This window comes from Eretmochelys imbricata, chromosome 6 (genome assembly GCF_965152235.1).
Source record: "Eretmochelys imbricata isolate rEreImb1 chromosome 6, rEreImb1.hap1, whole genome shotgun sequence".
In the NCBI taxonomy this organism is placed as follows: domain Eukaryota; kingdom Metazoa; phylum Chordata; order Testudines; family Cheloniidae; genus Eretmochelys; species Eretmochelys imbricata.
In genome coordinates, this window is record NC_135577.1 from 10797495 (window position 1) to 10868258 (window position 70764).

A 70764-nucleotide genomic window follows, 5' to 3' on the forward strand; every position below is an offset into this window, starting at 1 on the left:
GGCCTGAGTTTCCACCCAATCTCCACCCGCCTTGCACCTGGGTGAGTTTCCACTCAAAATTCCATTTATTAACAAAGCATCTTAGCAGCTAACCCTGAAGCTCAACAAGCAAAATTCACATGTGAGAATCCTCACGCTCTAAGAGATGCAAAAGCACCAATTCCACCTTCTTAATTGCACTGACACTTTAAAAACAGCCCAGAAAAGCAACATGCCAGAATCAAATGGATTCTGGAGGAATAACTGGATTCTCTTGGAACCCCAGAGAAACATTAATTTTTGCACCATTTGTTTTGTATTTTTGCCACTCACACAGCTAATAGGGCAACTGAATGAGCCAAAACCTTATCTGTGTAAGAAGAGTCAGGATGAGCTCCACCCTGACATCTGGTGGTGAGTTGTGGCAAGTTGTGGAAAAGAACTTCAGGGGCTGATCTCATTTGCATAGGCACACCCACCCCGCCTAGCATGAGCCCATAGCTGCCGAAATGGTCACTTTTGCTGCTGTGGGATCCCCAGTTTCTCTGTTATTGGGGCAGGAAGAATAAATAAATAATTGTGTGAATCAAGGACAGTGGAACTGTACTTGGCCTTTTGTTATGATGGAGGGACTCACCATCAACTAAGTAGCACTCGCTAGGCAAGGGACATGGGTTCCAAAACTTAGTGTTTTGATTCTATTGGGAGTCTAGTTATTGGCTGCTGAGCTGTATTTACTATGGGACAATGGTGCACCAGCACTGAGGCTCCCTACTACAAGCTGAAATTACAAAAGAGCTAAATGTGCTAGGAGCTGAAGTCACTGAGTGCTGTGTTAAGTAGGGGGGGACCCTGAAGATATATTGCAGAGCAGTTTGCAGGACGGCTGGGGCCTGCAGATATATTGCAGAGCAGTTTGCAGGACGGCTGGGGCCTGCAGATATATTGCAGAGCAGTTTGCAGGACGGCTGGGGCCTGCAGATATATTGCAGAGCAGTTTGCAGGACGGCTGGAGTGGCTCATGGGAGCAGCTGCCAGAGTGAGAGTGGAGCGTTCGGCTTTTAGACGGTGTAAGGTGCCCCTTAACCCCCTTCCCCCCCATCTCCACTCAGGTTGGGAGGTGAAACTCTGCAGATAAACTTTTGAACTCTGGTGCTGCACTGACCAGGGACAGAGACTTTTGTGACTTTGGGTTGCTGGATTCAAGAACCAAAGAGAAAGGACATGCCCCAATTTGCTTGGGGTGGGTTTTTTGCTCATGGGTTGTGTTATGAATCCTGTTGGTGGTGTTTCCACAACATAATGCCACATTGTTTCTCTCTGTTATTAAAAGGCTTTTTGCTATACTCAGACTCTGTGCTTGCGAGAGGGGAAGTACTGCTTCTTGGAGGCACCCAGCGGGGGTGGTATATATTTGTTCCAGGTCACTGGGTGGGGGCTCGAGCCTGTTTTACATTGTCTTATTGGAATGGAACCCTTAGATACTGAACCCCTGCCCTTGTTCTGGTGAGGGAGAGAAGGGTTACATCTGAATGGTTCAGAGGTGACTTGATCATATTCTATAAGTACCTAGCCCTCCTGCTTCATGCGGTGAGCTCTGCCCAGCAAGTCCAACAGAGACGGGCATCCTGGTCAGAGATCTTTTGCCCTCATCAGAGATCAGTGCTCCTGAGCATGTATTGTGCAGGGACACGGGGCAGCCTTTGCAAACCAAATAAGGGTCTGTGATTGGTGCACAGCATCTCAAGGCCTTGGGTTAGCAGAAAGAAGCAAAGGTAAAGCTAGAGCAGTGGTTCTCAAACATTTGTACTGGTGACCCCTTTCACATAGCAAGCCTCTGAGTGCAAACCCCCTTATAAATTAAAAACACTTTTAAATATATTTAACACCATCATAAAGGCTGCAGGCAAAGCAGGCCTTTAAGGACCCATTTGTAGCTCCCCCCCCCCCCCCCCGGCTGTGTGACACACACCCCTCCTGTCCCTTGCTCTGCCCCAGGAACAGCTATTTAACCTTTTTGCACCCAGTGGGGAGCAGTCCCTAGATAAGTGAGCTACTGCCATGCACGGCATTTATAAAAACATTATGAACAATTCTCACTTTGTCACAGTTGCTGGCTCCCCTTCTGGCCTTGCAATCTATGAACTGTTGCATAACAAGTATTTGCCTTTTTGAGCCAATGAGGCAAAAGGACCAAGATTGGAGAGAGCTGTTTAGTTCTCAAAAAACTCTGAAAGCGACAAAATAGGAAATGATGGAGCAAATCTGTCCAGACCCGCAGGCTCCAATGCGCTGATGTCTCTCGCTGCTGGAAGAGAATCCTGTGAACGTTTCCTGCTATACCAAGGTGGCAGGGGCTAGATCTTCTTTATCAGTGACACTTGTGCTTTCTGCCAGCTGATTAGTGGAGATTTAGCCAGCAAAGAGATTATAATGGGACTTTGTTTGGTACCAGGAGTGCTGTTCATTAATTTGGTTGGATAAGATGGTATGTTTCATGAGTGCTTGTTGGAACCTTAATCATTCTTGTCACTCTGGGGTGGTGTGGTGGCTGTATGCTCAGCAAAGAAAGTCTATCCATGAGAGTCATGTTGACAGCTTCAAATAGCCAAAGATGCTCCTCAGATCTCCTGGTCTGTTGTTATTATTCCTATTTATTGTAAGCCTTTTCAGCTATCATCTTCTCAGTTATTCATTTCCACTCAGCACTCTCATAGCACTGGTGTCAATTTCACTCATGTGAATGTCCCTCCCCTTTGCACTTGCTTTTCACCGGCATAAATGGCCACACAAGGTTGCACTGATGCTTAGCAATCTGATGAGCAGCAGAAAATATTTTCTTTTGGTGATTTGAATTCATTACCGTAATATAGCTTCTTGAAGTGGAGAGGAAATGGTGGGGTAGTCGGAGCTTCTGCTAGTGGTATTGGGTTTGCACGTTGTGTGATGTAGCTAATACCTTGTGTTTCCATGGGTGATATGATCAAAAAGATAATAAAACATTTCTTATACAAAATAAAATAATGTATTCCTGCTCTTTATCAGAAGCTTCTCTGACAAGCTGTGTGTTATTTTCTAAAGAGCCAAACTCTCTTGCATGAGAAACGTATCGATTGAGCTATTTTGTCTGAAACAGCTACATTAAAAGAACACTGAGGTTGCAGTGCCAAGCACTTCCAAGTTAGGAAATGCCAGAGTTCAGGATGCCAGAGCAATCTAAATTCACCCCTCTTGTGTATTACAATCAGGTCTTTAATTACATGATCACAGAGTTTTTTCACAGGGTCCCTGCCTCATTCAGCGCACAGGATGGATGGGGCTTGTTCACTGAGTAGCTGTTCAATATGTCTTTGTATCCTCATTGTTCAGTGCATGACCCCTGAGCTGATTGACTGCCTTCTATTCTAACCCAGTTCTGAAGACAGAATTCTTAATTTCCTCTCGGGCGTTTCTGTGGTGCCTGTCACTATAGCATTGGAGAGCTTCACAATCACTAGTGACCCCATCTTCACTGTCCCCGTGGGAGACGAGGGTGTGGGCATATCCCCACTTTGCAGGTGGGGGGCTGAGGCATGGAGATCAAAGCCAAAATTGTCACCCATTTGTCGCCACTAATTGTGGGTGCCCAGTTTGAGGTGCCTGGTCCTGACTTACCAGCACACTTAGTGCTAAGTTGCCACTTTGTGTGTTCAGAGGGCAGCCACCACTGATGTCCGATGCAGCTGGGAGTTCTCAGTTTGGTTTACATGACTTGCAGAGACAGGGCTAGAATCCAGTTCTCCAGGGTGGCATTGAGCTGCCTTGGCCATGAGACCCTCCCTTCTCTGCCCCCCCTTCGCCCCATGACCCGATACCCTGCCTCTTGTGTAACATACCTTCTAGCTTCTGCAACAAACGAGGCAGGGGTCTTGCAGACAGCAGTCCCCTTCCCTGCACAGTCCTGATTCTTCACCAGGGCCGGGGTCCTATGGAAAAAAAAAAGAACACGTGATCATATCATTAATGGTGATGGTTTTATTGTATTCCCAATTATTATAATTGTGATTGTTTGCATTTGTGTTTATATTATATCTGGTGTTTAGTCAATTGTAATGGTTTTAGTTATATTCACCTGGTTATGATTGTTTGGTTTGTTTGCAACAGATGACCTGTGCCAATGCATCCGATGAAGTGAGCTGTAGCTCACGAAAGCTTATGCTCAAATAAATTGGTTAGTCTCTAAGGTGCCACAAGTCCTCCTTTTCTTTTTGCGAATACAGACTAACACGGCTGCTACTCTGAATACTGTAATGATCATAGATCAAGGAGCGGAGTGTTGTAGGAGCAGCAGTGATCTGTATGCTCTGTATGACTATGCTATGTATAACCTGTATGCTCAAAAGACCTGTTACACCTCTCCCCCCACCCCCCTTTTGTCTCCTCTCCCTCTTTGAATACCTGTGAAGTGGCTTTCCCTGCTCTTCCTCCCTCCTGGAATGCTTGTGGGATGAATGGGCTGGTTGAACAGCTGGAAGATCAGAAGAGCTCCCAGGTAGACAAGGTGTCTGGGACTCTAATTAGGCAGCGATTACACACCCAATGCATGGACACTGCATGGACACTGCCCGAGGTGGAGTGTGACCAGCCAGATGCGGCCAAGTCATCTCTAGTCACATGTCATGACACTCTGATTAGGCAGTGCTCACACCCCTAATGCATGGACACTGCATGGACACTGTTTGAAGTGGAGTGTGACCAACTAGACGTTGCCAAGTCATCTCTAGTCGCAGGCTATGAGGAGCAGGTCCTTAAAAGGGGAAGGGGCCATGTGCTCAGGAGTGCACTCACAAGCTTGTACCTCCCATGAAGGCCCTTCTCCCGGACCGCTTGGCCAGTGGTTCGCCATGTTGCATTCCATTGTGCCTCGAGAAGACTTACCTTCATCGCACCATCCATTGCTGCGCTGCGGAACACTTACCTTGAAGGATCCTGACATCTCCAGTGCCGTGCCTGTCCTGGGAGCGTGAGTATGCGAGTGTGCGTGTGACCTCCCCTCACTTCTTTTGAGCTTAGCTATCAGTATAATAAACTTGCTGCTTTCTGCCAAACTCTGGTGGGTCATTAGTCCTCCCTAAGCTTACTAACTGGCCCTATGTTGGGTAACAGCTGCCATCTCAGAAACCCCACCCTTGCCCCCGCTGGCCTCTACAGCTACTGCCCCATCTCCCTTCCGGCTGACATTGAATGCGCTGTCTATAATCGCGTTCTTGAGCTTCTCTCCTCCAGTTCCATCCTAGAACCCCTTCAGTTTGTCTTCTGCCTCTTGCACTCCACTGAAACCGTCTCTCCTGAGCTCTTCCTAGACAAAGCTCAGAACCATACTCCAGCCTCATCCTCCTTGACCTGTCAGCTGCCTTTAACACTGTTGACCACGCAGTTCTTGAGATCTTCTGCTCCTCTGGCTTCCATGACCCTGTCCTCTCCTGATTCTCCTCCTACCTCTCTAGTCACTCCTTCAGCACATCCTTCAGAGGATCACCCCTCCAGCCTTCTGTGGGGGTCCACAGGGCAGTGTCCATGATTCTCTTCTCTTCTCCCTGTACACCATATCTTTGGGTAATCTCATCTGCAAACAATAATTCAGCTCTGAGGAGTCCTTGTGGCGTCTTAGAGACTAACAAATTTTTTGGGCATAAGCTTTCGTGGACTATAACCCACTTCATCAGATGCATGGAGTGGAAGATACAGTAGGCAGGTATACATACACAGCACATGAAAAGATGGGAGTTGCCTTACCCAATGGGGGGTCAATGCTAACACGACCAATTCAATTAAGGTGATGTGGCCCATTTCCAACAGCTGGGTAGGGGGGAAGCCTTGTGGGTAGATGTGGTATATCTTGACTTTAGTAAGGTTTTGATACTGTCTCGTATGAACATAAACAAACTAGGGAAATACAACCTAGATGGAGCTACTGTAAGGTGCGTGCATAACTGGTTGGAAAATCATTCCCAGAGAGTAGCTATCAGTGGTTCACTGATCAGTCATGCTGGAAGGGCATAAGAAGTGGGGTCCCGCAGGGATCGATTCTGGGTCCAGTTCTGTTCAATATTTTCATCAATGATTTAGATAATGGCATAGAGAGTATACCTATAAAGTTTGCGGACGATACCAAGTTGGGAGGGGTTTCAAGTGCTTTGGAGGATAGGATTAAAATTCAAAATGATCTGAACCTACTGGAGAAATGGTCTGAAGTAAATAGGATGAAATTCAATAAGGACAAATGCAGAGGACTCCACTTAGGAAGGAACAATCAGTTGCACACATACAAAATGGGAAATGACTCCCTAGGAAGGAGTACTGCAGAAAGGGATCTGGGGTTCATAGTGGATCACAAGCTAAATATGAGTCAACAGTGTAACGCTGTTGCAAAAAAAGCAAACGTCATTCTGGGACGTATTAGCAGGAGTATTGTAAGCAAGACACGAGAAATAATTCTTCCGCTCTACTCCTCGCTGATTAGGCCTCAACTGGAGTATTGTGTCCAGTTCCGTCCGCCACATTTCAGGAAGGACATGGACAAATTGGAGAAAGTCCAGAGAAGAGCAACAAAAATGATTAAAGGTCTAGAAGACATGACCTATGAGGGAAGATTGAAAAAATTGGGTTTGTTTAGTCTGGAGAAGAGAAGACTGAGAGGGGACATGATAACAGTTTTCAAGTACAGAAAAGGTTGTTACAAGGAGGAGGGAGAAACATTGTTCTTCTTAACCTCTGAGGATAGGACAAGAAGCAATGGGCTTAAATTGCAGCAAGGGTGGTTTAGGTTGGACATTAGGAAAAACTTCCTAACTGTCAGGGTGATTAAGCACTGGAATAAATTGCCTAGGGAGGTGGTGGAATCTCCATCATTGGGGATTTTTAAGAGCAGGTTGGACAAACACCGGTCAGGGATGGTCTAGATAATACTTAGATAGTATTATAATATTAAATATAATTTAATAATTAATATATAATTAATACAATATATTATATAATATTATAATAAGATTATACTTAGATAATACTTTGTCCTGCCTTGAGTGCAGGGGACTGGACTAGATGACCTCTCAAGGTCTCTTCCAGTTCTATGATTCTATGAAACTATCCCTTATATCCCAACCAATATCAGGTGAGTTACCCATGGGATCAACTTGGCTTGGGACTTTCCCTCTGTAGGAGGAAAAATGATGCCATGTGACTTGATCACATCCTTCGTTGTAGCCAAATCCATTACCCCAGAGCTCACAGGGTATATCTGGGCTTCATCTGGGCGCCAATCTCCCAGCCCAAGTAAGGCAGACACACGCGTTGGCATGCTGAAGCTAGCAGCACGGATGTTGTGGCAGGCTTGCTGGATGAGCTCAGATCTTGAAGGGGCTTGAGGTAATGCACCCTTTCCAATCATAATGCATCGATCTCACTGCACTTTACAAAGCCGGTCAGTAGCATTATTCCTATTATACAGCTGGGGAAAATGAGGCACATAGCAAGAGGAAGTGACGTGCCCAGTGACAGAACTAGGACTAGAACCCTGCTCTTCTGAGTCTGAGCCCAGCTCCCCACCCACTAGGCCATACTGCCTACCTTTGTTGCTTGTCTCTTTCTTCCTCCATTAACTTTCCTCCTCACTCCCCTAATCTCTCTCATACCCTGGGTCAAAATTACTTTCACCCAGCCGCTGGAAGCAGCTTTCACCCCAGCATCCAGCCTGCTGAGTTATCTAAAAATAGCCCATGAGAAATAGAAGGCGCGAGGCTCCAACTGTCTCAAAAGCTTGCGAGCTCTTGGCACTGTGGCAGCTCCCAGCATCCCCAGGGATGTAACTGTTTGGACATTTCAACCCCGGAGATAAGGAGCCCTCACTGAGAGTTGTTAATTGACAGAAATAACCATGGGCTAAGGTCCAAAGACTTGTCCAGGATTTCAGCTCTTGCCCAGCAGGAGGCTCCTAGTGGGGCATGGGGCCGGGCTCCGGTGTCAGGGCAGAGACCAGCAGCAGTGACCTGTGGGGAGAAGGGGATGGCTAGCTGATCCTGACCCAATGGGGAGCAGTGCAGCACTGTGGATTAGAAGTTGGCTTTGGTAAGTGCCAGCTGCCACACACAATGTGTGTGTGTGGAGGGGGGGTTGTCTCATCGGAGAGGCTTGGAGCCTGGGAGAATCTGCTGGGGTGCAAGTTCTAGGGGCTGAGCTGCACAGGTGCCATGGTGAGGGGCACAGCATGAAAATGGAGCTAGGTGTGTGGAGACAGACAGGTAGATTGTAACACTACCTAGCTTATCTTTAGTGCTTTCCATCTGTAGACCTCAAAATGACTTCCAAAGTCACTATCATTATCCCTTCAGATGGGGAACTGTGGCACAGGATGGGAGAGAGGCACAGTGACAGAGGGCCCAGGTTGTGTGAACCTCAGTCCAGCACTGTGTCCACTAGGCCACACTGCCTCTCTGGTGTAATGACAATGAGGATGATCCCTCTCTGCAGTAGCCCATCAGGGCCCCAACCAGGGAGGGGGCTTAGAGATGGGAAGAGCCCGTTGGAGGTGCTGGGCAGAGGTATAAAGCAGAGCTCTCTGCCCTGGATTCCCACAGTCCATGCCAGAGGACAAAACAGGCCGGGGGAGGGGGGAGGGGCAGCAGGGATGCAAGTGCCGAGGAAACAGGAATGTGTGTGTGTTTCTGGGGGGTTTGGTTGCCAGGCTGATGCCAGGGGGAGGGATTGGTAGAGGTAGGTTCTAAGGGGTGGGGGTGGCAAGGGGATCAGGCAGCAGCTTTGCTGAGAGCAAATGGAGCAGCAACAGGGCAGGTGGGTGCAGCTGGCAGAGAGTGGGCAGGGTGGAGCAATGCAGCTGGGGAACTCACCGGGCAGGATGTGACGGAGAAGAGGGGGACATAGCGTTGGGGATGGGGCAGGTGGGCTGGGGTGGGCATCAAGGGCTGAGCGGGGATGGTTGGGTGGTGGTCAGTGCAGATGTGGGAGATGAGAGCAGACAGCCTTGGGCACAGCCTGGAGTGGGGAGCCTGGGAAAATTAGGGGGTGGAGTGGGTGTGGAGGGGCCCAGGTTGGGCTAAGATGAGTGTCAAGTAAGGAGGCTAGGTCAGGATAGCATTGGAGGGCATGGGTACTGGAAAGCCAACTCTGAGTTCCCTTCACCCAATCATGGAGTGGAGGAGGACCATGTGACCTGGGTGAAAATGGGATGGATGGCTGCATGGGTGGGTGGCCGGAGGGGTGTGTATGGGGATGGAAGGATGGGTGGTGGAAGGGGAGTGTATGGGGATGGATGGATGGCTGAATGGAGGGCTATATATGAGTGTGGATGGGTGACTTTTGGGGTGGGGAGGGAAGGATGGGTGACTGGAGGTGTATGTATGGAGATGGATGAATGTGTCATTTCAGGGGTGTGGATGTGGATGGATGAATGGATGCATAGATGGATGTGTGTGTATGGGGATGGAGGGATGCGGGACTGGAGGGGTGTGTATGGAGATGAATGGATGGGTGACTGGTGGGGTATTTATGGGGATGGAGCAGTGTGTATGGGGATGGATAGGTGGCTGGAGGGTTGTTTATGGGGCTGGCAGGATGGGTGGCTGGAGGGGTGTTGGATGGGGTGGGTGGATGGGTGGATGGAGGGATGTGTGGCTGGAGGTGTGTGTATGGAGATGGAAGGATTGGTGGCTGGAGGGGGGTGTGTGGGTATGTATGGGTGGCTGGAGGGCTGGGGATGGGGATGGTTGAATGGGTGGCTGGAGGGGTGTGTATGTGGATTGATGGATGGATGGATGGGTGGCTGAAATGGTATGTATGTGAATGGATGGATGGGTGGCCTGAGGGGAGTGTATGTGGATGGATGGCTGTCACTGAGTGTGTGGGAGTCAGGGCCCTGCACCCCCCACTTCCTGCGATTCACCATGACTCTCAGCCAGCCAGTAAAACAGAAAGTTTATTAGACGACAAGAACACAGTCCAAAACAGAGCATGTAGGTACAGACAACAGGACCCCTCAGTCAGGTCCATCTTGGGTGCAGGGAGGCCAGAGCCCCATCTACGCCTCCCTTCATTTCCCCAGCCAGCTCCAAACTGAAACTCTCTCCAGCAGTCTCACCCACCCTCCCCCTGGCTCCTTCTCCAGCCTTTGTCCAGTTTTCCAGGAAAAAGGTGTCACCTGGCCCCAACCCCCCTTCTGGGTTCAGGTTACATGCTCAGGTGTTGTCCCTCAAGTGAAGTCACACCCTGGTATCCCATCACCAATGCAGACAGTCCCAATAAAGCTCCCCTGCAATATTCCCAAGTCAATCCGCCCCACTCCCTATTCCATCACAATGGGTGGATGGAGATTGTGTATTGACATGGATGGATGGGTTGCTGGAGGGGTGTGTATGGGGATGGATGGGTTGCTGTAGGGGTGTGTATGGGGATGGTTGGGTGGCGGGAGGGATGTGTATCGGGATGGAGAACACCTCAACCGGGTTACCATAATGACTAGCCAAAATGGGGAGGCCTTTCTGGTTTCTATCAAATGGGTCACCACTGCGATCTGCTGGCTTCCAGAGCATTGGCCTATCATAGTGGCCCCATACTTGACCAGGCCTGTACAGACCTCTTATCAGTAAGTAGACCCCACGGACACATTTGATTACTCTATAATGAAGGCAACCATCCTGGACATGATCAAATGTGCTGGGTTGGCTTGGCCATGGTACTTTCGTACCTGTGATCCTGGGATGTGACTGGAGATAGTTTGGGGAGGCTTTGCATACATGGGGTGGCCAACTGCTGGCAGAAACAAATCTGAGACCTGGGCCAGAGGGAGACTGAAGGAACAGAGGGAAGAGAGGAGGTACGCTAAGGGCTGCATTAGGGAGGCTGTGTTGGTGAGTATCTGAGTGTCTGTTGTGGGGAGAGTTTGACCATGTGCTTGATTGGTTGTTTGGTTGAAAAGTGTGAATTGGGAGTGCTTTGTTCCAGGTGAGCCTTGAGTGGGCCTGACTGTTATAAAAAGCCAGTCAGCTGCGAACCAGCTGAGCGGCAAACAGCAGAGAGGCTAACAGAGGGAGTTTGCCTGAGAGTTCACCTGGGGAGAGCCCACTGAGGCTTACATCTTGCCGGCTTCTCTGAGTAGTTACTACAACTCCTGAGGAAGCTCGTAGAAGAAAGGTAATGTGGATGGGGAGAGTTCAGCTGTTGTGACCTGCACTGGATGTGCCATGTTTGTCTTTCTTCCACAGGACAGAAGCGACTTTGTCTGTACAAAGTACAAGCTGGCCTCCATATTGGAAGAGAAGGTTCAAGGTCTGGAGCAACAGGTATCGACCCTGCGTTGCACAAGAGAAACTGAAGATTTCCTGGACAGACGTCAGGATATGCTTCTATGGGCACAATGTTCTGAAGATTCAGAGCAGGCTGCACTGCGGGGACAGGAGGACGGTGAAGAAATTTGGCAGCATGTGACCTCCAGAAGAAGAAAGGGGAGCGTCCATGTACCATCAGTGCAGATACAGGTAAGCAACCGTTTTCATGTTCTCTCCACAGGTACTAACGCGGAGAGTGGACTAGGTGATACATCTGAGGGAAGGGAACAGAAGGAGACTCCGCCAACTGGAAGGCATGAGATGCACTGTCCTAGGGATGGGGGTTCCATGACCACCGCTCCGAAGAGGAGGAGGCGGGTGTTGGTGGTCGGGGACTCTCTCCTCAGGGGGACTGAGTCATCTATCTGCCGCCCCGACCAGGAAAACCGAGAAGTCTGCTGCTTGCCAGGAGCTAGGATTCGCGATGTGACAGAGAGACTGCCGAGACTCATCAAGCCCTCGGATCGCTACCCCTTCCTGCTTCTCCACGTGGGCACCAATGATACTGCCAAGAATGACCTTGAGCGGATCACTGCAGACCACGTGGCTCTGGGAAGAAGGATAAAGGAGTTTGAGGTGCAAGTGGTGTTTTCGTCCATCCTCCCCGTGGAAGGAAAGGGCCTGGGTAGAGACGGTCGAATCGTGGAAGTCAATGAATGGCTACACAGGTGGTGTCGGAGAGAAGGCTTTGGATTCTTTGACTATGGGATACTGCTCCAAAAAGGAGGAGTGCCAGGCAGAGACGGGCTCCACCTAACGAAGAGAGGGAAGAGCATCTTCGCAAGCAGGCTGGCTAACCTAGTGAGGAGGGCTTTAAACTAGGTTCACCAGGGGAAGGAGACCAAAGCCCTGAGGTAAGTGGGGACATGGGATACCGGGAGGAAGCACGAGCAGGAGAATGCAAAAGGGGAGGGCTCCTGCCTCATACTAAGAAAGCAGGACAAACAGCAAGTTATCCCAAGTGCCTATGCACAAATGCAAGAAGCTGGGAAACAAGCAGGGAGAACTGGAAGTCCTGGCACAGTTGAGGAATTATGATGTGATTGGAATAACAGAGACTTGGTGGGATAACTCACATGACTGGAGTACTGTCATGGGTGGGTATAAACTGTTCAGGAAGGACAGGCAGGGCAGAAAAGGTGGGGGAGTGGCACTGTATGTAAGGGAGCAGTATGACTGCTCAGAGCTCCGGTAGGAAACTGCAGAAAAACCTGAGTGTCTCTGGATTAAGTTTAGAAGCGTGAGCAACAAGGGTGATGTTGTGGTGGGAGTCTGCTATAGACCACCAGATCAGGGGAATGAGGTGGATGAGGCTTTCTTCTGGCAACTAACAGAAGTTACTAGATTGCAGGCCCTGGTTCTCATGGGAGACTTCAATCACCCTGATATCTGCTGGGAGAGCAATACAGAGGTGCATAGACAATCCAGGAAGTTTTTGGAAAGTGTAGGGGACAATTTCCTGGTGAAAGTGCTGGAGGAACCAACTAGGAGCAGAGCTCTTCTTGACCTGCTGCTCACAAACAGGGAAGAATTAGTAGGGGAAGCAAAAGTGGATGGGAACCTGGGAGGCAGTGACCATGAGATGGTTGAGTTCAGGATCCTGACATAGGGAAGAAAGGAGAGCAGCAGAATACAGACCCTGGACTTCAGAAAAGCAGACTTTGACAGCCTCAGGGATCTGATGGGCAGGATCCCTTGGGAGAATAACATGAGGGGGAAAGGAGTCGAGGAGAGCTGGCTGTATTTTAAAGAATCCTTATTGAGGTTACAGGGACAAACCATCCCAATGTGTAGAAAGAATAGTAAATATGGCAGGTGACCAGCTTGGCTTAACAGTAAAATCCTTGCTGATCTTAAACACAAAAAAGAAGCTTACAAGAAGTGGAAGATTGGACAAATGACCAGGGAGGAGTATAAAAATATTGCTCGGGCATGCAGGAGTGAAATCAGGAAGGCCAAATCACACCTGGAGGAGCAGCTAGCAAGAGATATTAAGAGTAACAAGAAGGGTTTCTTCAGGTATGTTAGCAACAAGAAGAAAGTCGAGGAAAGTGTGGGCCCCTTACTGAATGAGGGAGGCAACCTAGTGAGAGAGGATGTGGAAAAAGCTAATGTACTCAATGCTTTTTTTGCCTCTGTCTTCACGAACAAGGTCAGCTCCCAGACTGCTGCACTGAGCAGCACAGCATGGGGAGGAGGAGAGCAGCCCTCTGTGAAGAAAGAGGTGGTTCGGGACTATTTAGAAAAGCTGGATGAGCACAAGTCCATGGGGCTGGATGCACTGCATCCGAGAGTGCTAAAGGAGTTGGCAGATGTGATTGCAGAGCCATTGGCCATTATCTATGAAAACTCATGGCGATCGGGGGAAGTCCCGGACGACTGGAAAAAGGCTAATGTAGTGCCCATCTTTAAAAAAGTGAAGAAGGAGGATCCTGGGAACTACAGGCCAGTCAGCCTCACCTCAGTCACTGGAAAAATCATGGAGCAGGTCCTCAAGGAATCAATTCTGAAGCACTTAGAGGAGTGGAAAGTGATCAGGAACAGTCAGCATGGATTCACCAAGGGCAAGTCATGCCTGTCTAATCTAATTGCCTTCTATGACGAGATAACTGGCTCTGTGGATGAGGGGAAAGCAGTGGACATGTTGTTCCTTGACTTTAGCAAAGCTTTTGACACGGTCTCCCACAGTATTCTTGCCAGTAAGTTAAAGAAGTATGGGCTGGATGAATGCACGATAAGGTGGATAGAAAGCTGTCTAGATTGTTGGGCTCAACCGGTAGTGATCAATGGCTCCATGTCTAGTTGGCAGCCGGTATCAAGGGGATGTCCCAAGGGTCGGTCCTCGAACCGGTTTTGTTCAGTATCTTCATTAATGATCTGGAGGATGGCATGGATTGCACCCTCAGCAAGTTTGCAGATGACACTAAACTGGGAGGAGAGGTAGATACGCTGGAGGGTAGGGATAGGATACAGAGGGCCCTAGACAAATTAGAGGATTGGGCCAAAAGAAATCTGATGAGGTTCAACAAGGATAAGTGCAGAGTCCTGCACTCAGGACGGAAGAATCCCATGCACCGCTACAGATAAGGGACCGAATGGCTAGGCAGCAGTGCTGCAGAAAAGGACCTAGGGGTTACAGTGGACGAGAAGCTGGATAGGAGTCAGCAGTGTGTCCTTGTTGCCAAGAAGGCCAATGGCATTTTGGGCTGTATACGTAGGGGCATTGCCAGCAGATCGAGGGACGTGATCGTTCCCCTCTATTCGGCATTGGTGAGGCCTCCTCTGGAGTACTGTGTCCAGTTTTGGGCCCCACACTACAAGAAGGATGTGGAAAAATTGGAGAGAGTCCAGCGGAGGGCAACAAACATGATTAGGGGGCTGGCGCACGTGACTGACGAGGAGAGGCTGAGGGAAGGGGAATTGTTTAGCCCGGGTCTACGCTGGGGGAGGGACTTACCGTGGCATCTTCACGGTGGTGAGTCGACTTAAGCACATGACTAAGCACATCATAAGCACATGACTTATGAGGAGAGGCTGAGGGAACTGGGATTATTTAGTCTGCAGAAGAGAAGAATGAGGGGGGATTTGATAGCTGCTTTCAACTACCTGAAAGGGGGTTCCAAAGAGGATGGATCTAGACTGTTCTCAGTGGTAGCAGATGACAGAACGAGGAGTAATGGTCTCAAGTTGTAGTGGGGGAAGTTTAGGTTGGATATTAGGAAAAACTTTTTCACTAGGAGGGTGGTGAAACACTGGAATGCGTTACTTAGGGAGGTGGTGGAATCTCCTTCCTTAGAAGTTTTTAAGGTCAGGCTTAACAAAGCCCTGGCTGGGATGATTTAGTTGGGGATTCATCCTGCTTTGGACTAGATGACCTCCTGAGGTCCCTTCCAACACTGATATTCTATGATTCTATGATAAGATCCTAAACCACTTCCTGACAAGACAGAGATACCAGGTGGAGCCAGACTAGCTGTTGATGGAGATTTTGTGAGGGAGCAGAAGGAAGACCCAACATTAAGTCAAGTCTGGGAAGAAGTGACTGACTCTGAAGAGGAGGGGAGCACCAACTGACAGATACCCCAAGGGCCCCGCTTTGAGGTCCACAACAATCAATTATCCCGTTCTACCCAGGGACCTGCAAACCCAAGAGATGCACCGACAGCTACTGGTAACCTGGAGATTCTGATGGAGTCTGCTGCGTTTAGCTCACTTGGTGCCCTGGGCCTGGTATCTCGGGAGAGAGAAGACCTTATAGTGAGTGGCACCTAGGTTCTGGCCTGGCATTCATAAGGAGGTGAGTGATTTTTGTGCCTCATGCCCAACATACCAACATGCTGGTCCCCAAGGTATACCCAAGGCCCCCCTGATCCCGTTCCCTGTGGTCGGAGTGCCCTTCGAAAGGATCGGCATGCAACTAGTGGGGCCCCTGGGAAGAAGCGAGTTGAGGTTCTGCCATATACTCGTGGTGGTAAACTACGCAACCTGGTATCCCGAAGCTGTTCCGTTGCGTATGGCTATGGCACCTATGATAGTGGCAGAGCTCCTGAACATCTTCACCTGGGTCAGGATACCAAAAGAGACACTGAAGGACAAGAGGACTAACTCTTCATCCCAGTTCATGGCAGAACTGTCCAGGCTATTGGACATCCATGGCCTTAAGATATCTGTCTACCAACCATAAACGGATGGCCTAGTAGAAAGGGACCCTGAAATCAAGGCTCAGGAAGTTCGTTGACGATGATCCATGACACTGGGAAAAACTACTACCTGCCTTATTGTTCGCAAGCCTTCATGGGGTTCTCCTCATTCGAACTGCTCTGTGGGAGGGACCCCAGGGGAATCCTGTACCTCCTCCATGAGACCTGGGAGGAACAGGAGGCCTGAGTCATGGGGTTGGTTCCATGCATCTTACAACTTTGTGAATTCCTAACAAGCTTGGGGAATTTGCCCGGGAGAAACTACTATGAGCCCAGCAGTCCCAGGAGCATAGATACAGCCATGGGACCAAATTACAGACCTTCAAACACCAGGGACCAAGTCCTATTATTGCTGCCCTCAGCCAAGTCCAAGTTGTTAGCCAAGTGGCAAGGACCATTGGAAGTGATCCGAAGTGGGGCTGGTAGACCATGAAGTCCAGTTGCATTGACGAGAGACCTGTATGTACCATGTGAAACTGTTGAAGGCCTGGAAGGCCCATGATGGTTTGTTGATTGCCCCCTACCCCTCTGAACCAGAACTGGTGCCAATAGCATTAGGCTTATCTGATCCGACTCCTGTGTCAATCATACATGAGCTCAGTGGAGAGCAGCAGCAGTAGATGCGACAACTGGTCCAATCTGTTCTAGCCATGCTATCGTCCTGCCCCGGATGGATGAACCTAACGCACTATCACATAGCCACCAGCCCAGGGAAGAGGGTTCAAGACCATCATCAGCCACTACCCAAGAAGATGTGGGTAGTCATCCAAGAGGAGCTCAAAGCAATGCAGGCCCTGCGGGTCATAGAAGAGTCTTGAAGGGAGTGCAGGAGCCCCATTGTATCTGGGTCAATGAGATTCTGCATCGACTTTATGAAAGTCGGTGTTGTCTTGCATTTCGATGCTTACTCAAACCTCAATGCCACAAGCTACTCAAACCTCTAGGGAATTTATATCCATGCTGATATATATATCCAAAGGGATACTGGCAAATTCCCCTGACCCCAACATTACGGGAGAAAACAGTCTTTGCCATTCCTTTTCCGGTTTATAACCTTGCTGTTCGTACTCCGTGGGGCCACAGCGACCTTTCAATGGCTAACGGACCAGCTGCTGCACCTCATAACCAAAGATGGGCAATCACTCATTACCAAGTACAATCATCTTCCGTGGGAGTTATGGGTCCTCAGGTGGCTAATAAAGCCAATCCTTGAACCACAAGTTCTATTAAATGAGGGCAGATGTTTTCAGGCTCAGGAGGAGGCTGTTGACCATGACTGGAGACCAGTCTCTCCGTCCTCCTGTGCCTCTTGTCCTCTTCAGCTTGTCAGCAAGCAAGTTCAAAATGAAGGGGACCATCACGAAGGACTTCACTCCATTTTAAGCGATCCTGGGCAAGTGTCTCCCAAGTATCAATGTCAATATTACATTTTTTTAGGTTGTCCTTCAGCAAGTCCTTATAACGCTTCTGTCATAAATATAAAGGGAAGGGTAACCACCCTTCTGTATACAGTGTTATAAAATCCCTCCTGGCCAGATGCAAAACCCTTTCACCTGTAAAGGGTTAAGAAGCTAAGGTAATCTCGCTGGCACCTGACCCAAAATGACCAATGAGGGGACAAGATACTTTCAAATCTGGAGCGGGGGGGAGACGAAAAAAGGGTCTGTCTGTCTGTGTGATGCTTTTGCTGGGAACAGATCAGGAATGCAGTCTTACAACTCCTGTAAAGTTAGTAAGTAATCTAGCTAGAAAATGCATTAGATTTTCTTTTGTTTAATGGCTTGTAAAATAAGCTGTTCTGGAGGAAATGTATATTCCTGTCTTTGTGTCTTTTTGTAACTTAAGGTTTTGCCTAGAGGGATTCTCTATGTTTTGAATCTGATTACCCTGTAAGGTATTTACCATCCTGATTTTACAGAGGTGATTCTTTTACCTTTTCTTTAATTAAAATTCTTCTTTTAAGAACCTGATTGATTTTTCATTGTTCTTAAGATCCAAGGGTTTGGGTCTGTGTTCACCTGTACCAATTGGTGAGGATTATTATTAAGCCTTCCCCAGGAAAGGGGGTGTAGGGCTTGGGGGGATATTTTGGGGGAAGACGTCTCCAAGTGGGCTCTTTCCCTGTTCTTTGTTTAAAATGCTTGGTGGTGACAGCATACTGTTCAAGCACAAGGCAAAAGTTTGTACCTTGGGGAAGTTTTTAACCTAAGCTGGTAAGAATAAGCTTAGGGGGTCTTTCATGCAGGTCGCCACATCTGTACCCTAGAGTTCAGAGTGGGGAAGGAACCTTGACAGCTTCCATTGTCCACCCACGTTACGGTACCCTTCTTTCATCTGAGAGAACAGGACCTGATGATGATGACTCATAACCAGTACACAGCGGCTTATGTTGCTGATATCGTGATTTACAATACCAGCTGGGAAGACCATCTATGACACCTCACCACAGTGCTGCAAACACTTGGGGAAGCTGGGCTAACTGTGAACCTGGCTAAATGTTACCTAGGGCAAAGGGAGGTAACATACCTAGGGTACATGGTGGGACAGGGTCAGTTACACCTGATTGTGGAAAAGATCCAAGCCCTGAGAGGCTGCCCATGACCACGAGGCAGGTGAGGCAGTGCCTCTGGCTGACTGGCTACTACAGGCGCTTTGTGCCCGAGTTTGCCACCTAGCTGCGCCCCTTACAGAAAGACAAAAAACTCCTGGCCATGGAAAGTCCAGTGGTCAAAGGAGTCTGAACAGGCCTTCCAGGTCCTTAAGGGCCGGTTGAGTCAGGAACCAGTCCTGTTCCATCCCAGTAGTGGGATGGGGAGGCGCATCCCATACTTAAGCAGGAAGTTATTCCCCCATGAAACTAAATATTCTACAATTGAAAAAGGCCCTGGGAGTCAAGTGGGCAGTCGAAGCCCTATGGTATTACCTGCTGGGGAGCCCTTTCCAACTCATCACTGACCACACATTCCTTCGGTGCATTAACTCCACAAAGGACACCAACGCCAGGGTTATGAGGTAGTGCCTCTCCCTCCAGCCCTGTGAGTTCCAGGTCCTTCATCATCTGGGTAGGGCTCATGCGAATGCTGACTTCTCCTGAGTGAGAGGGGGTAACATCGGGCCCTAACTTGAGGGGGAGGATGTGCGACAGGGTGTATAAACCCATCACTGGTCAGGAGGGGGGTAACAAATCACTTTGGGCAGAGGAGGCCATGCCCGCTCGCCCCTGCTGTGCATGCTCCTGGTGGAGAGAACAAATAAAAGGCAATTGGTCAGTTCAGTCCGGGCTGGCTGAGGAGGAGGATGGATGTGCTGCAGGCTCCTGCTGAAGAACTGTCAGCTCTCCAGATTGCTGAGGTGGGTATCCCAGACTATCCTTCAGAGGATCCACCAGCTACGGAGACGCCAAGCCGCTGCCCAGGGAAGACAAAGCTGCGGAAGGCTCAAGGGTAAGAAGTGACCCAGAGACTGCATTGGGAGCCGACGCTTAAATACTTAATAAGCAGGTTAGAGGTTTCACAGGACCCTGGGTCAGAACCAGGGCGTAATTTGTAATGAAAGAGGTGCTGGGGCTTAAGCAATTTTTTACGTTCATAACTGCCACGGCAGACCTAGAAGTGCCAGGGCTGTGAATTGCCAAGCCCAGAGGTGCTGGAGTATGAACAGCCAACCTCAGAAGTGCTGGGGCTGTGAACTGCCAAGCCCAGTGGGGCTGGGACTGTGAACTGCCAAGCCCGGAGGTGCTAGAGCTCAGCCCTGCCAAGCCCTGTCACAAATTAAGCACTGGTCAGAACGCAGTGGAGTAGGATGGAACCGGATATCCCTACCCTCACCCCGTGCTTGCCACTAGGCATTACAGCTGGGGATCATTGATATAGACTGTTCTGCCCTGCCCAGAGGGCTGGAGCCCCAGACTGCTATTGTCTGCCTCAGCCAGGAGGCTAAGGGTTATAAACTTGCCCCGCATGGAGGGCTGGGGCCAAAGGTACACCAGGTGAACAAGGGTGGTACTGAGGACTTTTTGTCACCTGATGGTGATGAAAGAAGGGGTAGGTCAGTGGACCATGTCTGATACTATGTTGTGACATGCAAAAGGGACAATCCCTTTTTCAACAGTGCCCTGTGACAGCCCCTGAGAGCAACTGGGCGTTGGGGGGGCAGGGCAAGGTAGCAGGGATTTGCAACAGTGCGTGTGTGTGCGTGTGTGTGTGTGAGTGTGCGTGTTGTGTGTGCATGCAGCATGTATGTGCGTGTGTATACATGTATGAGTGGAGTGTATGTGTATACATGCTGGGTGTATGTATGTGTGTGCATGTATCCGTGTGTGCTGTGTGTGCACATACAAATGTGTGTGTGTGTGCTGTGTGTGCATGTTGTGTGCATGCATGAGCATGTGTGCGTGTGAGCAGTGAGTGCTCAGTCCAACATCTGTTTCCTGGGAGGGGGCAGAGGCGGGGGTGGAGCTGGGAAGAGGGACAGAGTGGGGAGGGAGGAGAGGGCGTTCCCTGGAGTTTCTTGGCTGTGCTCTCATGCTGTTGGTAGTCCCATGCAAACAGCCCTGCTCCTGAGCTGGTGACCCACGGTGAGTCTCCCTGTCCGTCTGTTTTGGGAGGGGCCCAGAGATTTGCAGGAGGAGGGGCAAGAGCAGAGGAGGGGGATGCTGGTTGTGCAGGAGTCAGGTAGGCTGTGTCCCTCTGGCACTGCTGCCCCCCTGCCATCTGCTGCCCCATTGCTTGACACCCTCCACCCCAGATCTCGCAAGTGCCCAGCCAGGCACCTGGGGGACAACATAGGGAAGGGTGGATGAGGGAGGGGAAAGGGTGTGGGGGGCTTTGGAAATACTTAGCTGGTGACGTGGCTCAGGCTGTGTCTACACTACAGACCTTCCCACGGCACAGCTATATCGCAGCAGCTGCGCCATGTAATGTCTCCCACGTAGCCGCTCCATGCCCATGGGAAAGAGTCTCCTGCCAGCCTAATTAAACCAACGCCAATGAGCGGCAGTAGCTATGTCCCGCCGACACAGCACTTTCCACACCAGCGCTTTTACTGGTGAAACGTATGTCAGTCGGGGTGTGTTTTTTATCACACCCCTGAGTGACAAAGTTTTATGGACAAAAGTGCTAGTGTAGAGATAGCCTAAGAGAAAACAGATGCATCGTGAGTGATGTAGGGGGAGGGGTAGGTGGCTCTGGCTGCTGCTAAGGATGAGTGACTCAGACACTGGGGGGAGGGCATGGGGCGCAAAGGGGGGAGAGATGGGAAGGCATTACTGTTCAGGAGGTTCCCAGATAATCTGGGGATGGGGGACAGAGAGAGGGAGAGAGGAGAATTGAAAGAAAGAAAGAAAGAAAGAAAGAAAGAAAGAAAGAAAGAAAGAAAGAAAGAAAGAAAGAAAGAAAGAAAGAAAGAAAGAAAGGGGTGTGCATGGGATAGATAGATTAGATAGGGTGTAAGCAGATAGATTGATAGAGTATCTGCAGATAGACAGATGGGGAGCATGCAGATAGTTTGATAGAGGGGTGTATGCAGATATATTGTATGCGGATGCATGGATGGATGAATGGACTATAAGGTGGATAGAAAGCTGGCTAGATTGTCGGGCTCAGTGGGTAGTGATCAATGGCTCCATGTCTAGTTGGCAGCCAGTATCAAGCACAGTACCCCAAGGATCAGTCCTCGGGCCGGTTTTGTTCAATATCTTCATTAATGATCTGGAGGATGGCATGGACTGCACCCTCAGCAAGTCTGCAGATGACACTAAACTGGGAGGAGAGGTAGATATGTTGGAGGGTAGGGATAGGATACAGAGGGCCCTAGACAAATTAGAGGATTGGGACAAAAGAAATCTGATGAGGTTCACAAGGACAAGTGCAGAGTCCTGCACTTAGGATAGAAGAATCCCATGCACCGCTACAGATAAGGGACCAAATGGCTCGGCAGCAGTTCTGCAGAAAAGGACCTGGGGTTACAGTGGACGAGAAGCTGGATATGAGTCAACAGTTTGCCCTTGTTGCCAAGAAGGCCAATGGCATTTTGTGCTGTATAAGTAGGGGCATTGCCAGCAGATCGAGGGACGTGATCGTTCCCCTCTATTCGACATTGGTGAGGCCTCATCTGAAGTACTGTGTCCAGTTTTGGGCCCCACACTACAAGAAGGATGTGAAAAAATTGGAAAGCGTCCAGCGGAGGGCAACAAAAATGATTAGGGGACTGGAACACATGACTTATGGGGAGAGGCTGAGGGAACTGGGATTGTTTAGTCTGCGGAAGAGAAGAATGAGGGGGGATTTGATAGCTGCTTTCAACTACCTGAAAGGGGGTTCCAAAGAGGATGGATCTAGACTGTTCTCAGTGGTAGCAGATGACAGAACGAGGAGTAATGGTCTCAAGTTGCAGCGGGGGAGTTCTGGGTTGGATATTAGGAAAAACTTTTTCACTAGGAGGGTGGTGAAGCACTGGAATGCATTACCTAGGGAGGTGGTGGAATCTCCTTCCTTTGAGGTTTTTAAGATCAGGCTTGACAAAGCCCTGGCTGGGATGATTTAGTTGGGGATTGGTCCTGCTTTGAGCAGGGGGTTGGACTAGATGACCTCCTGAGGTCCCTTCCAACCCTGGTATTCTAGGATTCTATGACTGGATGGATGGATAGATGGGGTGTTGCGGATGGATGGATAGATGGAGGAGTATGTATGGAGTTGGTAGATGATCAGGTAAGTGGGAGAGACACCAAGGAAGGGCTGGGTTGCAGGTGGAGCAGGGCAGCCAGGCCACTGGCCATGGTCAGTGCCTTGGTGCCTCCACCCTTTCAGCCCCCACCCCTGTTACGCTCGCTGACCCTGTGCCCCAGCCAGGGAAGATGGGGACAGGGCAGCTGGTAGTGTCCCTGCCCTATATGTGGGATCTCAGACTCCCTGGGAAGTAGGGAGGATGCCCCTGGGTTTGTGTCTGTCTAGCTCGGAGCATGTGCAAGGGCAGAGAGCAGTGATGCCTAGTGACACACGTAGGGAGTGGGGGGCTGGCAGCCAGCTGATCCCGACACTGCCATTCCTCCCCCAGGGCAATGCACGTTGTGTCTCTTGGGCTGTGTCAGGCTGGAAGGCTGCTCCTTGCAGGGAAAGCTGCGGGCTGCGAGTTGGGTGGGCATTTGCCCTGGGGAAAAGCAGGGCCCCTGGTGGTGACAGCCAGCGAAGAATCCCAGGTGCACATGGTGCACAGAGGTCAGGTAACACAAGTGACATGGCACATGTATGCTGCACGGGTTGGTGTCAGGCACTCTACGTGGCTGCTGTGTTACACACATATAGATTCCAAAGCCAGACGTGAACGTTGTGATCATCTAGCCTGACCTCCTGAATAACACAGGCCAGAGACCTGCCCCCAAATCATTAGAAACCGGCCCCCCTTGGTTGAAAAATTGTCAGTGATGGATCTATCTATCTATCTCCACACACTTTGCACAGCTGTTGGGTCACACACAGGCTGCACAGTTGTCATGTTACACATGCGTGTGACATTGCACATACACATTTCATAGGGTTGTGTTGCACATACTGCAAGGGGGCATGACACACACACTGCCTGGTTGTCATGTCACACACATCCATGTGACATGTTGCACACATACTGCACGGCAGTTGTGTTGCACACATGCTACATAGGGTCTCATTGCACACGTGTGACACCTCACACACACACTGCATGTCAGTCATATCGCACACATGACATCTCACATGCTGCACGGCAGTCAAGTCTGACACATGTGACACCTGACAGAGGCTGCATGGCAGTTGTATGACACACACATGACACCACACACCCACTGCCTGGCAGTTGTATCACACACATGCGTGACATCTCACAAAGGCTGCATGGCAGTTGTGTCACACATATGCATGCCAACTCACACAGGGTGCATGAGGGTCAGGGCTGAGGGGGATCTGGCCTTTGCTCCAGGATATGTAGCCTGGAATGAGACAGCCCCTGGTTGTGCCTGAGTTTCCCCTTCGGGGAGTTGGGGAGCAGGCACATACCATGGCGATGGGACTCCATGCATGGGGGAGGGGGGAGCGCCTGGATAGTGGCATGTGGCGCTGCCATAGAAATGCAGATGATTATTTATAACATTTCCCACCACCCACAGCTGAGAGGAACAGGCTTCAATACAGCAACATGCCATTAATGAGTCACCCATGCACCCCCAGTCTAGAGGCCAGAGCTGGGGAAGGCTGTCACCTAGGGGCTGGGATATCTATCTATCTATCTATCTATCTATCTAAAGAATACACCTGCCTCTTCCTTCCCGCTGGTGTATATACTGTGGTCAGACAGTGTGACAATGACCATCATATGAAGGGCGGGAGATAGATGGGAAGAAAGATGAGGTGTATGGGGCTGGATGGATAGACAGAGGGTGAGTAGGGGACAGGTGCAGTGTGTGGGGTTGGCAGGTGCGGATGGAATACACAAACAGAAGAGTGGAAGGCTAGTGGGTGCATATGGGATAAATAAAGGGCGAGGCGATGGGTGGGTGGTTAGCAGGGAATCCTGTGACCCCTCTCCCTGGCACTATGGAAGCACATTCCAGCCCCGCCCTGCTCCTGGTCCCTTTACACAGCCCAGGGGCTCTGCTGCCACTAACAGCTAGTTTCCAGACCGGTTCTGTCCTCATGGTGCTGGCGATTGCAGTGTTCGTGCCACATGGCTACATCACATGAGCCCAAACGGGGATCACAAACTGCACTGTGTGGGTGGCCCTGCCTGGATTCCCACCAGCCTCCTGGTCACAGTCCTGCAGACGGATCCCCTGTGACTGGGGCTGATGGAAATGCTCAGAGTAAATGATTCAGTGGGAACAATTTGTTGGGCTCTGCGGGCATCTGCCGTTTGGCTGCTGTTTCTATTTCAATAGCACCCAGAGATCAGAGCTCCATTGTGTCTCCATTGTGCTGCACAGACACACAGTGAGAGACAGGCCCTGCACCAAGTGAGATCTGGGCCCCTTTGCACCAGAAACTGCCCAGACACACAGCGAGAGACAGGCCCTGCCCTAGCTGAGATCAGGGCCCTGTTGTGCCAGGCGCTGCACAGACACAGTGAGAGTCAGGCCCCGCCCCAAAGAGCTCACACTCCAAATAGACAAGGCAGATGGGGAAACAGAGGCACAGAGCAGGGCAGTGACTTGCCCATAGGCAGAGACTTGACCCAGCAGAGGTAGGACTAGAACCCAATCTCCTGAGCGGCAGGCTAGTGATTTAGACCCTGGGCCATTCTGCCTCTGGCCCCCCAGCTCTGTCTCTATAATCCCACCAGGGTCCTGGAGTGCTGAGTCCAGGTCACCCTTTCAAGGGGCTCCAGGGAGCTGGTCCCCTGGGGATGCCATAAATCACTGCCCTTGGCCCTGCCCCCGAGTGCCCCCTGTGTCCTTCCTAGCTCAGCATTAAAATCCTGCTTGACAGGATTGTCCTTGCCAGTACCCAAGGCGCTGGCTCCCACGCTCGGCCAGCACCAGCCAGGCCCTTATCGTTCCCAGAGCACAGCCTGCCCAGGGTGAGGAGCTGATTCTCGGCATTGGGGGGCAGGGAGTAACCCGACTGGCTCCGCCTCAGCCTGGGCACAGTGCCAGAGCCCCCAACATAGTCCAGGCTGGGCAAAGAGGCACAGAGAGAAGGAGGGGGAGGAACATGGGAGACGGAGGGGGAGGCTTTTGTTGGTTCCCTGATCCATGTCCCTCATTTTCCCCACCGCCACATTCATTTGTGCTGAGCTCAGCACGTGTCCCCTACTGATCCCCCATGTTGCCAGCACCCAGTGCCCAGAGGCAAAACAACAGCAGGGGTTCATTGCCCGGTGTGCGTCACCCAATAAACACAGCAGGGTGGAGAAGCATAGAAGTTTATTTGGAATTCCAAAGAAAGGTACAGGGAGAGAAATCTCAAATCCTGCACATCAGAGCAGGTCATTATGCACACTTTTATATTCCTTAATGCTATTGCACTACACATCAGCCAATCAAAGCTTTGCACAAATACTCTGCCTTCCTTATATGGGTTAAACAATGTTTATTTCCTGCAACCTCTAACAAGCATTCCTAGCAACTTAAACAACCAGCACATCCTGTCTGGCCTTGTAACTGTCTCTCCTGTTATCATTAACTTGGTGTCAGCAAACCTTACGCTATGAGGCATTATCTACAACTGCAACATTGTTTTAAGAGCAAAAGAGCTTACTCAAACCAGCCAGGCCTGAGTTCTATTAAGGGGGGTTGACAAGAAGCCCTTAGGCCTACAGCAGGGAGACTTCCTCGACCCTTATGGCCTTCCATCCCCTTGACTTAACTAGTGGCCATGCCCTGGGGTCTGCAACACCCATCTGCCCCTGGCTCTGTGCAGGTGGCAGCTAATACAGACATCTCCGCTGGGGAAGTGACACTCGCTCTGACCCTGCAGGCCTCCCACTAAGTCGGGGGAGCTCTGGGATGGGGGACTGGGAGAAACCCAAATGGTTCGACAGAGGGCACACTCTCCTCAGAGTCAGTGCAGACCTGAGTGCTAGGGGGCGCTGTGCTTCAGGGAGCAGGGCAGGGGCTCACGAGGGGGAGCTGTCCCTGCACAGTCAGTGCTGACACCAGTGCCCCAGTGTGATGCTAGGGGGTGCTGTGCTGCAGGGAGCGGGGCAGAGGATCAGTAGGGGGTGCTGTCCTCACACAGTCAGTGCTAATCCCAATGCTACCGAGGTCTCTTGAACTTTCCAAGGGCATGGAGGATCCAGTGGCATTTTTCACAAGACCTCCCCCTATGGGCTGGCCTGTTTCCCAGAGGGTTCATTCCAGTTTGCCACACTCAATTTCTCTTTGGTTCCAGCTGGATACATCTTTTGTTCCTTACTTTTGCCTCTAGCAGTCTCCATTACTTCGCTGTTTAGTCCTCCTGCCATCTTTTGGGATTTGGGGGGTGGGTTTTGTCTGAGCCTCTCGGATGGTGTTTGTAAGTATCTCCATGCTGCTTGCAGGTGTTTTACCCTTGGCACTACTCTTTTTAATTTCCATCTAACTACCATCCTCATTTTTGTCGTTCCCCTTTGTAAAGTTAAGTATGAGTGTGGTGGGTTTTTTGGATTTCCTCCCCTACATGGCTGCAAAATTTAACCACATTATGGCCACTATTACCAAGTGATTCAGCTGTATTCACCCCGAGGTCAGATTCTGTGTGCCACTGAGGACTAAATCAAGAATCCTCTTTCCCCTTGTGGGTTCCAGGACTAGCTGCTCTGAGAAGCTGCCATTTATGGTGTCTATAAACTTTATCTCCGCATCCTGTCTTGGGTGACATGTACCCAGTCAATATGGGCAAAGTTGAAATCCCCATTATTATTGGGTTTTGTGTTATTTTAGCCTCCCTGATGTCCCTGAGCATTTCACAGTCATATGTTCGGTAGTATATCCCTATTGCTCTACTTTCATTGTTCAAGCATGGAGTTTCTATCCATAGAGTTTCCATAGAACTATTTGAGTAGTTTAAGATTTTTACTTTATTTGACTTGTTGCTTTCTTTCCCATACAGTGCCACTCCTCCACCAGCACAACCTGCTCTCTCATACCTTCCTACCTGGTATTTGTGTCCCATGGATTATCCTCATTCCATCAAATTTCTGTGCTGCCTGTTATATCAGGTGGGGGATACTGACACTAATGCCAGGCACTCAGGTTCATCCAGCTTAGTATTTCGATGTCTAGCATCTGTGTATAAGCACTTGTGCATGTTGTCTGTATGCAGTTGCTTACCTCCATGTGTTGTGTTTAAACGGGTTGCTTACATTTGACTGTTCCTCACCTGTACTTTACCAACGTCTTTCCTAGCCCGCATATTAGGATATAGGTTTCCCCCGAGGCAGCTGCATCTCAGTGTTGGGTGGGGGAGCCCTGTATGAACATCTGATCCCCCCCTTCCCCAGAAGCAGCTGCATCTCAGCACCGGGCATGGGCTCTCTTTGCAAACTGTTGACCTCCTGGAGTGTCTCTTTGTGGTTCCAGGCTCAGAAAGGGACCCTCCCAGGAGCAGAAGGGAGGCGAACAGGGTGCCATGGAGGAGCAGGGCGCAGGGCTGGCCAAGCGGCTGGGCACGCTGCTCTCAGGCCTGCTGGAATGCATTTGCTTTGCCGGCATCATCTTTGGCTGGGCCTCATTGGTTTATGTGCTCAAGGACATGCACTACTTCGAGGAGCTGTGTGTGCCAGCGGCTAATGGCACGGGCAATGGCACGCAGGGCCCAGGTACGGCAGAGAGCAGCACTAGAGTGGCAGGGGTGAGCGCTGCAGGGGAGTGGGCAGTGCTAGAGGGGGATGGGGCATCAAAGCAGGGGCCGGGGGGATAGGGGGATGTCTCCATCTCAGGTGCTGCACTGGGGCCAGAAGGCTGACGAGGATATGCAAATAATGCAACACCCTTATTTGCATATTCAGGACTATGCATTGTCTCATTTGCATATCCCTAAATTAAGGTTCCTTCCTTTTCTGGTTCCCAACCTTGAGCTTCCCTCTGGCCCAGTGCCACCCATTTCCCCTAGACACCCTCTTGGGCCATGGGTGTGGCGGAGGAGGGGGCATGTGAGGGGCCATGAGTGAATGGTGTGAGGGAGGGTAGAGGGCGTGGGGGCTGTGTGTATGGGATGGGATGGGATGTGGTGTCAGGGCAGGGGGTCCATGTCTGGGGGTGAATCCATGTTAGGGTCCTGTAGGGGTGTTGGGATCCAGGAGGGGGGTGTGTGTGGGGGGGTGTCAGAGTCTATGAGGGGCATATGGGAGCTGTTGGGGTGGGTTGGTCAGTTCAGTGTCTCAGGCCATGTTCTCCCCAGACTGCCGGGCACAGGACGAGCAGCTGTCACTCATCTTCACTGTCGGCTCCTTCATGAACAACTTCATGACCTTCCCCACCGGCTACATCTTTGACCGCTTTGGCACTCTGCCAGCCCGCTTGCTGGCCATGTGAGTGTGGGGGAGGGGGGCCCAGGGATCCACCCCGTGCGATACTCCCACTGGGCTGCTGCACCACCCCCACTGCGACCCTTACCCCCCTCCACTAGGACCTTCTCTGGGTCCCACCCCACCCCACTGGGACCCTCCTCTTGGATCCCTCCCCATGAACTGAATCCCCTCCGGAACCCCTCCCCTAGGATCCCTGGGGACCCGGGGGTGGGGGATGGGGCGCTCTCCCCTCTGGAGCCAGGCCTCATCTCCATGAGTCTGGCTAGTGTGTGTGTGTAGGATAAACCCCATGGAGTCGGGGGGAGGGGAGAAGGTTCCCCAGGACAGGATCCCCATCCCTCCCCACTCTTTCTTTCTTTGGTTGTTTCTCTTCCTCACTCTCCCCACAATGCAGTGAAAATCAGGGACCACACCCAGCCCAGGTTATCCAGTGAGCCCATCTGCCTCCCGCCCAGCACGGCCCTGCCTGGGCCCACAGATTAGTGCCTGTAGCAGCCAGCCTCACAGACCCTGCCCCTCCACACTTTCACAGGGTCAGCCCCCCCAGCACAGGCCCCTCCCCACAGCTGGGACCGGTGTTTGCCAGCTGTCCCTTGCCCTTAGGGCTCCAGGGAACCTGCAGCTCATTTGTTTCTCCTTGGCTGAGTTAGTATCTGTTAACTGGCCAGGGACTAAGTCAGCAGGTCCTGTATGCGACTGGGCCCGGGGCACTGGTGCAGCTGGCTCTGGGCTAACTCCCCTGCACCCCAGAGCATGGCCAGCAGGCTACTGCTAAGGTTGCACAAGTGCCCAGAAGGAAGTGCTCACTGCTTGCTTACCCACAAGCTGTTCCCTCACCCGTCCACACTGCAGAGCTGGGGCTGCTGCTTCTGGGGCTCTGCTGGGAGCTCTGCAGCTCCAGTCCCTCCCGCTCAGGTGAGCTCCCTCACCAGGATGATGTGGGCCAGCCCCAGAGCCCATGGCAGTCAAAGCAAAGGCCTGCTGCCTGGGCTGGGGAGGAGGCTCCGGCTATGAGGTGGGGGGTACTGGCACTAACTGGACCCACTGGCCTCCAGGCAAAAGGCTCCAGGTGCCACCTGCCCCCACTAGGGCTCATCCACTCCCCCTGTGCTTGGCAGGGTTCAGCCAGCCCCCTCCTAGGGATCCAGGCCCTGCCACAGGGCTAAGGTTAGCCACCCACTGCCTGGGCCTCTGACACATGCCTTTGCCCTCCCGAGGTCTTGATCCGCGCCCGAGAGGTGAAAGAATGCAGGCAGCTATCTGTCTATCCATCTCTCTATTGACATACATCCCATCCATCCATCCATCAACATCCCCTCCATCAATCGATTGATTGATCTGCATCCATCAACATACCCTCCATCAATCCATCGACATGCCCTCCATTGATTGATCAATCTACATACACCCCATCCATCCATCCATCCATCCATCCATCCATCCATCCATCTGTTAGGGGCATATTCCTTCACCCGCTCACTTCCCTGGTCCTTCTCGCATGAACAGAGCGCCACAATACCCGAAGTCCAAAGGCGCAAACAATTCGATGTTTATTGGGGTAAACTTCCATCAAGCAATGATTCCAATTTCCTTCCTTAGTGTCCCCATTCCCAGCTCTGACAACACAAAACCTTGCCTGTGTCCCTGTTCCCATTCCCCCTTTAGCAAAACATGATTCCAATTTCCTCCCCCTTAGCAAAACATGATTCCAGTTCCCCCACCCCCATTCCCCATTCCCATTCCCCCTCTTTCTTCCTGATTGCAGACTATATAGTAAAACTTGAGTTCTGCTTAGCTATAGCTTAACCAATCATTTTACTGAAATTTAACTAACCAATTCTAACATATTGTAACATGATTATTTAACCAATTATATCCCACCACCTTAATTAGTTTACACCCAGAAAAATGAATAATACAGCAGACAGAAACAATCACAGAACCAGACAGAGATTATGCAGACAAACAATAGGGAAATGGGGATAGAACAACAAAGAAATGAGGAAAAAGAAAAGGAGTACTTGTGGCACCTTAGAGACTAACAAATTTATTTGAGTAGCTCAAATAAATTTGTTAGTCTCTAAGGTGCCACAAGTACTCCTTTTCTTTTTGCGGATACAGAATAACATGGCTGCTACTCTGAAAGAAATGAGGATTTCACATCCCAGCTATTGATAAGTGAGTTCTTGCCAGACAGGATGCTATCAAACTAAGTTTCCTTTTACATAGAATCATAGAATATGAGGGTTGGAAGGGACCTCAGGAGGTCATCTAGTCCAACCCCCTGCTCAAAGCAGGACCGATCCCCAACTAAATCATCCTAGCCAGGGCTTTGTCAAGCCTGACCTTAAAAACTTCCAGGGAAGGAGATTCCACCACCCTCCCTAGGTAACGCATTCCAGTGTTTCACCACCCTCCTAGTGAAAAAGTTTTTCCTAATATCCAACCTAAACCTCCCCCACTGCAACTTGAGACCATTACTCCTTGTTCTGTCATCTGCTACCACTGAGAACAGTCTAGATCCATCCTCTTTGGAACCCCCTTTCAGGTAGTTGAAAGCAGCTATCAAATCCCCCCTCATTCTTCTCTTCTGAAGACTAAACAATCCCAGTTCCCTCAGCCTCTCCTCATAAGTCATGTGTTCCAGTCCCCTAATCATTTTTGTTGCCCTCCGCTGGACTCTTTCCAATTTTTCCACATCCTTCTTGTATTGTGGGGCCCAAAACTGGACACAGTACTCCAGATGAGGCCTCACCAATGTCGAATAGAGGGGAACGATCACGTCCCTCGATCTGCTGGCAATGCCCCTACTTATACAGCACAAAATGCCATTGGCCTTCTTGGCAACAAGGGCATACTGTTGACTCATATCCAGCTTCTCGTCCACTGTAACCCCTAGGTCCTTTTCTGCAGAACTGCTGCCAAGCTATTTGGTCCCTTATCTGTAGCGGTGCATTGGATTCTTCCGTCCTAAGTGCAGGACTCTGCACTTGTCCTTGTTGAACCTCAACAGATTTCTTTTGTCCCAATCCTCCAATTTGTCTAGGTCCCTCTGTATCCTATCCCTACCCTCCAGCGTATCTACCACTCCTCCCAGTTTAGTGTCATCTGCAAACTTGCTGAGGGTGCAATCCACACCATCCTCCAGATCATTAGTGAAGATATTGAACAAAACCGGCCCCAGGACTGACCCCTGGGGCACTCCACTTGATACCAGCTGCCAACTAGACATGGAGCCATTGATCACTACCCGTTGAGCCCGACAATCTAGACAGCTTTCTATCCACCTTATAGTCCATTCATCCAGCCCATACTTCTTTAACTTGCTGGCAAGAATACTGTGGGAGACCATGTCAAAAGCTTTGCTAAAGTCAAGGAACAACACGTCCACTGCTTTCCCTTCATCCACAGAGCCAGTTATCTCATCATAGAAGGCAATTAGATTAGTCAGGCATGACTTGCCCTTGGTGAATCCATGCTGACTGTTCCTGATCACTTTCCTCTCCTCTAAGTGCTTCAGAATGGATTCCTTGAGGACCTGCTCCATGATTTTTCCAGTGACTGAGGTGAGGCTGACTGGCCTGTAGTTCCCAGGATCCTCCTTCTTCCCTTTTTTAAAAGTGCCTTCTAGGCACTTCCCTTTCTCTGGAGGTGATAGGCACGATCAGGACAGGATTGTATTCCCAACAGCCCAATAGCACCTTATTTCAATGTGACTGGTTTGGAATGTGAGGATGTGACCGTTCGCTTCCCAGCTTATGGCTGCCTCTGCTGCTTAGCCAAAGGCCTTAGCCTAAGAACAGGGCCTCAGACTGTCACTGTGAGAAAAGGCCTTATACAGTCAGACAGTGATTTTGATTCTTTCTTTTATACCTCTATAACTAGCTAAATGATAAACATATACCTACATTCTTAAAGTATAGGCCTTTGCAAACAGGCCTGAATATCTATGTCCTAACACCATCCATCCATCCACATACACCTCATCCATCCATCCACCAACATACACTCCATCCATCCATTCATCCATCCATCCATCCATCCACATTCACCCAATTCATCCATCTATCCATCCATCTATTGACATACACCCCACCCACCCACGCACCCAATCCATCCATCTATTGATATACAACCCCCACTTCCATCCATCTATCCATCCATCCATCCATCCATCGACATAGCCTCCATTGATTGATCGATCTACATACACCCCATCCATCCATCCATCCATCCATCCATCCATCCCATACATCCCTCCACTCACATACACCCCATCCATCCATCTATCCATCCATCTACATACACCCAATCCATCCATCCATCCATCTGTCTACAAGCACCCCATCCATCTAGCCATCTATCTATCCCATTCAGGAAGGGCACTAACTGAGGGCAGGTCTGCCCAGGTATATTAACCAGTCAGGCTGTACCATTCCTGGCTGTCCTGAGACCAGGGTAACTCCCTGGGGGACCCGGTTCTTCACTCTTTAGAGCAGTGCAGTACTGGGGTCAGTATCCCAGGTGCAGACAAGCTGACTGGCCTGAGCCCCAGTGTCCAGGGCCATGCTGTGACCATTTGTGCCCCAGCTGCCAACACCCACCAATAGCCCCCTGACCCCAACCCAGCTCTGCCCCAGCCACCACGTAGTGTCACCTGTTCCGTCCCTTCCCTTGTCGTGCACAGCCAACCCGCTTTTATTGCTCCCAGCATCCCCTGGGGTTCAACCAGTGTTTGCAGCTTCCAGCCTGCGGCTCCTGGCTCACTTGGGCCCCCCTCCCAGCCCTATCTCCTGCCCTCCACCGCCTTGACTGTGGGGTTAAATCCTGCCTCTATCCCCCATCCTTCCCTGCCCCCCACCCCCACCATCACCCCTTCCCTGTCCTCCTTCTTCCTTCCACTCCCTCTCCCTGCCCCCCTTGCATCCCAAGTGTCTAGCTCCCCCACTGTCTACTCCACCACTGCCTTCAGTTAGCCCCTCCCTTACTCCCCCCATCCCCAGAGCTGTGATGGGAGCTGCAGCCTCCTCATGTGGGACAGGAGCCACAGTGGGGAGGGGGTGTCCTCTGCCCCGCACCCCCGGTCGCTCCCCCAGCATAGCCCTGTGTATGTGTGTTTCAGATCCCTCTACACCAGCGGCACGCTGCTTATTGCCTTCTCCACAGCAGGTGAGGCCTCTGCATGTGGGGCGCAATGGGGCAGGGTACCTCTTGATGACCTGAGCTGGGGTTGGGGCACCAAGCACCCTCATGGCAGCACTGGGGGGACCCAGCCCTTCAGTGTAAGAGCACCCCCACTGGGCCGGTAACTCTGTCTCCGCTTATGATTGGGCTCTGGGCGCAGCTCTGCCTCCTTCTGGGCAGAGAGAGCCAGTCCTGAGCCACCGTCACTTGGAGTCCCCTCTGGGCGAGTGTGGCTGGGCACCTACCTCTGTGTCTGTGTGTGTGACACTCGCTGGGGCTTGTTACAAGGCCTGACAGATGTGTCTGTGTCTGTGACACTCGCTGGGGCTTGTTATGAGGCCCAACAGGGTGTGTGTGTGTGTGTGTGTGTGTGTGTGTGCGTGTGACATTTGCTGGGGCTTGTTACGAGGCCCGACAGGGTCTGTGTATGTGTGACACGCACTGGGGCTTGTTATGAGGCCCAATTTTGTGTGTGTGACACTCGCTGGGGCTTGTTAGGAGGCCCGACAGGGTGTGTGGGTGTGTGTGTTTGTATGTGTGTGTGAAACACTCGCTGGGGCTTGTTATGAGGCCTACTTTTGTGTGTGTGCATGTGTGTGTTACGCTGCATCTTGTTATGAGACCTGACTCTGTGTGTGTGTGTGTGTGTGTGTACATTCACTGGGGTTTGTTTAGGCCAGATGGGTGTGTGTGTGCTACACTCGCAAGGAATTGTTATATCTCATGATTGTGCATGTGTGTGTGTGTTACACTCACTGGGGCTTGTTAAAAAGCCCGATAGTGTATGTCCCTGTGTGTGTGTTGCACTTGCTGTCTGTGTGCGTGCCTGGTGCCTTGGTGTGTGCGGTGTATGGTACATGTCTGTGGTGTGCAGCTCCCTGACATGTGGTGCTTGTGTGTCTCCTGCAGCCACTGCGCTGATCCTCTTCCCGGCTATGTGTCTGCTCTCCATTGGTGGGATCCTCCTCATCCTCACCAACATGCAGGTCTGACCCTCCCACCCCCCTCCGTCTGGGCAATGGCAGTGTGCAAAATGCAGCCCGTTCAGCTGCCACCATAGCAAGAGCTCTGGGCTTTGCTTCTGCCATCGTTGGCAGAAGACATTTTTGTATTCATAGCATCATAGAATATCAGGGTTGGAAGGGACTTCAGGAGGTCACCTAGTCCAACCGGACCAATCCCCAATCCCCAATTTTTGCCCCCGATCCCTAAATGGCCCCCTCAAGGATTGAACTCACAACCCTGGGTTTAGCAGGCCAATGCTCAAACCACTGAGCTATCTCTCCCCCTGAGCTTTGAGTATTAAGGTAAGCTTTGAGAACGCTCGCTCTGCTCCGCAGCTGGCAATGGGCACAGTCCAATACAGCCTCAACATGATGCAAACAGTCAGGAAGACATTACTCAGACCTTGGTCGTGCAAAAATGTGATGATTTCAGGAGCATACTCATCCTGCACATCACAGTATCTTATAAATGCTGAAAATTGATCCATTTTGGGGATAAGCTGAGGCTCTAAATAATTTGGGTAAGCGCTGAGTAGTGCTGGCATGCATTACAGTTCAGCACAACGTTCACTTCTTCTTTTCAGTTCTCAACTTAGCTGGTGGAGGAGAGGAGAACAGCACTCAACTTCCGATTTCCTCCTTCCTCACTTTGCCATCTGGAAGTATTTGGGTTACAGAACATTTGTGGTTTGCATGTAGGACTCATCACCTTCACTTCCCAATTCTTTTCGCTTGCATCTCAAAATAGTCAAACTGAGATCGGAAGCTTGTGGTGAATTCTTGCAAGGAAGGCAGCAAATGAACAGCAATGACAAGACCCAGGCCTGGCTTTTGAATCCTTAGGCTAATTTTGTCCAACCTTTCTAATATCCCATTCCATAGGGTACTCATAAGGTGCAGGTGGTTGCGCTTTCCTTTGAGTTTCACTTTTTTCCTCGGCGTTGTCCATTGTTCTTTGAAACAATGTTGAATGTCCTCACGGTTCACTACAGTTGCTTTACAAGATTCAGCCTGACAGGACCAGCTTGTATCTGGCAGGGTTTTCAGGACAAGGAGAAAAGGAGTCCTTGTGGCACCTTAGAGACTAACCAATTTATTTGAGCATGAGCTTTCGTGAGCTACAGCTCACTTCATCAGATGCATACCGTGGAAACTGCAGCAGACTTTATATATACACAGAGAATATGAAACAATACCTCCTCCCACCCCACTGTCCTGCTGGTAATAGCTTATCTAAAGTGAGCAACAGGTTAGGCCATTTCCAGCACAAATCCAGGTTTTCTCACCCTCCACCCCCCCACACAAATTCACTCTCCTGCTGGTGATAGCCCATCCAAAGTGACAACTCTTTACACAATGTGCATGATAATGAAGTTAGGCCATTTCCTGCACAAATCCAGGTTCTCTCACTCCCTCACCCCCCTCCAAAAACCCACCCCCATACACACACAGACTCACTCTCCTGCTGGTAATAGCTCATCCAAACTGACCACTCTCCAAGTTTAAAACCAAGTTAAACCAGAACATCTGGGGGGGGGGTAGGAAAAAACAAGAGGAAATAGGCTACCTTGCATAATGACTTAGCCACTCCCAGTCTCTATTTAAGCCTAAATTAATAGTATCCAATTTGCAAATGAATTCCAATTCAGCAGTTTCTCGCTGGAGTCTGGATTTGAAGTTTCTTTGTTTTAAGATAGCGACCTTCATGTCTGTGATTGCGTGACCAGAGAGATTGAAGTGTTCTCCGACTGGTTTATGAATGTTATAATTCTTGACATCTGATTTGTGTCCATTTATTCTTTTACGTAGAGACTGTCCAGTTTGACCAATGTACATGGCAGAGGGGCATTGCTGGCACATGATGGCATAAATCACATTGGTGGATGTGCAGGTGAACGAGCCTCTGATAGTGTGGCTGATGTTATTAGGCCCTGTGATGGTGTCCCCTGAATAGATATGTGGGCACAATTGGCAACGGGCTTTGTTGCAAGGATAAGTTCCTGGGTTAGTGGTTCTGTTGTGTGGTATGTGGTTGTTGGTGAGTATTTGCTTCAGGTTGCGGGGCTGTCTGTAGGCAAGGACTGGCCTGTCTCCCAAGATTTGTGAGAGTGTTGGGTCATCCTTTAGGATAGGTTGTAGATCCTTAATAATGCGTTGGAGGGGTTTTAGTTGGGGGCTGAAGGTGACGGCTAGTGGAGTTCTGTTATTTTCTTTGTTAGGCCTGTCCTGTAGTAGGTAACTTCTGGGAACTCTTCTGGCTCTATCAATCTGTTTCTTTACTTCCGCAGGTGGGTATTGTAGTTGTAAGAAAGCTTGACAGAGATCTTGTAGGTGTTTGTCTCTGTCTGAGGGGTTGGAGCAAATGCGGTTGTATCGCAGAGCTTGGCTGTAGACGATGGATCGTGTGGTGTGGTCAGGGTGAAAGCTGGAGGCATGCAGGTAGGAATAGCGGTCAGTAGGTTTCCGGTATAGGGTGGTGTTTATGTGACCATTGTTTATTAGCACTGTAGTGTCCAGGAAGTGGATCTCTTGTGTGGACTGGACCAGGCTGAGGTTGGTGGTGGGATGGAAATTGTTGAAATCATGGTGGAATTCTTCAAGGGCTTCTTTTCCATGGGTCCAGATGATGAAGATGTCATCAATGTAGCGCAAGTAGAGTAGGGGTTTTAGGGGACGAGAGCTGAGGAAGCGTTGTTCTAAATCAGCCATAAAAATGTTGGCATACTGTGGGGCCATGCGGGTACCCATAGCAGTGCCGCTGATCTGAAGGTATACATTGTCCCCAAATGTGAAATAGTTATGGGTAAGGACAAAGTCACAAAGTTCAGCCACCAGGTTAGCCGTGACATTATCGGGGATAGTGTTCCTGACGGCTTGTAGTCCATCTTTGTGTGGAATGTTGGTGTAGAGGGCTTCTACATCCATAGTGGCCAGGATGGTGTTATCAGGAAGATCACCGATGGATTGAAGTTTCCTCAGGAAGTCAGTGGTGTCTCGAAGGTAGCTGGGAGTGCTGGTAGCATAGGGCCTGAGGAGGGAGTCTACATAGCCAGACAATCCTGCTGTCAGGGTGCCAATGCCTGAGGACAAGGAGAGTTACTTGTTTACTCTTGGTCAGCTTCTTGCACAGATGCTGCCATCGCCTGGGCGATGCTGCAAAACAAAAACATTTCTGTTTCTGAACAAAACAGAGAAAGTTTATGGCTTTCATGCATGCATCAATGCTACACGTTCCAGCTACGTTCAGAGATGAGCTGTGTGTGGCATGTACCCAGCTAGTGGGCTTAGTCTTTTGATCTGAGCTTGAAGACCTTCATACTTTTCAGACCTGTAACTTGCATTATCGTTGGATTGACCTCTGCAGTTTTCAATAGCAGTGTTGTTTGTGTCCAGTAAAGGGTCTGCGGGCTGGAAGAGCGACTTTGTTGTGTGGCTTTTGATGGGTATAAACCCAACAAGACACACAGTGCCAGATATGAGCAAGCCATATCGGAAAATGACAGATAACTGTCCAACATGAGTGATAGCAGGAGTTGTACCTGTGATCAAAGAGTAGTATTTCGCCTCTTTGACTTCACTTACAATGAATTCCAAAACCTTACATCCCATTGGCTCAATGAACTCATCACAGATTGTTTTCAACAAGTAGGATGTTTCCGTTGTGTTTAACTCACTCACATAGACACAGATCATATTCGGGCAATAGCTTCAAGAATACCTTGATAATTTCCATTTTCAGGAGAGCCGATAATGTCCTCCTTCCTCTAAATGCTAAACCACATTCAGCGAGAAGCTCAATTGTCACAATAAGCCTTAAAACTTCCCTCCAGGATGCAGTTCAAAAATAGAGCCGACCTTCCTCCATACACTGCGTGCAAAACTCCTCCATTATCAAAGGCCATTTATCCAGATCTTAGTTTATCTTAATGGCGACTTTATCCTCCTTATCACGACTCGTCTCTCCACCTTCTGTTCAGACAGGTGGAAGGAAAAGTGGGTCTTCTCTTTCATCATGACATTTGTCCTGGATTTCAGGAATGCTTGCCTTTTCTTTTGCCCTCTCCTGAGGGAAGAAGTTCAAAGCCATAGCTTCACTGTGATAATCATTTTTGGAGTAATCTGACCTGGTATCTTTGGAAGCTGATTTAGAAGCCGTACTAGCAGAGAAATAGTTTGTACATTTGGGTAGCTTGCTTAGTGTTTTCTCTTTCTAACTTTAGCGTTCCTTCTCAAACATGACATCCAGTTGAAGGGAGGTTCAAACAATACTAATAAAGCACTGTGCAGTACTACCATTAGCAGCCGGAAAACGGTGATTAGTGCCACCAATTCACACCCCTGTCTCCAGCAACTGAAAGTCTCTGAAAAAAATTAATTACACGTGAAGTGTGAAAACTTCAGAAACGGGGACAAAATCACTGTCAGCAGGGGCCACAAATGATTGTTTTGTTCTTTTTTTGTGTTAGCATGAATCCAATCAAAATCCCACTTATATATAGTATATAGAATCAGAGCCCCCCACAGAAAAGCAGAGAGCTGGGGGTGAGGGCGTCCTCATGGGAGCAGATGCCCCCAGCTCCAGCTGCCCTGCCAGAACAGCTGCCAGTTGAGTAATGGAGGCAGAGAAAAGGCCCTCCTTCAGCCTGGCTCCCCAGAGACCCCAGCCCACATAGCACCCCCAGCCTGGCTCCCTGGGAGATCTCCAACCCCACAGTGCCCCCCTCAGACCAACTCCACAGGGACACCATACCCCATAGTGCTACTCCCACATCCCAGCCTCCTGGGGGAACCCTGACCCTGCAGAAGCCCGCAGCCCAGCTCCCTAGGCACCCCAGGCCACATGGTGCCACCCTCCCCATCCAGCTCCCTGTGCGTCCCAGACCCCACAGTGCTCAATCAGCCCCCATCCCATGGTTCCTGTGGCCTGGCAGGACTGGGGTGCCCTTGGGGTGGTGTTGATTGGGTGTGGGGGTGTATCGTTCCTTCAGGTGGGGAACCTGTTTGGGAAGCACCGCTCAACCATCATCACCCTCTACAATGGGGCCTTCGACTCGTCCTCCGCCGTCTTCCTAGTGGTCAAGGTGAGCCCCTGGGCCCTAGCTCCTGGGACGGGGGGAGAGGAGGTGGCTGGAGGAAAGAGCAATAGGGAGGGTGGGAGGAGTGGGTCAGAACACCTCCTGGAAACCCCAGCCTGAGTGTCACAATATCAGATAATGTCTCCTCTGTCATCAATCTGGATCTGGCAGGTCCCGGGTCCCACCAGTGATGGAGTTAGCCAGCAACTGGAGGGTTGGGATCCCCCCGGAGGGAGAGGGTGAGCCCTTGGGAATGTAGGAAGTGCTCTGGGATCCCCCCAGACACCCTAGGAATGCAGGGTGTGTTCTGGGATCCCCCGGAGGGAGAGAGCTGAGCCCTGGAGAATGCAGGGAGTGTTCTGGGGTCCCCCGGAAGGAGATGCCTGAGTCCCAGGGAACGTGGGATGTATTCTGAGAGCCCCCAGAGGAAGAGGCCTGAGCCCCTGGGAATGTGGGATGTGCTCTGGGATCCCCCCAGAGACCCTGGGAATGTGGGGCCTGCTCTGGGATTCCCCAGAGGGAGACAGCTGACCAGGGGGAATGCTGGGTGTGTTCTGGGGTTCCCCTCAAAACCCTGACCTGGTAGCGCTGGGGTGAGTTTCATGTTGGCTGGCCCAGCGACAAGAGGCAGCTGCTAGAGTTAAGCTTGCAGCTCTTGCATTGTCTAAGCACTGTTTTGTCTTAGCGCCCATGTGCCAACTTGCATTGTATCAAAATTAGCTCCGCTGCATGGGGGCCGAGGGCAGGGTTAAATGTGCACGTTTGGGATCCATTTAAGCAAGGAGTTCTCTAGATACAGCCACCTCCTAAACCTTGTGACATGCAAATGTTCAGGTTCTTATCACCCTTCCTGCACACCCCCTGAGGTTTGCACTGTGTTCTTGTTTCCCCAGACTGGCCTCACCTGTGCAGGATTGAGCTCAGCCAGCGCCCAGCCCCAGCTGCCCCTCTGAGGGAGCAACACTGGGCTGCAAGTCAGCTCTAGTCCAGCAAGGGTACCAGAGAAAACCACTGGTGTGTGTAGCAGGACTGGGGCTGTCCGTAGCCAGGAGAGTAGAAAGACAGTGTGGCCCAGTGGCTCTTAGACAATGCAAGAGCTGCAAGTGTAGCTGGGATCAGCTTCCTGAGAGAGGCTTTACTGGCTTAGGTTGCCCTGCACCCCTTGCACATCTGCAGCCACCCCAGGCAGCCGTTTTGAAGCCAGCTGCAGCACATTGTCCACTGACTGCCTCCCGTGCACCCCCTCGTGGTCAGAGGTGCCTCTGCGGCAACCCACCCCTGCAGTCTCCTTCACAGGGTGCCCTATGTCAACAACTTCACACAGGCCAGAGGAAAATTGAAACACTTCCCACACAATTTCTTCAGTCCCTTGGTACACTCCAGCCCTCCAGGCCCCTTAGCTAGGGGGTTCCCGGCCCTCGTTCCCAGAGTTGGGCCGCTTCTCCTCGGGAGCCAGTCTTGCTGCTTCAAGCCAGCCACAGTGTCTCAGATTTGTGTCTCTGGCTCAGCCTGAGCATCTCCTTTCTGTCACCCCCGCATGCTGGGAGCCGCGGAAGCCCTGCTTCCTCCCAGATGGGGCCCATTCGGTAAGGGGCTGGTTTAGCCCCAGTTCTCCAGCCCATGGGCAAGCCACTTCATGACACTAGAGCACGTAGAGTAGCTCCTGGAACGCAGCTCAGATCAGGTCCCTGTTGAACCAGGTGCTGCACAGACACACAGGGAGAGACAGGCCCTGCCCCAGCTGAGGATCAGGGCCCTGTGGGGCTGGACACTGCACAGATTCTAGCTGCGGAGATTCCCACTGCTTCCATGTTCTTTCCCTTGGCTTGGGCTGTGAGTTGTTCCTCTCCCCCCCTACCCTTCTCCACGCCATGCGCTGCCATGGGATTTACGTGCTGCGTGGGAACAACCGACTTGAGGTTGTGTCTCCGCAGCGAGGGCTGGCTGAGAGAAATAATCCTGTGATGATCTTCCAGCCCTGTGCTGAAATGTATGAAGGGCACCTGAGCCACTCAGGGGCAGACAGGTGCTGGGCTGTTGGGATGAGGGCAGGACGAAGTGTGGATGTGGTTAAACGACGGGTCTGGAAATCAGGCCATGTGGGAGCTATTCCTGGCCTTGTCACTGACTCAGGGGGCAGGTTGAGTCACTTCCCCTCCCCATACCTCAGTTTCCCCTTATCTGTTTAGACTGAGTTTTTCAAGGCACGGGATGTCCCTTGCTATGTGTCTGTGCAAGGCCTGGCACAATGGGGGCCCCGATCCTGGCTGCAGCCTCTGGGAGCCAGCCTAAGAACAATACAAGTCACTGAGTCTAGGTTGGCCCCCTATGCAACCGCTGACAACTTGCTCCGCCCCCAGCTGATGTACGAGCAAGGCCTGATCCTGCGAGACATGTTCCTCTTCCTCTCGGCCTGCAGTGCCTGGCACCTGACCCGCACCTTCTTCCTCATGCCTAGGTGGCACATCCCCTACCCGCTGCCCCCAGGATACACATATGGGTGAGTCACCCTCCACCCTTACCATCTGCCCCCCATGGGTCCCTCCATCCCGTCTGCCTCCCGTGGGCCCATCTGCCTCCCCTGGGTCCCTTCATCTACCCCCCCCCGTCTCCCCTGGGTCCCTCTGCCCCCCATGGGTCCCTCCATCCCCCATCTGCCTCCTGTGGGCCCCTCTGCTCCCCATGGGCCCCATCACCCCTCATCTGCCTCCAATAGGTGTCTTTGCGCTGTCCATTCCCCATCTGTGTCCCATGCACCTCTTTGTCCCCACTTCTGCCTCCCCCAAGCCCCTCCACCCCCCCATCTGCCTGTTGTGGACCTCTCTGTCCCCCATTTGGGCTCTGTGCCCCCCAATCTGCTTCCCATGGATGCCTCCATCACAGTCTGTCTCATAACTCCACTGCACCTTTGCTGCCCTCCCTCAGGGAATGGGCTCTGCTGGGTGAATGGGGCTCAGTCCTGGCAGCACCAGTGCCGAACCCCTGGGAGCGATTCTCCCCTGGCCCCCAAGCCATGCTACCTCGGGGCTGCTCCCATCCTGCAGGTGAGCACTGGTGGGTGCTGGGGAGCCTTGGATCTTGCATGGGGGTTGCTGGTCCTAGTGGTGGGCCTGGGTGGGTGCTGTCTCTGCCCATGCCCTGGGCTGTGGCAGGCAGTGACTGGCTTGCTGTGCCCACAGGCTGAGGTGCCAGAGGCAGGGGTGCTCGTACCATACCCATGAGGAGCAGCGGCCAGGCCTGGGCGATGGAGCCCACGAGCCCAGCGACCCGTGCTCGGAGGTGGGCCCAGGAGGTGCTGATGCCAGCAAAGCCATCATGGGCAAAGGTAGGGTTGGAGAAGTCCCCACCACCACCACAAATTCCTCCTCTGCCTCCTGGGGCCCCACCCAAGAAATGCCCCCAAAATCCCCTCTGCCCCTGCAGCACCCATGGCCTCCAGTGGGCCCCCCACAGATCCACAGGCCTGGTGCTCTGGGACAGTCCCTGGAGGACCACCCCCCTTTAGGCTCTCACTCTGTCACTGGGGTAAGCCATTGCCTCTGGGGCCCAAACCTCAGAGACTTCAGCACCTCTGCTTCATGCCATGAGCTCCCTCAGTGACTCCATCTGAGATGGGTGCGAGGAGAGCCTTGTGCCCCCAAAGGGAGCAGGGCAGCCCCCCCAGCCTCTGCAGTGACTAGCCAGTGCTGCGACATCTGGAGAGAACGGAAAGGTAAAACAGGGGCCAGCTTGGGCAGCCCTCAGCCCTCTGACCCTGCTTTTGGCCCAGTTCAGGGGAGACTCCAGCTCCCAACAGCCCACATTTAACACCCCCCCCCCCCGCCCTTAACCTCCACCTCAGCCCTTTGTTCTTGTTCCCGGGCAGACTGCGTCCCCTGGAGGTGCCCCCTTCCGGGGCAGCAGAGCCACAGCCCAGATGCAGGCGTCTTTCTGGGCTCCCTGGGGTCGGCCCTCTCCTAGGCAGGCACCTCTGACCACAGGAGCCCGCGGGGGAGGTTGGGGGATGGTTTGTGGAGGATCCCAGGATGGACAGCCACCGCCACCTGGGCTGGGGTGGGGTGAACCAGCAGGGCCCGGAGCTGATCCCTACTCTCCCTCCTCATTCTCTTTCCAGCCTTCACAGCCTCAGGTTACTTGCTCCCCTCAGGCCCCCTGCAGCGTCCCTGTCTTTCTGGATCGCCTAGGCATGGGCCCCCACTCTGAAACTACACCCCCTCCAGGTGCGGGCTCCCCCCCCCCCACCCCACCTCCAGATCTAGGGCTAATACTGAGTGCACTGTGTCCATCCCCAGGAGAGTCGGGGGCCGGGCCAGGCCACGGAGAGCTCCCTGCCATGTCTTTCCGGGCCTGTGTCTTCTCCAAGCTCTTCTTCTGGCACCTCATGTGGCTGTCGGTGATGCAGCTGCGGCACTACCTCTTCATCGGCACCCTCAACCCCATGCTGGAGCACCTGGCTGCCCGTGACACCACGCTAGGTATGGGGCACCTGGCCTACCACAGCGGGGGTACAGGGGAAGGGGGAGAACAGAACAATGGAGCAGGCAGAGGGGGAGGAAAGATGGTCTAGGGAAGGACGGAGGCAATGGAGCAGGCAGAGATGGAGAGAGATGATTGAGGGAAAGACGGGGGAATGGAGCAGGTGGGGATGGAGAGGGATGATAGAGGGAAGGATGGAGAGATGATTGAGGGAAAGATTGGGTAATGGAGCAGGCAGGGATGGAGAGAGATGATGGAGTGAACCAGGGAGGAAATAGAACAGGTGGGATGGAGAGAGATTTTGTAGGTAAGGTTGGGTAGGCAGCGATGTCTCTGAGCTGGGCAGTTCTTCCCCCTGCTGTCTGATGAATGCATTGTACTTATTGGTATGGATGGTGTGAGGAGAACTGAAGGGGAGAATGGGGTAGGCTTCAGAGGAGGGGAGGGAGGCTGGAACAAGTACAAACCTTGGCCCTTCCTGCCCAGTGTCTCAAGTGACCTGATGAGCTTGGTACTATTGTCATGCATGGGAAACTGAGGCAGGGGGAGGGGCAGTTGCTTAGCCAAGGTCACCCAGGGCTGGGTGCGGGACCCAGGAGTGCCTGGCCAATGCAGGCCATCCTCCCGTCCAGCGGATCAGGAAGTGAGCAGAGCATGCGGGGTGGAGTCTCAAGCATTATGTCTTGCTGCCTGTCTCTGTTCCCAGTGAGCACCTACACCAATGCCTTCGCCTTCACCCAGCTCTGTGGGGTCCTGTGCGCCCCTTGGAACGGGCTCATCTTAGACCGGCACAAACGTGGGAAGAGCAAGGATGGCAGTGCCAAAGGTAATCACCCCATCCATCACCAGCTGCTGGACCCAGGTCTGCCCACTGCTGCTCCTCCCGGTGCTGCGAGCTTCCCCGCAGCCAGTGCCCATCCGGGATCCCGGTGCTGCGAGCTTCCCCGCAGCCAGTGCCCCATGCCTTTCCCTTGCCCCTTGCCAGTGTGTCTCCTGTCTCTCAGGTGGCTCAGACTCCCTGGCGGACCTGCACTCCTGCGTCCTGTCGCTGGCAGTGACGGTGCTGCAGTGCGTGGCCTTCTCGGTGTGTGCCTCCATGCCAGTGCTGCCAGTGCAGTATGCCACCTTCGTCCTGCAGGTGCTGAGCCGCTCCTTCCTGTACGGGGGCAATGCCGCCTTCCTGGCCATCGCGTGAGTCACCTCGGGGCACAGGCTGCGGGAGGGAAGATCCTAGACATGGAGGGGGCAGAAAGGGGCAGGGGTGCAGAGCTGGGGTGGAGGAAAGGAAATGGAGGGGAGGGATGGCAGGGCACAGAGATGCCCAGCCATTGGCAGTGGGGCAGGGTATGCCTCTGGCCTGTCTCACAGCAATGCCCCCTGCATCTGTAACACCCTCCTCCCCTACCACCGCCCCCCACCCCGGGTCGGCTCTCCACAGGTTCCCCCTGGATCATTTTGGGAAGCTGTATGGGCTGGTGATGGGTATATCAGCCGTGGTGTCACTCCTTCAGTACCCCTGCTTCGCACTCATCAAGGGACCACTCAACGATGACCCCTTCTATGTGAGTGTCCTGTCCCATCTGGAACCTGGGGAGCTTCATTGACACCCTGCTGTCAGAGACAGGGAGTGCTCCGTCGGGGCTTGGGGAACTTTATCGACACCCTGCAGTGAGAGACGGGGAATGCCCTGTCTGGGGCCTGGGGAACTTTATCGACACCCTGCAGTGAGAGACGGGGAATGCCCTGTCTGGGGTCTGGGGAACTTTATCGACACCCTGCAGTGAGAGACGGGGAATGCCCTGTCTGGGGTCTGGGGAACTTTATCGACACCCTGCAGTGAGAGACGGGGAATGCCCTGTCTGGGGTCTGGGGAACTTTATCGACACCCTGCAGTGAGAGACGGGGAATGCCCTGTCTGGGGTCTGGGGAACTTTATCGACACCCTGCAGTGAGAGACGGGGAATGCCCTGTCTGGGGTCTGGGGAACTTTATCGACACCCTGCAGTGAGAGACGGGGGGGTGCCCCATACAGGACTTGGGGAACTTTATTGACACCCCACTTCTGTGTTGTTCAGAACCTGATTTTCCCATCCAGGTGAACATTGGCCTCATCATCGTCATCCTCCTGGCCTTCATCAGCCCACTGGTGGTGCTGCGGGAGTACCAGCACCGGGAGAGGGAGCAGAAAAAGCAACACGTTGACTCACACCCCCTGACCCTGGCCAAGGCTGGTGTGGAGTCATCCATCAGACCCCCCACCCCCAGCAGGAATCTTCAAGGGCTCCTCCCGCCCAAAAGGGAATGAGGAAAGGGAATTAGGAGTGCAGCTGAGCCCCAGCCAGTCCCCAGCTGTGTCCCTCCAGCCCAGCATTGTCACCATCTGCTCCAGCCATACACTCGCTCCTCTCCAGTGGCAGGGTGGGGGGTCACAATGGGTTATTTTTACAGATACTTGATTTTCTAGGTTTTTGTATAGCTCAGTTGGTATAAATCCAGCCTTTCCCTCTCCCTGTTCCCAGGGTGCATGGCGGAGGGAGGGGGATGGGAGATGTATTCTAGTTCCCCTTATTGACAGGGTGTATTTCAATCCCCCCTATTTCCTTCTCTTTTATTACAGAGATTTATTTCTGTGCTTCTTTGTAAAAGCAAGGGAGCAGGACACCCCAGCGCCTTCCTCCCTGAAATCACATAAATGCTAACGAGGAACTAATCCAGATCTGCATTGAACCTTCTCCAGAGGTCACTGGAGGCCCCTGGCCCACTCTGCCCGGCTTGTGCCCATCTTGTCTGACTGCCTGAACCTCCCACAGCGCTCTCCCCCCCCACCCCCACCCCCCGCAGGAGGCTCCAGTATGGCGTATTGTCTGAGACAGGCGTCCAGTTTTGATTCGGTTCCCCCAGGCTCTGGAGAACCCACCATCTCTTGGGAAGAGGATCCAGGAGTTAGATACCCTCCATGTAAAAATAATGCCCCCTGTTCCTGGTCTGAATTTGGTGCGTGCCCGTGCCCAGCCCCTGCCAGACTGAAGAGCCTCTGCTGTGAGAAATCTCCTCCCACCGATGGGGCGCCCAGAGTGGGCGCAAGAACCCCCAAAGTTGCTCTTGCTGAACAAAATGGCTGGCACTTCCTGACAGTGCAGCCTACGGCAGGGGCTGCAGCCCTCAGCTCCGTTCTGATTGGGCTTTTCTGAGCCCTTTGCTTGCTGGGAATGTCCCGGGGGTAGGGGAACCCCAGAACTGGATGCAGTTCCCACTAGTAGGCTCCGTAATGCCCTGTGAAGTGGTAACTCCCCCTCCCAACTCCAACCCTGGGTGGAGGTAACCCCCAGCCCCTTTCCCCCCAGGCCACCTCTTGCCCTCCCCCAACCCTGGCCCTGGCCCCTGGAGAGCCCTCTTTGTCCCGGGGCAGGAAGGAGCAATACCAGGGGTGATGAGTGAAGCAATGTTTTATTGCAGTGAGTCACAGGCAATGAGTGAGGGTGGAGGGTAGGGGCTGCCCCCTCAGGGAGCTGGGGCAGGGCCGGGAGTAGAGCTGAGTCCAGGGAGCAGGGGTGTCTCTGGCAGAGCAGAGTGGGGAGTCTCAGGCCAGCGGAGAGGTGTGGGCAGCAGGATCCCATGGTGGGGAACAGCCCCCTCAGTACTTGCAGATAAATGGCCGGCGAGTTTGGCAGCTGACGCTTCTCCAGTGATCACCTGGCAGAGAGAGAGGTTAGTCCCCTCCTAGCTGGCACCTGGCACCCAGCTCACAGCAAACCCTGGATTCCTTGCCCCAGACTCCCATAGCACCACTAACCCAGATCCTCTGCCCCAAACCCACAGCCCCATCTACCCTCGGATCCCCTGCCCCATACCCCACGGTTCCACCTACCCTCAGATCCCCTACCCCACGGCCTCACCTCCCTTCGCATCCCCTGCCCTACACCCCATGACCCCACCTACACTCAGATCCCCGGTTTCCCTGCCCAAGGGTTTTTGTTCCCACAAGCAGTGAATAGATCACCATCTCCACCCTTCCCCCCTCAGGGGGATCCTCATCTGCAGTGCTCAGGGCAACACACATTTTCCAAAAGCACCAGGGGTTCCCTCCAGCCCAGCTGGAGTAGTTCCAGGGACTGTGGCTGATCCAGCAGGAGCGCACACGCTAGAACTGTGGTGAAGTGGCTGGAGTAGGATCTGTGCTGTCCCATCTGCAGAGTGTCCCAGGAAATCCCCTCCCCTCCAGCCCCTGCATTGGAGCCTGCCGGGGGCCACAGTGAGGGGCTCTGGATTTGCTGGGAAGTACCTGTGACTTGCTGGCACCAGTCTCTGCTCTGGCACCAGCCCTGGCACCTCATGGGCAGCCAAGGTCAATGAGTCACAAGGATACTGCCAGCTGTCAGGGGTCAGCTGGGACCCACACCTGAGCTGCCCAGGCCTACCTCCCAGGGTGCAAGCGAGGGGTGGGCTGGGGCTGCCCTGAGCGGGGTCCCAGCTGGGGACACACTGAGCTGCAGTGGAGGATGGATCCCCCTGTCCGCTCTGCACTGGAGGGGAGGCCAGCCTCAGAGCTGGCAGGGCCCTGATGAGGGAGTCGGTGTGTGTGTGTTCTGGGCCAGGCCCAGGCAGGGAGGAACGGAGGCAGCAGGGCCAGACACTCTCCTTACCCAGCGGGAGGTGACGCCTCCGATCCACACCTGGCCCCGGTTGGTGTGGGGGGCGCTGTGCAGCGCTCATTGGTCGAATGGCTGTGGATGGAGGCCAGGCAGCCACGGTAGCAGCGAGCACACAGTTTCTGTGGGGAGAGAGTGAGGGGGACATGGGGCAGTCAGGGCCCAGGCACAGAGTCACATCCACCGGCGACCACCCCATGCACCATCCACTGCCCCTATGCCCCCCATGTCACCCCTTCGTCCCCACCACTGCCCCTATACGGTCTCCACTACCCCACTGCCATCTACTATCCCTCCACTGCCTCCATGGGTGCCCCATCACCCCTATGCCACCACCCCATGCCCCCTCCACTGCCCCCATGCCTCTTCCACTGCCTCCATGGGCCCCCCATCACCCCTATGCCACCCCTCCACCAGCCCCATGCCTCTTCCACTGCCTCCATGGGCCCCCCCATCACCCCCTATGCCACCACCCCATGCCCCCTCCACCACCCCCATACCTCCTCCACTGCCTCCCTGGGCCCCCCCCATCACCCCTATGCCACCCCTCCACCACCCCCATACCTCCTCCACTGCCTCCATGGGCCCCCCCATCACCCCTATGTCACCCCTCCACCAGCCCCATGCCTCCTCCACTGCCTCCGTGGGCCCCCATCACCCCTATGCCACCCTTCCACCAGCCCCATGCCTCCTCCACTGCCTCCATGGGCCCCCATCACCCCATGCCACCCCTCCACCAGCCCCAAGCCTCCTCCACTGCCCCCATTTCCCCTCCACTGCCTCCACAGGCCCCCCATCACCCCTCTACCGTCCCCATGCCTCCTCCACTGCCTCCATGGGCCATCCACCAGCACCATGGGCTTTCCACCCCACTTCCTGACTCTTCTGCGAGTCCTCCCCACCACTTGTCCCCTTGCCCCACTCACTTGGGCTCTCTAAAATGGCTGGCAATTGTTCACAAACACATAGTGACAGGTGTGGCCCTCAGTGCTCGGCACTATCATCCTGAAGCTCACACTCTCCATGGGACATGGTGGCTCTAGCTCCCCCAGCTCCTCCTCACCTTGCTCAGCTGGTACCTCCTGCTCTGGGGTGCCCTCATCAGAGGGTGGGTGCGAGAGACACCAACTGGCCCTTCCAGCCGCAAGACGCAGCCCAGATCTCAAACAATCCTTGGAAGCAGGATCAGCTCTAGCAGCCGAGGACACAGGTGTCCAGGATAGAGAGGGTATGGGTGTCATTGCAGGGCCGGGGGACCCTGGTGTCCAGGCTACAGTGAGGCAGAAGGTTACTGGGGGCAGGGGACCCAGGTGTCCGGAACAGAGTTGGGCTGGTCTGCTGGGGACGAACTGAGCACAGGTCTGGGGTATCGGAGCCCCAAACAGTGCTTGCTGGGGTCTGACCCAAGCCCATGGGGTCCATGCAGTGTCTGCTGGGGACAGGGGGTGGAGGTTCCCATTGGAGGCAGTGGCCTGTGGGTCAGGTACCCCACAGAGTCGGGGAGGGGCTGTAGCCACGGGGTCTTGGGCCCCAGGACTTACGGAGCTGGCGAGCAGAGATGGCCCCCAGGAGGGCAAGGAGTAGAGACAGCTTCATCTTGGGCAGACCTGCGGGGGGTGGTGGTGGACTGCTGTGAGACAGAGACAGATTGACCCCCCCCCATCTAGACCCCCCTCAATCACTGAGCCAAGACTGACGCCCCTGCCCAGAGTCCACTCCCTCCCTCCACTTAGCTCAGACTGACCCCCCCCCCATCTAGGGACACCCCAATCACTGAGCCATGACCTATCACCAAGCTCCCCTGGGTTGATGACCACCCCACAACCAAGGCAGCCTTTCCCAGCTAAGGTAGGGCTGGGCCAAGCAAAGGGGGAGGAGGGAACCTGGGTCCTTGGCTCAATCTGGGAGCACAGGGGCTCTCACTCACCTGCCCAGAAACACAGGGACAAGGGGGTACATGAACACATTGGCTATGGGCAGAAGCAGTCAGGAAAATTCCAGCATGTACTGTTAGCCTTTGGAACACCCTGCCACAGGATACAAGGGGCCAAGAGCACTGAGCAGTGCCAGGCCTTTCTGGGCATCAGAGCAGCCTTAGTGGCCAACAGTGAGGCCTCGTGATCTCAGTCTCCAGGGCAGGAGCTGAGCAGCCCCTGGAGTCAGGCAGTGATCTGCTCCTCCCTGCCACAGAGAGGTGAATAATGGCAGTCACCTCTTCAAGGAAACCAGCGCTGGCTGCTGTAAGAGCCAGGCCCCAACCAAGTGACCCCACTCTGGAGCAGGTCCCCATCACCCACCATAGCCCCTGGGGTCACCCAGAGACCCCCACACACCTCTGTGATGGCTGTGGGTCCTCAGCAAGCTCCGATGGCTACAGCCATCACAGCCCTTTATATTGGGCTGGAACAGGAAGCTGAGGAAAGAGCCACTATCAGCTCCCAGCTCCTTGTGCTCCTCCCTTCTCCCCCGCACCACATGGCTTGCGACACCCCCACACCCAGTCTGAGCACTGACCTACGAGCTACCCCAGAACCTTGGGGGGACTAGCCAGTGCTGAGCCCGGGGGCACAAATGGGCTTCCTCCACTTCCCATAGTGCCCCCCCGCCCCTCACACACACACGGCTGGCACTGATGCCCCTTGCAGAGTTCATCTGGTGCTATGAGCCCTACTTCCAACCCCTGGAGAATGTGTGGGACCCTGAGTGGGGACTGATGTGGGGACTCTGCCATGGAACTGACTTTAGTCCCAGCAGAGCTCCGTAAACTCCAAGAGCAGGCAGCCCATTGCGCCGTCTGTCTGTGCTTCTGTGTCACACCGGGCATCGGCCCTGCCCAGGGGCTCCTGCCTCCCCCCTCAACAGAGCCAGACCCCAGCCTGGACTGAAAGACTCTGAGTGACGGAGCATCTGCCCCCACCTGGGTGAGTTGTCTCCAGGGAGAATCCCCTTCACTGTTCAAAGCTGCCTTAGGTTTGCCCCGAATCTCTCTAGCCTCCATCTCCGGCCATCGGGTCTCACTCGGCCTTTGGCCACTACAGCCTGGAGCCATCTTGTCTCAGAGATCTGCTCCCATGGGACCTGTCCCTGGTCTTCTGGGTCTGCCTCTTCCTCCCAGCCCCCCAAGAAGTCATGATTTTTCCACGGACAGGCCACACGGCTGCATCCTCCAGCCCTCCTGCTTCTCCCCGCTAGCACTGCCAGGTGCAGAGGCTTTTCCCCTTGGCAGGGGCACAGCTTCCTGTGTTCGCATAAGCACCAGGCAGCCTTGCCCCAAGCGGGCCAGCTTCACTGGGCACAGAGGCCGAGTTCAGCCTGGCAGCAGCCAGGGCTCCAGCCAGCCACGCTGTGGCTCTGGCTTGCTACGTCCCTTTGCCTCTCAGGCCTGGTCTGCACTGAAAACACTGGCATGGCAACGTCAGGGAACCCAGAGTAGCTGTGGTGGCACAACCTCCAGAGTGGACTCAACTAGGTTGATGGACGGGTGTTGCCATTGGCCCAGGGAACGCTGTTCAGGGCGATGGCGTCCCTACAGCAGCAGCAAAGGCTCCTCCACTGGCCTACGGTATGTCTGCCCCGGCAGCTGTGCTGGCACAGGTTGGGTAGTGTAGACACAGCCTCCGTCCCAAGCCAAGCTCCTGTGTGTCTGGGAACCTTGTCCCGATAATGCTGGTTCCTGACCCGTCCAGTCCCACTGAGCTCACCCAGGCCTACACCCCAAATTTAGATCCACCGAGCTAAGCCACTCTGTGTGTGTGTGTGTGTGAGAAAAATGCAACCCCCCACCCCGCCCCCTGAGCGCCACAGCTAGGCCGACCTAACCCCCAGTGTAGACATGGCTAGGGAGACAGAAGAAAGAGTCCATCCATCTAGCTACAGTTACCGGAATCAGTGACGGTGTTTGTCCCAGGGGGCTCCAACAGCAACTCCAGGGTGCTCCCACATATGATACCTGCCAGGCCACGCTGTACAGAGGACAGTGAGCAGGACGGAGCAGCTGATGCCAGGCGGGCCAGATCTGGCTTTCAGGGGACCTCTCGCTGTCTTGAGCCCCTCTGCGATTGCCTGGATCATAGTCGTAGGCACTCAGGTTTTACACCCATTCCGCCTGCTGGGGCTGATGGCTGGTATAGTCGGTCATTGGCTATGGCCATTGTCTCCTCTGTTAGCACGTGATAGTTGCAAACAGCTCATCATGGTGTATTCTTATCACCTCAGCCAGCTACCATCTCAAAGGCCTCATGCCTCTGGCTCTGTGCCAGGAGAAGAATGAAAGCCCCTTCGCACCCAGCAGGTGACCATGCCAAGGCCAATGGCGGAATGGAGATGCCTCTTCCTGAGAAAAGTATTACAGACAATTCTCACTTTTGTTACTCTCCCTCACACACCCAGTCCTGCAGACTTCCCTCAAACCCAATCCATGGACCCTGCTAGCCCAGTCCTGAGTTCCCCACACACCCAGCCCCGCCGACTTCCCTCAGCCCCGACCCACGGCCCCTGCTAGCACAGCCCTGAGTTCCCCACACACCCAGCTCTGCAGACTTCCTTTAACCCTCACCCATGCCCCCCTGGTAGCCCAGCCCTGAGCTCCCCACACACCCAGCCCCGCCGACTTCCCTCAACCCCAATCTGTGGCCCCCTGCTAGCCTAGCCCTGAGCCACACCCAGCCCCATCGACTTCCCTCAACCCTGACCCACAGCCCCCTGCTAGCCCAGTCTTGAGCTCCCCACATACCCAGCCCACCGATTTCGCTCAACCCCTGCCCACGGCCCCCTGCTAGCCCAGCCCTGAGTTCTCCTGTGATGTTACTGAGATAACCTGTGACCATATAGATCATTGTTGCAACCACTGTTATATATTTGCAGCAAATATTGAACTAAGGTTCTCGTGTAAGGTGTCTATGGAAAGGTTATGATTTGCTGATTATGAGTATGCTATCGTATGGGTATATCATTTTTGTTGTTGAAGTTATGAATATTGGCTATGTACTTGTATATCAATGTGTTTTAATTCTAAGTAGCCTCTGTGAAGCATTTGGTCAGCTTCTTGAGAAGGGGCTGTTCTCAGTAAGTGCCCAGTCAAGAAACACTTAATGACAATGGAGACGCCAATCCACATCTGAGCTTTCCTGGGAAGGTTCAAACTAACATGTAAACAATGGCGTCGGCCTGTAAAGAACTGAGTCATGCATGGACATGTGACTTGCCCATGTGACTCCAAACTTCCATCTTACTGTCTTCTTGCACAGGAGAACCAAGGGGTTTCCACCCACAAGAGAAAAAATATAAAAGGCCATGGAAACTCCTCCATTTTGTCTTCAATCCTGCTTCTTGCCTCTGGAGGAATCTTGCTACAAACTGAAGCTCTGAACAAAGGACTGAATGACCCATCCCAGCTGTGGATGTACTCCAGAGACTTGATTTGAACTTGCAGTTTATTCCACCACTGTTACAAGCCTGAACCAAGAGCTTTGCCATTACTGTATGTAATTGATTCCATTTAACCAATTCTAGCTCTCATCTAGATCTTTTTGCTTTTATGAATAAACCTTTAGATTTTAGATTCTAAAGGATTGGCAACAGCGTGATTTGGGGTAAGATCTAATTTGTATATTGACCTGGGTCTGGGGCTTGGGCCGTTGGGATTGGGAGAACCTTTTTCTTTTACTGGCATATTCGTTTTTGTAACCATTCATCCCGATGATGAGTGGCACTGGTGGTGATACTGGGAAAGTGGAGTGTCTAAGGGAATTGCTGGTGTGACTTGTGGTTAGCCAGTGGGGTAAAACTGAAGTCTTCTCTGTTTGGCTGGTTTGGTTTGCCTGTCTGTGCAAAGGAACCCCAGCCTTGGGCTGTAACTGCCCTGCTCTAAGCAATTTGTACTGAATTGATACTCTCAGAAGTGTCCCACCAAAGGCAGCATCGTTACAGCAGCCCTGAGCTCCCCACACACCCAGGCCTGCAGATTTCCTTCAACCCCAACCCATGGCCCCTGCTAGACCACCCACCCCCCAGTCCTGCAGACTTCCATTAACCCAAACCCATGGCCCCCTTCTAGTCCAGCCCTGAGCTCCCTACGAACTCAGCCCTGCCAACCGCCTTCATCCATGGCCCCTGCTAGCACAGCCCTGAGGTCCTCACACACCCAGCCCTGCCAGCTTCCTTTAACCCTGACCCACGGCCCCTGCTAGCCCAGCTCTGAGCTCCCCACACACCCAGCCCTGCCAGCTTCCCTCAACCACAACTCACAGCCCCCTGCTAGCCTAGCCCAGAGTTCCCCACACACTCTGCCCTGCTAACCGCCTTCAGCCCTGACCCACAGCCTCCTTCTAGCCCAGCCCTGAGCTCCCCTCACACCCAGCCCCTCCGACATCTCTCAACCCTAGGGTGACCAGATGTCCTGATTTTATAGGGACAGTCCCAATATTTGGGGCTTTGTCTTAGATAGGCACCTATTACCCCCCACATCCTGTCCTGATTTTTCACCCTTGCTATCTGGTCACCCTACTCAGCCCCAACCCATGGCCCCTGCTATCCCAGCCCTGGGGTCCCCACACACTCTGCCCTGCCAGCTGCCTTCATCCCTGACCTACGACCCCTGCCAGCTCAGCCCTGAGCTCCCCACGCTCCCAGCCTGCCGACATCCCTCAACCCCGACCCATGGCCTCCTTCTAGCCCAGCTGATGTCAATGGGCCATAGCTGGTGTAAACTGGCCTAAGCCCTGCCATTTTGGTGCATGCTCCAAGGACACTGTGCTGAGGAGCTGAGACTGGGCATGCTTGATGAATATCACAGGCCCTGCAGCCCTGGGCCAGGGGGATGGGAGCAGCTGCTAACATGCAGGGAGCAGCTCCGAGCTATTGTTTTCAGGCTGTTTTCATCTCCACGGGGCGTTCTCCTTCAGCTGTGTGGAGAGTCCCACTCTGATCCCACAGTACTGCAGAGAGCTGCGTAGAGCCCCTTCAGAGCTCGCGCCAGCCAGGCTACAGTTTGTGGCAGGATGCCTTTGCCAGTTAAAGGCCGACTCTGTGAGTCTTCTCAGTACTCCAAAATCCGCCCGCGGCCATGGACTGGCTTGAAATGCGCCAGGCCTTATAGGCGCATAGGGCAGGGCGAGCAACCCAAATGTGGGGTCGTTGGCCTGAGGGGTTGCTGAGATACAGAACCCCCAGCAAAATGCTGGCATTTCATAAAGTTCACAGGTCAGGCAACTTTGAAACCGGCCCTTGGCTGGAATCTGTCAACAAGGTAGAGCCGAGTCGGGAAAAGCCACCTTCATCCAGGGTGTGGGGCTTGAACTCGCATGGGGATCTGAGCAGGGCAAATCAGCCAGAATGGGTGGAAACTATTTCAGAAGAGAAGATAAATGGCACATGGGAATGCTCACGGGGCGGTGGATTTGGGGTGCTAGCAGGGGCAAGAGGGTTGGGACTGTGGCGAGGGGTGGGGTATTATGGGGAGGGGTGAATGAGTGGTAGGGGAGGAAAGGGGCTCAGGTGAGGGGTTCGGATGGGAGGGGTTCTGAGAGGCTCTGTCCCTCTGCAGGTGCCTGAGCCCCTCATCCCTGCCCACCATGTGTGCTGGGATAGGGGACAGAAGGGGGGAACTGAGGGGATCAGGAACATCTGAAAAGCAGGAAATGGCCCATTTGGACACACACCACCCCTGTGGGAGGGGCCAGCTGGAGTGGGGGTGAGGGGCTGGGTTCGGAGGAGGGACCTGGGCTGGGGAAGCGTGGTTGCAGCAGGGGCAGGCGCCCCACCGGGGGTGGAGAGCAAAGTGGGGGACCCCACACACTGTGAAGCTTGGGCGGCAGCGGGCGGCCCCCCCCCAATAAGCAGCTGCCTGTGACAGGTGCACACAACAGCCTAGGGCAGGAGACAGCTAGGGCCACCGCTTTCGTTTTCAGGGACTCTGCAAAGCTAGTAAATGGCTTCCTGGACTGGGCAGGGGAGGGGAGTGGGCAAGGTTGGGGGACTTCCTGTGGTGGGGCAGGGGGTGGAGAAGGAGAGAGATCCCCACACACACCTTTGCAGCTACAGTGACAATCAGGTCATCAAACTGCCAAGGTTCAGGACCAGAGAGTCCATGGGAGGGGGTGGGGTGTCTCACAGCGGTCCAGTTAGCAGCTACATGTTGCAAATGTTTCAATTGCACTGCACCAAACTGTACAGAAGGGGGCAGGCAGAATTGGAGAGCAACCTTGTGGTCTAGTGGAAGGACCACTGGCCTGGGAATTTTTGCTACTTATCTCGCCACAGCACGGTGTCAATTTACCCTCACACTGTAGCTCCTGGCTGCCAGCGATTTAAGATTGGCTGAACTCACTGTTCTGGATGGGCCCAAGCTCCCACCAGGCAACTGGCACTCATCACTGATTGTCAGCAAATCCCCTCCGCCTTTCAGCCTGGCTTTGTTGACCAAGATCAGGACCCCCTTTGTGCCAGGCACCAGACAGACCCTGATTGAGATCAGGGCCACCATTGTACTAGGTGCTGCACAGACAATCAAGAGACAGCCCCCTTCCCGAAAGAGTTCACAGTCTGAATAGAGAAGGGTGGGGAGGGGAAATTGAGGCATGGCGCTGGGATGTGACTGGTCCAGGTCACAACACAGGTGGGTGCAAAACCAGGCAAAGAACCCAGCTGTCCTGACTCCCACCTTCTGTCCTGCCCACTGAGCCAGCTAAGCCCATCTTAACCTCCCCACTTAACGATTCTCCCAGGATGCACCAAGCCAAGGCCCAGCCTGACCCAGCTGCTGTCTGGGCAGGTGCCAGGAGGTGCACGGGTAACCCCGGTGCTCACAGCCCTGGGGACAACTCGCCTGTGGAGGGTGGGGGCGGGGAGGGGGCAGATGCTCTGTCACTCGGAGTCTTTCAGTCCAGCCCTTTCCAGAGGCTGCGCTCTGGCTCCGTTGGGGTGGGAGGCAGCAGCCCCTGGGCACGGCTAGTGCCTGGTATGATGCAGGAGCACAGACAGACGGCACAATGGGCTGCCTGCTCCTGGAGTCTATGAAACTCTGCTGGGACCAAAGGCAGCTCCATGGCAGAGCCCCCACTCAGGGCCCCCAGAGCCTTCACATTCTCCAGGGGGTTGGAAGTGGGGCTCATGGGGCCTGATGAACTCTGCAAGGGGTATCAGTGCCAGCTGTGTGTGTGGGAGGAGGGCACTATGGAAAGCTGGGGGGGGTGCATTTGTGCCCCAGGGCTCAGCACTGGCCAGTCCCCCCCAGACTTGGGGGTCCTAGTACCCCTGCTCACCACAGTCAGGGAAGGGCCACTTGCCAGGCTCTGGGTGATCACCCCACTCCAGTCCCAGGCCCGCTGGGCAGGGTCCCATGGCAGTGGAGGGGGTCCATGGCTCTGAGGGGGCCGCCCCGCAGGGAGTGCTGGCAGGGAGGGGAGGGAACCCTAATGCTGGCACTCACAGGGTAGATGGCACCAGACCGTTGGCTGCTGTCCCATTCCCTGTGGCCAGGCGCCCAGCACTGCAGCCAGCGGTGAAACGGCCCTGGGGTCCCAGCATGGCCGTTGCTTTGTGAAATCTTCTTGTGAAACCTGCCCAGCACCTGGGGGAGATGCTTATCTGCAGGGACGCCCTGAGCCAGCAGGGCCTGAGAGTGGGCTGGTGACGGGGGGGGGGTGGGGGGGAGTGACAGCAGCGCTCCTCAATCCTGCCCATAGCACCTGTTTGCGTAGCCTTGGCTCTCCCCCTCCTCAGCTCTGCCAGTGCCCCTCTCTCCTGACCCACAGCCCCTGTTAGCCCAGCCTAACAGTCTGGGTCACTCTAAAGCGGGTCCTCGAGTGGCTGGGAGTCCAGCTCTCTGCTACCATCGGCAAAGGGTGACTCCAGGACCCCCTTTGGTCTATGGGGGTTGGGGGCACTTTGTAGACAGCTCGTTTGTAAACTCCTCTGATGGCCCCTGGCGGGTGACATGGGGCAGCTGGTGAGTCAGAGCCAAGCCTGGGTGTGGGGGTGTCGCAAGCCGTGGGGTGAGGGGAAGAGGAGCACAAGGGGCTGGGAGCTGATATTGGCTCTTTCCACAACCCCAGCTTCCTATTCCAGCCCAATATAAGGGGCTGGGCTGGCTGTAGCCATCAGAGCTTGCTGAGGACCCACAGCCATCACAGAGGTGGATGTGGGAGGGGTCTCTGGGTGACCCCAGGGACTATGGGGGGTGATGGGGACCCACTCCAGAGTGGGATCACTTGGTTGGGGTCTGGCTCTTACAGCAGCCAGTGCTGGTTTCCTTGGAGAAGTGACTGCCATTATTCACCTCTCTGTGGCAGGGAGGAGCAGATCGCTGCCTGACTCCAGGGGCTGCTCAGCTCCTGCCCTGGAGACTGAGATCACGAGGCCTCACTGTTGGCCATTGAGGCTGCTCTGATGCTCAGAAAGGCCTGGCATTGCTCAGCACTCTCAGCCCCGTATATCCTGTGGCAGGGAGTACCACAGGCTAACAGCTCATGCTGGGTTCTCTCTGCCACTTTCTGTCAATAGTCAATGGATGCCCATAGCCCATTATCCCTGTGTTACAGGGCAGGTGAGTGACAGCCCCCCTGCCTCCCCACCAGCTGAGCCAAGGCCCCAGGCTCTCTTCTTCCCCCTTGCTTGGCCCAGCCCTACCTTACCTGGAAATGGCTGCCTTGGCTGGAGGGCGGTCATCAGCCCAGAGGAGTTTGGTGGTGTCAAGGTTCCTTCCCCACTCTGAACTCTAGGGTACAGATGTGGGGACCTGCATGAAAACCTCCAAAGCTTACTTTTACCAGCTTAGGTTAAAACTTCCCCAGGGTACAAATTCATTTTACCCTTTGACCTTGGATTTCCACTGCCACCACCAAACTTTGTCTGGGTTTACTGGGAAACGTAGTTTGGACACGTCTTTCCCCCCAAAATCCTCCCAACCCTTGCACCCCACTTCCTGGGGAAGGTTTGGTAAAAATCCTCACCAATTTGCATAGGTGACCACAGACCCAAACCCTTGGATCTGAGAACAATGAAAAAGCATTCAGTTTCCTTACAAGAAAACTTTTAATAGAAGTAAAGGAATCATCTCTGTAAAATCAGGATGGTGGATACCTTACAGGGTAATTAGATTCAAAACATGGAGAATCCCTCTAGGCAAAACCTTAAGTTACAAAAAAGACACACAGACAGAAATAGTCATTCTATTCAGCACAGCTCTTTTCTCAGCCATTTAAAGAAATCATAATCTAACACATACCTAGCTAGATTACTTACTAAAAATTCTAAGACTCCATTCCTGTTCTGACCCCGGCAAAAGCAGCATAGACAGACCCAGACCCTTTGTTTTTCTCCCTCCTCCCAGCTTTTGAAAGTATCTTGTCTCCTCATTGGTCATTTTGGTCAGGTGCCAGCGAGGTTACCTTTAGCTTCTTAACCCTTTACAGGTGAGAGGATTTTTCCTCTGGCCAGGAGGGATTTTAAAGGGGTTTACCCTTCCCTTTATATTTATGACAGGTGCTAGGTCAGGGTGCAGTGGCAGGAGGTCCCTAGGTGCGGGGGTCAATCCGAGCTAAGTGGATGGAGGGGGATGGGCTCTAGGCAGGGGGGTTAGTATGGGCTCACTAACTGTTGGGGGGGCTGGGTAGAAGGGGCTCAATCTGTTTCTGTCTCACAGCAGTTCACCACCCCAGGTCTGCCCAAGATGAAGGTGTTCCTGGTCATGGCACTCGTCCTGCTGGGGGCCATCTCTGCTTGCCAGCTCCGTAAGTCCTGGGGCCCAAGTCTCTGTGGCTACAGCCCCTCCCCCACCCTGTGGGGAGCCTGACCCACAGGCCACTGCCCCAGTGGGAACCTCCACACCCCCAGTAGACACTGTATGTGCCCCATGGGCTTCGGTCAGACCCAAGCAAGCACAGTACAGGGCTCAGTAACCCCAGATCTGTGCTCAGCTTGTCTCCAGGCCCACTCTGTTCTGGACACCTGAGTCACCTGTCCTCAATAACTTTCAGCCCCACTGCAGCCTGAACACCAGGGTCCCCTGGCCCCCCAATAACCCTACGACCCTCTCCATCTGGAACATCAGGGTCCCCTGACCCCCCAATGACACCCTGACCCTCTCTATCCCAGACACCTGTGTCCCCGGCCACTGGATCGGCTCCATCTCCCTGATTGTTTGAGATCTGGGCTGCATATTGCTGCTGGAAGGGCCAATTGGTGTCTCTCGCACCCACCCTCAGATGAGGGCTCCCTGGAGCAGGAGGTACCAGCCGAGCAAGGCGAGGAGGAGCCCGGGGAGCCAGAGCCACCATGCCCCACAGAGAGCGAGAGCTTTAGGATGATAGAATCATAGAATATCAGGGTTGGAAGGGACCTCAAGAGGTCATCTAGTCCAACCCCCTGCTCAAAGCAGGACCAATCCCCAACTAAATCATCCCAGCCAGGGCTTTGTCAAGCCTGACCTTAAAAATATCTAAGGAAGGAGATTCCACCACCTCCCTAGGCAACGCATTCCAGTGTTTCACCACCCTCCTAGTGAAAAAGTTTTTCCTAATATCCAACCTAAACTTCCCCCACTGAAACTTGAGACCATTACTCCTTGTTCTGTCATCAGCTACCACTGAAAACAGTCTAGAGCCATCCTCTTTGGAACCCCCTTTCAGGTAGTTGAAAGCAGCTATCAAAACCCCCCTCATTCTTCTCTTCCGCAGACTAAACAATCCCAGTTCCCTCAGCCTCTCCTCATAAGTCATGTGTTCCAATCCCCTAATCGTTTTTGTTGCCCTCCGCTGGTCGCTTTCCAATTTTTCCACATCCTTCTTGTAGTGTGGGGCCCAAAACTGGACACTATACTCCAGATGAGGCCTCACCAATGTCGAATAGAGGGGAACGATCACTGGCAATGCCCCTACTTATACGTCCCAAAATGCCATTGGCCTTCATGGCAACAAGGGCACACTGTTATCTCATATTCAGCTTCTCATCCACTGTAACCCCTAGGTCCTTTTCTGCAGAACTGCTGCCGAGCCATTCGGTCCCTAGTCTGTAGCGGTGCATGGGATTCTTCCGTCCTAAGTGCAGGACTCTGCACTTGTCCTTGTTGAACCTCATCAGATTTCTTTTGGCCCAATCCTCTAATTTGTCTAGGGCCCTCTGTATCCTATCCCTACCCTCCAGCGTATCGACCTCTCCTCCCAGTTTAGTGTCATCTGCAAACTTGCTGAGGGTGCAATCCACGCCATCCTCCAGAGCATTTATGAAGATATTGAACAAAACCGGCCCCAGGACCCACCCTTGGGGCACTCCACTTGATACCGGCTGCCAACTAGACATGGAGCCATTGATCACTACCCGTTGAGCCCGACAATCTAGCCAACTTTCTATCCACCTTATAGTCCATTCATCCAGCCCATACTTCTTTAACTTGCTGACAAGAATAGTGTGGGAGACTGTGTCAAAAGCTTTGCTAAAGTCAAGGAACAACACATCCACTGCTTTCCCCTCATCCACAGAGCCAGTTATCTCGTCATAGAAGGCAATTAGATTAGTCAGGCATGACTTGCCCTTGGTGAATCCATGCTGACTGTTCCTTATCACTTTCCTCTCCTCTAAGTGCTTCAGAATTGATTCCTTGAGGACCTGCTCCATGATTTTTCCAGGGACTGAGGTGAGGCTGACTGGCCTGTAGTTCCCAGGATCCTCCTTCTTCCCTTTTTTTAAAGATGGGCACTACATTAGCCTTTTTCCAGTCGTCCGGGACTTCCCCCGATCGCCATGAGTTTTCAAAGATAATGGCCAATGGCTCTGCAATCACATCTGCCAACTCCTTTAGCACTCTCGGATGCAGTGCAATCCGGCCCCATGGACTTGTGCTCGTCCAGCTTTTCTAAATAGTCCCGAACCACTTCTTTCTCCACAGAGGCAGGTCACCTCCTCCCCATGCTGTGCTGCCCAGTGCACTAGTCTGGGAGCTGACCTTGTTCGTGAAGACAGAGGCAAAAAAAAGCATTGAGTACATTAGCTTTTTCCACATCCTCTCTCACTAGGTTGCCTCCCTCATTCAGTAAGGGGCCCACACTTTCCTCGACTTTCTTCTCGTTGCTAACATACCTGAAGAACCCTTCTTGTTACTTTTAACATCTCTTGCTAGCTGCAACTCCAAGTGTGATTTGGCCTTCCTGATTTCACTCCTGCATGCACGAGCAATATTTTTATACTTTTGTCTGGTCATTTGTCCAATCTTCCACTTCTTGAAAGCTTCTTTTTTGTGTTTAAGATCAGCAAGGATTTTACTGTTAAGCCAAGCTGGTCGCCTGCCATATTTATTTTAAAAGGTATAATCACCAGAGGTCCCTTCTCCACCTAGCAGGTCCGGGAGGCAGCCTGGGTGGGTTCGGGGGGTACTGGCTCCAGGTCCAGGGTGAGAAACAGTTCTGGCTGTCGGGGAAAAATGGTTTCTCCCCTTGTTTGCTGTGAGCTATCTACAACCTCATCATCATCATCTTCCTCGTCCCCAAAACCTGCTTCCGTGTTGCCTCCATCTCCATTGAAGGAGTCAAACAACACGGCTGGGGTAGTGGTGGCTGAACCCCCTAAAATGGCATGCAGCTCATCATAGAAGCAGCATGTTTGGGGCTCCGACCCAGAGCGGCCGTTCGCCTCTCTGTTTTTCTGGTAGGCTTGCCTCAGCTCCTTAAGTTTCACGTGGCACTGCTTTGGGTCCCTGTTATGGCCTCTGTCCTTCATGCCCTGGGAGATTTTGACAAATGTTTTGGCATTTCAAAAACTGGAACGGAGTTCTGATAGCATGGATTCCTCTCCCCATACAGTGATCAGATCCCGTATCTCCCATTCGGTCCATGCAGGAGCTCTTTTGCGATTCTGGTACTCCATCATGGTCACCTCTGCTGATGAGCTCTGCATGGTCACCTGCAGCTTGCCACACTGGCCAAACAGGAAATTGAAATTCAAAAGTTTGTGGGCCTTTTCCTGTCTACCTGGCCAGTGCATCTGAGTTGAGAGTCCTGTCCAGAGCGGTCACAATGGAGCACTGTGGGATAGCTCCCCGAGGCCAATACCGTCTAATTGCATCCACAGTACCCCAAATTCAACACAGCAAGGCCAATTTCAGCGCTAATCCCCTTGTCGGGGGTGGAGTAAGGAAATCGATTTTAAGAACCGTTTAAGTCGAAAAAAAGGGCTTCGTCGTGTGGACAGGTGCAGGGTTAAATCAATTTAACGCTGCTAAATTCAACCTCAACCCCTCGTGTAGACCAGGGCTAAGACAAACAAGTTTGTTTTAGTTTACAGGAGACATTCATATGAGCCTTCATGCTTCGGCCACCATTTCAGAGGACATGCTTCCATGCTGATGACACTCATTAAAAAAATAATGCGTTAATTCAATTTGTGACTGAACTCTTTGGGGGAGAATTGTATGTCCCCTGCTCTTTTTTACCCAGAGCAGGGGACATAATATATTTCATGTTATAGCAGTCTCGGATGATGACCCAGCACATGTGGTTCATTTTAAGAACACTGAGCTATAGCTCATGAAAGCTTGTGCTCAAATAAATTTGTTAGTCTCTAAGGTGCCACAAGTCCTCCTTTTCTTTTCAGTGCAGATTTCACAAAACACAAAGAAGGTACCAATGTGAGATTTCTTAAGATAGCTACAGCACTTGACCCAAGGTTTAAGAATCTGAACTGCCTTCCAAAATCTGAGAGGGACAAAGTGTGGAGCATGCTTTCAGAAGTCTTAAAAGAACAACACTCCAATGCAGAAACGACAGAACCTGAACCACCTAAATAAATAAATAAAAATCAACCTTCTGCTGGTGGCATATGACTCAGACAATGAAAATGAACATGTATTCGTCTGCACTGCTTCGGATTGTTATCGAGCAGAACCCATCATCACCATGTATGCATGTCCTCTGGAATGGTGGTTGAAGCATGACAGGACATATGAATCTTTAGCACATCTGGCACATAAATATTTTGCAATGCCGGTTACAACAGTGCCATGCAAATGCCTATTCTCCCTTTCAGGTGACATTGTAAAACAAGAAGCAGGCAGCATTATCTTCTGCAAATATGAACAAACTTGTTTGTCTGAGTGATTGGCTGAACAAGAAGTAGGACTGAGTGGACTTGGAGGCTCAAATTTTAAATTGTTTTATTTTTGAATGCAGGTTTTTTGTACATAATTCTACATTTGTAAGTTCAACTTTCATGATAAAGAGATTGTACTACAGTACTTGTATTAAGTAAATTGAAAAATACAATTGGTTTTTTTACAGTGCAAATACTTCTAATCAAAAATAAATATAAAGTGAGCACTGTGCACTTTGTATTCTATGTTGTAATTGAAATCAATATATTTTAAAATGTAGAAAACATCCAAAAGGTATTCAAATATTGTTTAACAGTGTGATTAATTGTACGATTAATCACAATCTTTTAATCGCGCAACTAATCATGATTTTTTTTTAAATGGCTTGACAGCCCTAGTATAAACCCAAAATTGTACTGTCTTGTGCTGCACAGGGATCTGTACAATGTAAGCTTATTAATAAAGTTTGCCTTCCCCTCGATGTGGGAAAGATATGCAACAAGCCTGTGTTAACCAAGCTGAGATTTTTCCCCAGACACTTCACTCAAAGGCACACTGGTTTAGATAAAGCAAAAAGAAGTTTATTAACTACAGAAAGATAGATTTTAAGTGATTGTAAGAAACAGAAAACAGATCAAAGATAACCAAGTAAATAAACAAAAATGCAAACTAAGCATAACATACTAGAAAGATTGGATATGAATTAGCAATTTCTCACCCTGACTCTTGATACAAGTAGTCCACCAGGTTTCCATACACATGCTAGAAATCCTTTTAACCTGGGACCAGCACTTCCCCCAGTTCAGTCTTTGTTCCTCTGGTGGTTTCCAGGTGTGTCCGTGTGTGGGGAGTGAGGTCACTAGATGAGGTCACACCCTGCCTTATATAGCTTTACCATACAGCGGGAACCCTTTGTTTGAAACTCAGTTCCCAGACCAGCTTGTGGAAAAATACAGATATCAAAATGGAATTCAGTGTCCAATGGACTTGTCACATGCCCTTGCATGCCCTGCTGAGTCATAGCAGCCATTACTTACAGGCTGGCTGGAGCTTTCTGAGGAAAGCTAAGCTCTTCCATGGCCCATTGTCTTTGCTGAAGGGTCATCAGTGCTGTTTACCTTCTTCATTGCTGTACCTGAAAGGATAGCTGTGGGTGTTTCCAGATTAAGCACATTTGAAATATAGATACTTAGTCAATATTCATAACTTCAGATACAAAAATGATACATGTATACAACTAGGATAATCATATTCAGCAAATCATAACTTTTTCAATGACACCTAACAAGAAGGTTTCAGAGTAACAGCCGTGTTAGTCTGTATCCACAAAAAGAAAAGGAGTACTTGTGGCACCTTAGGGACAAACACATTTATTTGAGCATAAGCTTTCGTGAGCTACAGCTCACTTCATCAGATGCATGCAGTGGAAATTTGTTGGTCTCTAAGGTGCCACAAGTACTTCTTTTCTTTTCACCTAACAAGAAATATCTTGTACAAAATGCATCATAATTATGTCATAATTACATAATAATAATATAACGAGGAAGAATATGGGGTGCAGTGTCACACCTTCATTAACCCCACTGCCCACCCTCTGCTCCTACCTCACTGCTGACAATCCCCACAGCAAGAAGCCCCTGTGCTCTGCTAGTGACATGACGTACACAACTCAGCACTGAAATGAGGCAGATCAGATCTCCCCAGGTATATGTGCACCTCACCTGTTATCAGAAACATGGGAGGGGGCTCACATACACCCCCAGAGGGGCACAGCCCCCCAGGGCACCTCATCACAGCTGTCACCATCATAGCTCTGCCAAGCAACTGCAGCCAAGCTCTCCTCCATTCAGTACAGCGATACCTAGCCCAGTGACTGCAGCCAGAGTGCATGCAGAGACTTGCCAGTGACTCGAGCGATCTCTGGTGGGCAGAGTTAAGGTTTCATGGGCATTTATCTTCATGCTGTAGCTCCTGATTTTCTAATATTTAAGTTTGGCTGAACTTGCCATTCTGGAGGGGCCCAAGCTCCCACCAGGCAGCTGCCACTGGGCATTGATTGTCAGCGAATTCCCTCCGCCTTCAGCCTGGCTTTCCCAGCCAACCTACGGCCCCTCAGAGGCCACGGACCAGTGGCTGCGCAATGCCGGCTTGTCCTGAGTAGGCTGGCGTGCGTCACTGCAGAGCCGCCCGGCTTGCGGCGCGTGCTGAAGGGGCAGGAGGTTCTAAACAGTGGCAGCATTTTCACTCGCTGTCGAGCCACAGGGCGAATCGGGGAGGTGGGGGTGCTGCAGCCTGAAGGTGCCGTCCCAGAGTCGGAGAGCTGCAGGACTTGCCTTGGGGAAAAGCTAGGCCTGGAGCATGGCAAGGAACAGGGGCACTGCCAGAAGCCTGGACACAGGACCCCATGGGGAGCTGTAACTGCCATGTGCTGGGTACTGCCCAGACCCAGACAGAGATCAGGGCCCCATTGTGCCAGGCACTGCCCAGATACCAACCGAGATCAGGGCCCACATTGTGCTGGGTTCTGCATATACAACAAGCAAGAAACAGCCGCTACCCAAAAAAGTTCAGTCTGAAAAGAGAACGGTGGGCAGGGGAAACGGAGACACAGGGCTGGGATGTGACTGACCCATGGTCACATCACAGATAGGTGCAAAGCCAGGCAAAGAACCCAGACCTCCTGACTCGCACTTGCTGTTCTGCCCACTGAGCCAGCTAAACCCATCTTAACCTCCCCACTTAACGATTCTCCCAGGATGCCCCAGACCAAGTCCTGACCTGACCAGGCTACTCAGTGGGTAAGTGCAGGGGTAACCCCAGTGCTCACAGCCCTGGGGACAACTCGCCTGGCGGGGGCAGATGCTCTATCATTCAGAGTCTTTCAGTCCAGACTGGGGCCTCTTTCCAGAAGCTGCGCTCTGGCTCAGTCGGGGCGAGAGGCAGGAGCCCTTGGTCAAGGCTGGGACCCATGGTGACGCTAGAGCGCAGACAGACGGCACTATGAGCTGCCTGCTCTTGGAGTCTACGAAGTTCTGCTTGTGTAAGGGCACTGTTGACCCCTTACTAACATTCAGTGGGGGTGTTTTAGGTGCTAACTCCCAGTACTAAAAGGGGAAAGGTCTATGGGAAATCAGGACCCTGAGACTGATAGTCCCCAGGAACAATGGGGAGAGACCAATGCACCCTGAATGACAGGGCGGGCAGGCTGGCTAATCAGGGAGTCAGGAGGCCAGGGAGGTCCTGTCCTCCATGTGAGCTGGAATTGCCTGGGTCAGAGAGAGTGGGGCCAAGCTAAGGAGACAGCAGGGGCGCAAGCTGAGCTGGGGAGCAGAGCTGGGACAGATCCAGAGAGAGCAGACCCTGTCCTGGGAACAGAGCTGCAGCCCCAAAGCCAGAGGCACAGCCCAGAGAGAGCAGACTTGCTCTGGGAGCAGAGCTGCAGCAACCAGAACCGGAGCGGCCAGAAATGCAGCCCACGAAGCAGGTCAGTGCTGGGAGCAGAGTCTCAGAAGCAGCGTGCAGAGCAGACCTGTCCTGGGAGCAGAGCTGCAGCAACCAGAGGCAGAGCGGCCGGAGAAGCAGCCCAGGGAGCTGGAAGCAGAGCAGCAGCAGTGCTGAGACTGAGTGGTGCAGCTGGGGCTGGAGCAGTCTGGAGCTGGGTGCGGTGAGCAGCTGGGGAGACTGAGAGGGACCCTGGGCATCAGGCCCCGCACAGGGAGACGCCTCAGCCAAGAGGCTCTGCAGGCCAGGCTTGGATCGTAACCCCGACAGGGCAGGGGCGAGACTGGGAAGAAGGGTCCTACCACTTGGAGCCCGAGAGCGTGAGGCCACCACCAGAACAAGTTTCCAACGCACAGCATCCTTGCAGCACAGAGAAGGCCTGGGTCTTACAAGGAACAGACTGAACTGCCCTGACATTCCCGAGACACTGTTTGTGATGTTCCCTGCCACAGAGCAGGTTGATGTGGTTCCTTTAACCTTTCCCATTTTTCCTTATTCTTTTTAAGATTAATTGTTGATTAAATAACTTGCATTTGCTTTAAATTGTGTGTAGTGGTCAGTGGGTCAGAGAAGTGCCCAGTGCAGAGAGAGTACCCCGGAGTGGGGACACCCTAGCCCCTGTCCTAGGTGACCACAGTAGGTTTGGGGGTTGAGCCCCGCAGGAATCCTGGGCCCAGCCTTGTTGGGGTTACGAGGACTCTGCCAGACAGGAGAGTGGAAGGGGAGTCCTCAAGGGCAGGGAGCCACTGGGTAAAGGAAGTGGGAGCAAGGACTCAGATCCTTTCGCTAGCCACTTCACCGGGGTGGTGCAGAAGCCAGGAAGTTCCCCACAATAGCGGGACTATTCCCCAGCTTACACTTGGACTAACAGCAGCTCCATGGCAGAGGCCCCACTCAGCCCCTCCTCGGGGCCCCCAGGCCCACACGTTCTCCAGGGGATTGGAAGTGGGGCTCAAAGGGCTAGATGAACTCTGCAAGGGGCAACAGTGCCAGCTGTGTGTGTGGGGGGGGGGGATACAATGGGAATGAGGGGAGCCCACTGGGCATGGTCCCATGGCAGTGCGGGGTATTCCTGGCCACCCCCAAGGGAGTGCTGGCAGGGGAGGGGAGGGAACCCTTATGCTGGCACTCAGGGAGTAGATGGCATCAGCCCATTGGCTACTGCCCTGTTCCCTGTGGCCGGGCACGCAGCACTGTGGCCTGCGGTGAAACGGCCCCGGGGTTCTCGGGACAGCCCAGACGTGGGGTCCCAGCGTGGCTGTTACAGTGTGAAATGCCCTTGTATCTCCCTGCCACGCTGGGCAGGTTTCACTTATCTGCAGCGACGCGCTGAGACAGTGAGGCCTCAGAGCAGGGCAGTGATGGGGGTGGGGTGGAGGCCTGGCAGCAGCGCTCCTCAATCCCGACCCACAGCCCCTGCTTACACAGCCCTGGCTCCCCTCCTCCTCAGCTCTGCCGGTGCCCCTCTCTCCTGACCCACAGCCCCTGCTAGCCCAGCCCAGTCTGGGCCTCTCTAAAGTGGGTCCCCAAGTGGCTGGGAGCGCAGTTCTCTGCTATCATCGGGAGGGGGGTGAACCCAAGACCCCCTATGGTCTATGGGGAGTTGGGGGCAACTCGTTTATAAACTCTGCCAATGACCCCTAGGTGGTGACATGGGGCAGCTTGTAGGTCAGAGCCCAGGCTGGGTGTGGGGGTGTAGCAAGCTGTGGGGTGCGGGGAAGGGAAGCAGAAGGGGCTGGGAGCTGGTGGGGGAGGGGAGAGGACCCCG

General features: G+C 52.8%; 1 protein-coding gene across 3 annotated transcripts; it reads left to right on the plus strand.

The window, feature by feature from the left end:
* Positions 1–20510: 20510 nt before the first annotated feature.
* SLC43A3 (solute carrier family 43 member 3) lies at positions 20511–54984 on the plus strand. Of its 3 annotated transcripts, XM_077820803.1 has the most exons (16): positions 20511–20630; positions 27610–27718; positions 28080–28318; positions 28900–29029; positions 34152–34198; positions 35123–35199; positions 40206–40298; positions 42653–42792; positions 43472–43617; positions 44585–44767; positions 45475–45594; positions 45773–45959; positions 46207–46330; positions 46844–46863; positions 47386–48476; positions 54664–54984. In XM_077820803.1, exons 3-15 carry the CDS (start codon positions 28129–28131, stop codon positions 47465–47467), a joined length of 1539 nt encoding a protein of 512 aa, XP_077676929.1. In that variant the 5' UTR covers positions 20511–20630; positions 27610–27718; positions 28080–28128; the 3' UTR covers positions 47468–48476; positions 54664–54984. The 3 variants fall into 3 exon arrangements, with proteins under 3 accessions (XP_077676929.1, XP_077676927.1, XP_077676928.1); XM_077820801.1 differs by lacking the exon at positions 46844–46863 and having other exon boundaries at positions 46864–48476; XM_077820802.1 differs by lacking the exons at positions 27610–27718; positions 46844–46863 and having other exon boundaries at positions 20559–20630; positions 46864–48476.
* Positions 54985–70764: the final 15780 nt, after the last annotated feature.

Coding starts and splice junctions, on each gene's coding strand:
- SLC43A3 (XM_077820801.1), top strand. CDS start 28,129: ATGGAGGAGCAGGGCGCAGGGCTGGCCAAGCGGCTGGGCACGCTGCTC. Junction 29,030..34,151: donor CCAGCCCGCTTGCTGGCCAT/GTGAGTGTGGGG, acceptor TGTGTGTTTCAG/ATCCCTCTACACCAGCGGCA. Junction 44,768..45,474: donor TGCCCGTGACACCACGCTAG/GTATGGGGCACC, acceptor CTCTGTTCCCAG/TGAGCACCTACACCAATGCC.